Source organism: Acomys russatus, unplaced genomic scaffold (assembly GCF_903995435.1).
Source record: "Acomys russatus unplaced genomic scaffold, mAcoRus1.1, whole genome shotgun sequence".
In the NCBI taxonomy this organism is placed as follows: Eukaryota; Metazoa; Chordata; class Mammalia; order Rodentia; family Muridae; genus Acomys; species Acomys russatus.
In genome coordinates, this window is record NW_026131643.1 from 12,688 (window position 1) to 72,218 (window position 59,531).

At 47.9% G+C, this 59,531-nt stretch overlaps 1 protein-coding gene and 1 long non-coding RNA gene across 3 annotated transcripts; both read left to right on the forward strand.

The window, feature by feature from the left end:
• Nucleotides 1-4,405: 4,405 nt before the first annotated feature.
• Nucleotides 4,406-57,188, forward strand: LOC127186345 (phosphatidate phosphatase LPIN2). Its single transcript, XM_051142757.1, has 20 exons — nucleotides 4,406-4,632; nucleotides 20,855-21,055; nucleotides 25,467-25,562; nucleotides 35,825-36,126; nucleotides 38,404-38,511; nucleotides 39,349-39,472; nucleotides 40,234-40,576; nucleotides 42,494-42,593; nucleotides 46,526-46,713; nucleotides 47,842-47,935; nucleotides 48,308-48,377; nucleotides 49,152-49,241; nucleotides 50,531-50,613; nucleotides 51,495-51,639; nucleotides 52,139-52,287; nucleotides 52,944-53,030; nucleotides 53,817-53,969; nucleotides 54,260-54,374; nucleotides 55,605-55,708; nucleotides 56,554-57,188. The coding sequence occupies exons 1-20, from the start codon at nucleotides 4,528-4,530 to the stop codon at nucleotides 56,696-56,698; spliced, it is 2,802 nt and encodes a 933-aa protein (XP_050998714.1). The 5' UTR covers nucleotides 4,406-4,527; the 3' UTR covers nucleotides 56,699-57,188.
• Nucleotides 22,532-23,126, forward strand: LOC127186346 (uncharacterized). Of its 2 annotated transcripts, none has more exons than XR_007830384.1 (3): nucleotides 22,532-22,710; nucleotides 22,813-22,888; nucleotides 23,091-23,126. It is a non-coding gene; the product is annotated as an uncharacterized LOC127186346 (long non-coding RNA). The 2 variants fall into 2 exon arrangements; XR_007830383.1 differs by having other exon boundaries at nucleotides 23,044-23,122.
• Nucleotides 57,189-59,531: the final 2,343 nt, after the last annotated feature.

Below are 59,531 nucleotides of genomic sequence, written 5' to 3' on the forward strand. Positions count from 1 at the left end.
GGGGCAGTGAGCCAGCCCTAAGGGCGTGAGTGTAGCAGAAGCCAGAGGCCTGAACCAGACAGTGACTCATTGCAGTGAACATTTCAAGTGGAGATGTGTGCACAGAAAGGTATGCTGTGAGACACGTTATGACACACTGCAGCTTCCAGAGCAAGATAGGGTTTTTGTTTTCTTCTGTGGGAAGGGTTGCAAGGGTGGAGGGCAGATACAAAGGGACAGAGAAGTGAGTGGGATTGGAGGGTGTGGTGTGAAATTCACAATCAAACATTTTTTAAAGGAAGAAGAGAGGAGATGGAGGAGAGAGTAGCCTCCGCAGCTAGTTGTCCCATCTTCTTCTGGCGCTGATAATGAAAACCATTTACAAAGGATGTTTATATGTTACTTAGCATCATTGTCACTTGTGGAATCTGAATAAATTCTGATATCTAGACATCACTTGAACTTTGTTTCTTGAAGTTGGATGAAATTGAAAAGTCTTGGAAAGAGACTTTATTTCTGACACTCTTTCCATCACTGAGACGGTCTCGTGTTACAGCACAGGCTTTCTTGAGGGTTCACCTCCCTCCTGAACCAGCTCCTGCCTGTTGTGGTTGCATGCATGCATGCACCACTGCATCCTGCCTCCCCACGCCCCTGAAGAGCCAACATAGCATCATTTTCCTATGGTCTCAGCACTCAGGAGGCTGGGATGGTAGGATTGCTTGATCCCAGCATGGGTAAAATTGGGAGACCTGCTCCCAGGGGTGGTTAAAACAGCAGCAGCATCAACAAAAATCTAGTAAAATTGCTATGCAAAAGTAAAAAGGTTTCTCAGGATTCAACTATTTGTATTCAAAACAAGAAAACAAAACACCCCAACTCATTTTCCCCAAGCTGCCCTCGCAAGCTCCCTCAGCACACCTGAGGGTGACGGGGCCTCCTGGTCCCCTCGCTGACTCCCTCAGTGCACCTGAGGGTGACAGTGGGCCTCTTGGTCCCCTTGCTAGCTCCTTCAGCGCACCCGAGGGTGACAGTGGGCACCTGGTCCCCTCACTAGCTCCCTCAGTGCACCTGAGGGTGACAGTTGGCCTCCTGGTCCCCTTGCTAGCTCCCTCAGCACACCTGAGGGTGACAGGGGCTTCCTGGTCCCCTCGCTAGCTCTCTCAGCACACCTGAGGGTGACAGTGGGCCTCCTGGTCCCCTTGCTGACTCCCTCAGCGCACCCGAGGGTGACAGTGGGCCTCCTGGTCCCCTTGCTAGCTCCCTCAGCACACCTGAGGGTGACAGGGGCCTCCTGGTCCCCTCGCTGACACTCTCAGCACACCTGAGGGTGACAGGTGCCTCCTGGTCCCCTCGCTGACTCCCTCAGTGCACCTGAGGGTGATAGTGGCCTCCTGGTCCCCTTCCCTTCACCTTCTGGGTGTTGAGACTATGGCATGCACCATTGCACCTGCTTTATTTGACCGTTTGTGAGGGTCTGAACCCAGGGCTTCCAGAAGGCTAGGTAAGCACTCCTACTAAACTGTGCTGCTTTCACAGCCCATGGGACTGGTCACCTGAACAGAAAAGGTTGATGCTTTTCTTTGAAAACTATGGGGCAGATTTAGAATCGTTGGCTGTGGTTTTACTGTGAATCATGATGAGAAGTGTCACTGGGTCAGCCGTCGGAGGAAGGTGCAGGTGTTTGCCCTGTGGTGACAGCGCAGGCGTGTGCCCTGTGGTGACAGTGCAGGCGTGTGCCCTGTGGTGATGACGCAGGCGTGTGCCCTGTGGTGACAGCGCAGGAGTGTGCCCTGTGGTGATGACGCAGGCGTGTGCCCTGTGGTGACAGCGCAGGCGTGTGCCCTGTGGTGATGACGCAGGCGTGTGCCCTGTGGTGATGACGCAGGCGTGTGCCCTGTGGTGATGACGCAGGCGTGTGCCCTGTGGTGATGACGCAGGCGTGTGCCCTGTGGTGATGACGCAGGCGTGTGCCCTGTGGTGATGACACAGGCGTGTGCCCTGTGGTGATGACACAGGCGTGTGCCCTGTGTGATGACACATGCGTGTGCCCTGTGGTGATGACACAGCGTGGTGCCCTGTGGTGATGACGCAGGCGTTCCTATGAGATCATCTCTGATGGGTCCAGGGTACGTGTGCCTTTGCAGGCGGTTACTTTTGTGAGTTATTCATCACAACAGTGACATAGTCCAAGGATAGGCAGGAAACCCAGGGCTGGCCTGTTATGTAAGAGGCCTTTTGAGGTGACCCTTGTCCACAGTTGGTTACACTCTAACTGTCCTGCTGAGTCTCTACGCTTTCATTGTTGTGCCCTTAGCTCTGGGTCTTGTCGGCTGCTTTCTTTCTGCCCCTAGCACATTCTCTCTGGGTCTCAGCTTAGCAAAAGGAAAACATAAGACCAAAAAGCGGGAGAAACTGAGGGGAGAGTGCCGACCTCTCTCTGGACCTTGGCTTCCTCACAGTAATAGATGTTTTCTCTCCTCTACCTCCCGCCTAGTTGCAGCCTGTGCCCCATGTCTTCCCACTCGCACACCATTCCCTCTGCCTCTGACTTCATCCTCTTAGGCAATTTCTCCTTAATCCTGGTTCCATTTTCTCCCATTCTTTTCTCTTGGCCTCTGATTTCTTCCTCACCTGAGTGAAGTTGTAATCCCCTTTCTGGTGCCAGGGGCTTGGAGCTGTCGCAGGTCATGGAAGAAGAGCCTGGAATTTAAACTCTTCCATTCTCTTGTGAAGGGAGGAAGTTGTGTGTGTGTAATTAATGGCAACTGTGTGGTACTTTGTTCATCTGCCCCCTGACAGCAACTGCGAATGACCTGAATGTGACGGTTTTCCCATTTAATGTTTGTGAGGTTGATTTTTACATTTAGGAGTAGATTGCCACATTCACGTGTAAAGGCCAGAGGTCAGTCTACAGGAGTCATTTCTCCACTTGCACCATGTGAGTTCTGGGGATAGAATGCAAGTTGTTGGGCATGGTGAGTGCCTGTACCCGCTGAGGCGCCTCCATCGCTCAACAGTTCTCACACGAGTCTTTTGTAGTTAGCATTTCCGTCCCCTCTTGGTCAAAGTATTTGTCTCTGTGAAGTGGCGAGGTAAAAGAAAAGGTTTAATAATGTGAAGCTGGTTAAATGTAAGATGATCTGCTAGTTGACAGCGTGAACACTAGGATAGAGTGATTAAGACTCTGTTATCTTCAGTTCCTCCTTAGGGAGAGACTTTGCCTCTCAAGATTATCTTTTGGCCCTGAAAACAGTGGCGTGCGGCAGCAGGGGTTGAGTGTACGATGTGCGTGTAATTTCCCCTGTCAGTCATGTCATAAAGTAGAGGGCTGGAGAGGCGGCTGAGTCATAGGGCGCCTGCTGGTCTGTCTGAGGTGCTAGCACTGTAGCCTGAAGCTACAGGATCACTGGGGCTGCCTGGCTGTCAGACCAGTTTTAAGTTTAGTGAGAGGCCCTGACTCAAGGAAATAAGAGCAGGGTAGCGAAACAGGACACATGACTTAGTCTGCGTTTGCATGTGTGCACAGGTGTGCACGTCCAAGCATGTGCACCTGTACCATACTTTAATACACACAAGATGTAGGGAAAATCCCCCAAATCAGCCTGTATTTAATTCAGAATATAGACTATCATTTCAACGTACACATCACAACTTCTTCACCATTTTCATACCAAGTCTTCCAAATCCAGTGGCAGTCTTCACTTACAGCTTGTTATAGCATTTAGTACTAACCTGCTTGCAAATTCAGTAGGCACATGGTGGCTGGAGGCTATTTGTGATGAACTGCAGAGTCTTAGAAAGTGGCTCTAATACATGTTTTAACTTATAAATCAAGTATAGTTTACATGTATCTCGTCCATGTGTGTGATGTGTCTCAGGGTTTTAGAAAAGTCTGAGGCTGCGCTGTAGTGCTGTCCTGAGAGCTGGCAAGGAAACAGTAGGAATTGCGTGTTACTTTGTCACACTCTTCAAGTCTAGTTTTGGTCTTTATAGAGCGCTGAGCCAGGGTATGGCCCAGATTTTTGAGAAAGACTGGGTCATGCCAGTTTAATGAAGTGAAAATACTTCGTAGCTGGACTATGGTAGCAGCGATGCCGTCTAAGCATGTGTCAGTCGTGTCCTTTACTTGTGACATGAGTTTCCCTCCTGTGTGTGGCTGCTGTTACGTCTGCAAGTGAAGATGTGACGGCTTAAGGACTCATTAACTCAGTCCCTGTTGCGTGTGCTGGAAGCTGTGGTTGGCCATCTTGTGATTGGGCAGGACTCAGGACCTATCAGTGTAAACATATGGCAGCCTGCCCGTGCCCTGGCTTATCTTCTTTGGAGAGACGGGGCTGAGGCGTTCGGAGCAAATCTCATTGGTAAAGTTGTGTGTGCATTGCTTTTTTTTTTTTTTTTTTTTTTTTTAAAAGACCTGTTTGCTTTCAGTTTTCACTATGTCCCTGTCTGTGGCAGTCAGCTCTTGGTTGTCCACAGAATAACTTTTTGTTCGTTGGTGCCTTCACCTCTGTAGAGTCATGCTTAAAAAGCTGCTTCAGTTTTAAGATGTTTTACCTAGAAGATAACAGTGAGGATGAGGAGAAGGTTGAGGGAAGCTCACTAAGCAACCCTGCAGGTGTTTACCGTGGCAAGGCCCCTCCTGGCATTCTGGTGAGTTCTATTCATCCACGCCTCCCTCTCCTTGCTTGAGGAGCAGTCTGCATGGCTGAGAAGGAATGGCACCCACTAAGTAACAGTGGTGAGTGCCCTTTGTTTGGAAACGTATTGTTGTGGCACCTTTCTAATTTCAGAGTGTTACGTAGAACAGAAATGTTCTTTCTTTATTTACGATGCCTGCACTTGTCCTTGCCTTTCTGCTATCTACCTGTTTGTTATTTAATAACCAATAAATGTCTTCCTTTAAGCCGAGAACTTGTCTAGGACTAGATTTCAGACTAATGTGTTGAGTTCTGTCCTTGCATCTTAGCGTGGTTGTTGATGGATTAGAAGTCACTTAAGTTTTATGGTTTTTATTGTCCTGACCAAATCTCCTGAAAGGCTAAGCTAGTATTTTAAAACTGGTGTTTTGTTTGGGTATGTGATACAAAAAAATGACTGTAGGCTTTCCCTTTTAGGACTATAAACAAACAAAAATACACTTGAAATGTTGAAGGGGTGGGTTGTCTGAATTTTTAAAATTTAGTTTTTTCTTGCTAGAAAGTACAAAGTAGAACATAGCTTCTTCTAAGTTTGAGTTCTAAAATTCTGCTTTAAAAAAGCAGTTAGGTGACATAATGATAATATCATTTGACTCTGCTTGTGGAACCTTAGAAAAATAATGTGTTTAAGTACTACTTTAATTATTTGTCTTTGTCTTTGTTTGTTATGGGTCTTGGTATGTTGCTCACGCTGGTTGTTCCAGAGGCTGGCCTTGAACTTACAGCCCTCCTGTTGCGTAGGCCGGCCTTGAACTTACAACCCTCCTGTTGCAGCGCTCCTGAGTGTGGGGATAACAGCCTTACACTAAGCCCGGCTTACATGCTTATTTTAAAGCAAGGTAGAGGCTAAATAATTTTACATTCAGATATTCTGGAGTTCCACATGAAAGTACTGATGTTGTGTCTTCTCACTGAATTTAAATTACATTGGTTACTTTTTTTTTTTTTTTAAAGCAAAGTAAGGTTGAATATTTTATGAAAGTCAGCATGAAGTCAACAACAACCAAAAAAACCAAACAAACAAAACAAACAAACAAACAAAAAAACCCAAAACATTATTTCTGAAACCTTTTAGTTTTAAAGGTATAAGAATACTTATGTTGCCTTGAAAGTTTTGCCATATATGGTGTGATACTTGTTCTTGGGTTAGGGGTCACGGTGTCCATGTGCAGACTTTTCAGTTACTAGTAACAACAGTGCTTAAATAGGAATATAAGGCAGGTGCTTCTGTGGGAGGTGATTTTATTTTGAAGTCTGTTGTAATGTAAAGGGTATGTGCGTGTGCATTTGTGCACGTTTGTCTTAAAGGTCAGTGGAGATATTTCTGAACCATTTAGCAGCAGCACATGCAGACTAGACCACCTCTTTCCGTTCTTTGAGGTCCTGCTGCTGGTGTTTTCAAAGGGAAGGCAAAGATGTTTGCTGAGGCTGCGCTTTCTTAACAGCTCCTCTGTGTCACTGATGGTCCCTGAGTCATGACCTCTCCCAGCAGAGTGTTCTGAGTGCCCAGTGGCTGGCATGCCAGATGTGAGATCTGCTTCATAAGCTCTAATGATTATCTAAGAGTTTGACTTTCGAAACGAACATGGGTGCGTGCATGAAAGAATCCTGACTTTTAAACTAACCAGAGCTTTAAGTACTGAATCAGACAGAAGGATAGTAAGGCAAGAAGAGGCCTCGTTTTTCCTGGCTACTAAATTTGCTAAGTGGGTTTGGAGTTCCATTTTTAAAGTGAGGTCTTCGCTCCACTCTCTGCAGCTGGTGACACAGTGAGCTGAAGCTCTATGGCTTTTCTCCTCCACTTCGGTCCCTTGTGTTTCAGGAGGAGTGCTGGGTGTTGGCTTGCATCTGAGAGAGGGTTCTAGAATATCTACACAAAGTATGCTTTGATAGAACCTCAGGCTGCTGGGTTGGTCTTGAAGGAATTGGACACAGCTCTTTAAAGGGTCTAAAGTTAAATTTTTCACCCTGCGTTTATTTTATACCATTTGTGTATTCTAACCCAGTTCTACTGAATTACAAAAGCCACCCAGTTCTGAAAAAGAAAACTATAGAGTTGCTTTTACCTAATTGAAACGGCAAGTTTTGTTATTTTTCATTGTTTCATATTTTATTGTAGAACTTTTTTTTCTTCTTCCTCGAACCCTATTTTGTATTCCAGAGAGGCTATCTAAATTTCTTACGTAAGTCATAGTCCTGCCAATGTTGGCTCTGTGAAGCCATCACCCTTGTCCCTGGCGCTGCTGGTGGGCCGTCTTAGCTCACCCAGTAGTCTGTTTGTGTGGTGTGAGCATCTCCAAGTACGATGGCTCTTAGGCTAAAGAGACAGAAGAGGATGGGTGGGGAGTTCGAGGCCAGCCTGGGCTAAAGGTAAAACTGTCTCAAAATGAAAAACAAACAGAAAGAAAAGAACAGTCCCCCTAAAGTGAACCTGGTAAACCCAAAGAGAGGGTTGTGTAATCACAAGCACAAAGTGACCTGCAAACAAGCAGATCTCATCAAGGGCACGAGGGCTGGGATTGTAGAGGTCGCCTGGTGTCCTGTATTCTTATGTGCTAACAGCACAGCACATAGCTGTTAAAGACCAGACCAATTCTCAGTCATGATTGAAATTATATTGGAAAAAATGCCTTCAAGGCCAATAAAGCAGAAAAAAAGCATCAAGTGTCACCTTCAACTTTGGGACTTGATGATAGCTTGCCTCTGGTCATCAACTTGAAATAAACTGACATTTGGGGTTGTATGCTGGTCCTGGGGACTCCTCGGGGGTCTCTGTGTGCAGCCAGGGCCAGAACACAGGACGTGGATCCCTGCTAAGCCCTGCTGCACTTTCCTCGCATATATGAACAAACGGAAGCAGTAGGGAGACCAGGAATTGGGTTTTGATTTGGTTTTAGTATGCATCTTACACACACGCGCACGCACACACACACATGCACACACACACTTTTTCTATTTCAGAATTCTCTCTGCTTGCCATGTGCCCTCAGTTAATCTCTTTCACCTAAACAAATGACAAACTTAGAATGTCACTAAAACCAAATTTATTTTAATTGAAAGTGTGGTTTTCCTTCTAAAGCAGATTCTGTTCTATCAGACTTACTGACAAGGAAGTCCTCAGCCTGGAGCTGTTGAGACTGTCACTGTACTTGGGGCCTGCAGTGTGAACAGCTGCTTTCTTTGTAGAAGTGCCGTGATGCCCTTTAGACCCAGTGTAATTGGTGTGGCTAATGCCATCTGAGCTTTACCCAGTTACCATCAGATGCACGGAAAGACCTTCAGCCTAGAGAACTGACTCTGTGGTACAGTTTCTCAGCGTCAGCTTCACTTAGCTGTAGTATTTGACTAAGGATCTTTTTAAGGGGATGGGAGAAGGCAGGAAAACGGAAGGAAGGAAGATGAATGAGGCTTAACATACCTTTCCCTGGCCCTACAATCTACATGAGTATTAGCCTCATTTATAGTCACAGTACAGCCTGGTACAGTCTAATATTCACAGAGGTTGTTGGTCCAGGAGACTGTTGACTCTAAATGAGTCCTATTAATTCTTGAGTTAGAGGTTAGTGTGTAAATAGGAGGAACCTCCAGGAGAGAGGGGTGCATCCAAGGAGATTGCACATTGCGCCACCAGTGTATTTGCAAACCATCCTGAGGTAGATGGTATGATTTCTATAACAAGTTACTAAAATTGGGTACTTCATGTGGAAGCCAAAAGATCAGACTTCTGTGTTTATTTTAGAGATCTTATGATTATTAATGGTCACTACCAAATATAGGTTAGTTGTACAATTATCATGATGCAGTTGACTGTTTAAAATTGGGACGAGGGGGTAAGAACTTACCCCTTACAGCATATATTTCTGACCATAACATTATATCAAAGTCTACTGGTAATAAAAGCCTGTCTTATGCTAGCATGTGGAGAATCATGATGGCCTTTGGGTTTGTGTGTGTGTGTGTGTGTGTGGTGTAGCGGGTAGTTCAAGACAGGGTTTCTCTGGCTGTCCTGGAACTCACTTGGTGTAGACCAGGCTGGCCTTGAACTCAAAGAGATCCTCCTGCTTCTGCCTCCCGAGTTCTGGACCTGAAGGTGTGCACCGCCACAGCCCATTCATGGCCTTCTAAAGCCTTTCGAAATTTCTTCATGTGCATATGTCTCTGAAAGTCCCTAGATAAGGTGAGAAGACAATGGCGTGCCAGGAGACCTGAGTGGGCTACTTCTGAGTAGCCGCTTGACTTGAGGAAGGAGGCCTGTCCTCTCTGGGCCCTGGTTGTCATACCTGACACAGTCCGTAGTGTATGCTTTGTCCAATGCTGAGGGCTAAATACTCATTTGGAGAGGTGAAGTTAAAGCACCTTGGGTCACATGTGGAGTCAGGGATATCTGTGAGTAAATAAAGTAGGTCTGTGCTTTGAGCATCAGTGCATATCTCACTGTAAAACAGGAGATTTCTTTAAACAGTGACTCCTCTGAGCACATTGAGGAAATCTTAAAAATAATAGCTGCAAAAACAGATTTTCACAACTACATCTAAGCAGTACAATTCCCATTCCTGTGTGTTTAACCAAATAAAATACTATACACAAATATTTGTGTTAGCTTTGCCTTGTAATTGTCCAGAATGAAGAACACCCAGGGTGAAAGGATAAACTAGAATACATTTGTACCACAGAATAATACAAACTACTAGCTGAGCATGGTGGTGCTCACCTTTAATCCCAGCACTCAAGACACAGAGGCAGGTGGATCTCTGTTGTGATTTCTAGGCCAACCTGGTCTACATAGTAACGCTGAGTCCAGGTAAAACTACATAGTGAGGTCCTGTCTCTAAAACCAAACCAATAAAACAAAATCCCATAACAACAACAACAAAACCAAAAGAAACCACTACTAATACATATCACACTCTTAGAAAAGAATCTTAGATTCATTGTGATGAATGTAAGAAGTCACTGTATATTACATAATTTTGTTTGTACAGTCAGGAGAAGACAACACTATGGACAGAAAACTGGGAGCTGGAGGAGCAGGGCTCAGCACACGGGGCAGTGGAGGACTTGGAGGAGGGGCAGTCTGATTGTTCTGTGCCTTGATTGCTATGATTATACAGGTGCTTACTTAAAATGCACACACCCTAGCACCCATGTAATACCTGACACATCTCCTGGCCTCCATGCAGACACACATACACAAATACATTTCAGACATCTTTTCTTAAAGCACAGAGAACTATATACTATGAAAGAATGAATGTTACTGTATGTAAAGTCTATTTTGAATAGTCCAAAGTACAACTATTTGAAATCTTAAAATTGTATTTCAGAACAAAGTCAATATAAACATTTAGCTGAAGATTTTCCTATGCAGATAATCACTCCATAGGTTGACTTAATAATGGTTTGATAGCTTTTGAAATCTTAAAACATTACATTTCCTGGTAATTTACTTCTTACTTACATTTCCTCCTATTTGCCTTCACCCGTTAGATCTCCTGTGCACACCTCATACAGTGGGCATGACGACTGGGTATTCTGAACTGCATTATCGGAGCTTCATTATAAGACATTGTTCTACAGATGGAAATGAGAGAGATGGGTGACAACATAGGGACAGAGCTTGATTGTACGGTGCTATGACGACATAAACAGGTCTGGTCATGTCCGTGTTGTGGGAGGGGAGGCCGGAGTTGATAACCCCTCTCCTACGCTGCTTGCCATGTTAGTGTTGTGGGGTGACAACCCCTCTCCTACGCTGCTTGCCGTGCTAGAATCTACTCATTATTTTGAAATCTAAAGATATGTTCAAGAATAAACATACAGTTTTTTTCTGCTCTATTCCAAATTTGGTTACTAAAGAAACCACTCTGGTACACCGATGAATGTTTAAGCTGTACTCTATGGATTTAAAGTAAGTAAAAATAGGGCTGGCTCCCCGAATTACAGTGATTTCATCACTCATAAAACACTCCCTGAGGTTGGCCTTTTATTTCTAATTCAGCCGTTGCATTGTGTTCTTTTAAACTCTTACTTCTTTTGCTGGGGAGATGGCTCAGTGTGTAAAACACTTGTCTTGCAAGTGTGAGGACCCAGGTTTGAACTTTACTCAACCTACATAAAAAGACATAAGCACACATGTTTGTAATCCGAGGACTCTTATGGCGAGATGAGAGGCAGAAACAGAAGAGTCTTGAGAAGTGCATGGACCTGTCAGCCTGACATGAACAGCAGCGAATGGGAGAAACTGTCTTAAATTAGGTAGAAGATAAGGAATGACACCTCTGGCCACTGCATATGTGCACACTGTACTCACAAACACACGAGTTTCATTTGTCATAAAATATTGAGGTCAGCCCCACTGAGGTTTCAGTGAGACACTGAACTCCAGAGTAAGCCTTAGAGGGCAGGACTGCAGCCGTCACAAGCACAGGAATTTCTGAGCCTCATGTTGGTCAGAACCGTAACTGACCTCCGAGGCCCACTGCAGCTCAGTAGGGGCCTGACCAGGAGCACATAACTCTCAGCTGCTCAGGCTTGATTCTTCTGCAGATGGTCCAACAACCACCCTGAGAAACAGAGACTCAGGGAAAATCCTTGCTTCCTTCCCTCGAGTGGAGCTAGGAGGAGTTGATGTCTTCCGGGCTCCCCACAGCTCATCTCTTCCTGGGAGGAGCATTTGGTGTCTCAGACACCAGATCAAAGATTCTAAAAGTCCCCTGTGATAAAGGCACAGAACAGCTGAATGTGTCATTAGTTAGTTTTTTGACAGATTAATTGCAGGTGTAGCAAAGATTAGTGGAGACCCTTAGCTCTCTCTCACCTGAGACTAATTCCCTAACTGGCTTATCTTCATAACTAGTTAATAAGAGCTTTTGTAATTGAAGGAAACTTCCATTTTAGAAAGTGGTAAATGTTTTGATCATGTATAGTAATAACGTTCTTTAAATCAAACTGTAACGGGAAGTTCCTTGCGACATCTGCTCTTTGCTGTTCATCATTCAGCGATGCTCACTGCATCCAACCCTGTCGAGGTCCCTGAGCCATGCTCACTGCATCCAGCCCTGTCAAGGTCACTGAGCCATGCTCACTGCATCCAGCCCTGTCAAGGTCACTGAGCCATGCTCACTGCATCCAGCCCTGTTGAGGTCCCTGAGCCATGCTCACTGCATCCAGCCCTGTCGAGGTCCCTGAGCCATGCTCACTGCATCCAGCCCTGTGGAGGTGCTGCTTCTTTGCTTAGTGTCTGCCCCAGCCAGCCTCACCTCTGACAGGCTGCAGTTCCCTCCACCTTAGAGCTAGACAGGGCCTCATGCTGTGTCTCCCAAGAATGACCTAGAATTCCTATCTTACTGCTGCTCCTTCCAGAATTCTGAGGTTGTAGGTGTGTGCCTGGCTCCTGGCTCCTGCTTCTGTCCCCTGGAACATCTCTCTGTGTGATCTGCTGGCACCATCCAGATAGCATCTGGCACCCATGGGATGCACTTGTCCTGGAGCTGAGGTTGTGTCAGCTCATGTGTGCCCTTCAGTCTTCGTTGCTTGACCACATACTACACTGTTGTGCCTGCCCAGAATTACCAGCCAGGGTCCCCGCCCCCCATGTGGTCCCTCAGACTTATTTCTATACCTAGAGCAAGTATTTTTTGCATCCTGACCCTTTCTTGATTCTCCCAAATAGATATTTCTTTTCTCTTCTCTGGTCTTCTTAAAAGTCAGTAAAGGGCTGGGCAGTGGTGGTGCATGCCTTTAATCCCAGTATTTGGGAGGCAGACGTAGGTGGGTCTCTGAGTTCAAGGATTGCAGAGTGAGTTCCAGGACAGCAAGGGCTACACAGGGGAACCCTGTCTAGAAAAACCAAAACAACAAAAAAACTAAATCAAAGTCAGTAAAGGGACTGGCAGTGTGGCTCAGTGGCAGAGCACTTAACATTGAATACTTGATTGCTAGGGTTTTTTGTTTGGTTGGTTTGGGTTTTTGTTTGTTTTTTGAGTTTTTTTGTTTTGTTTTGTTTCGAGACAGTTTCTCTATGTAGCATTGGCTGTCCTGGGATTCACTCTATAGGCCAGGCCAGCATCGAACACACAAAGATCGTCCTGTCTCTGCCTTCCTGAGTGCTGGGACTAAAGGCTTGAGGCTCTACTGCCCAGAGGTTGCTAGGTTTGATCCCACCACCATTAAAGGGAAATATGACCATTACAAAAGCATTATCCCAGTACACACTGTAAGCTGAGACAGCATTTGTCTTGTTCTCTTGGTGGATGAAGGCCGTTGTGTGTGTGTGTGTGTGTGTGCGCGCTCATGTGTGCATGGGGGCATCTCTTTGAATCTCAAGGACTTGGTAAGAAGGAGGCTCTCAGGTTTTAACTGAAAAATTAGCATTCGCCAGCAACAGGCAGGTAGAGCCGATATTTGGTTACTGACTACAAATCTAATGTGTGTCTTAAAGGAATTACAGTTGCTACACATGGGTGTTTCAGAGTTAAACATGCAGGGTTTACTAGAAGCACTTGTCTTGCGTAAGGCTTCTACAAACTTCCTTTTCATTGTGGCAGAAATGTTTGTCTTGAAGTTTTTGTTCAGGAAGTTGCTGGAAGACACTGGGCTTAATTTACAGATGCTGTGCACAGTGAGTGTTTCCTGTAGCAAAAGAGAGGCGCACTCAGTCACACCATGCTGCACGGCAGGAGAGGGCCTGGGAGCTCGTGAGGGTCAGGAGCACTGGCTTCTACATACGCAGCCAAGTGTGTGTGTTGTGCAGTCTTGATTCCAGGAGAGTAAGTGACTTGGACGTCTGTTCTGTGGTAGCCCTTGGGGTACGTGGGGTGGGGTGGGGTGGGCTTGGATGGTCCTTGTGCTGTTCCTGTTTCTTGTTTTATAAAATAATGAACATTGGAAAAACAAACTGGCACTTGTTGTGAGGGAGAAATGACTTGGAGGCAGCTCCTCCCAGGAAGCCAGGCTCGCTCTGTCTGTCTGTCTGTCCTCTGTGGGGCTGCACTCCTTTCTGTCCAGCTTGCCACTTCCTCCTCCTCTGCTGTCCTCACCACAGTGGCTGGGACACTAGACATGTTATGAAGCATCTTCATTGGTCCACACAGGCTGTAGGAAGGTCCTCGGCTGACTGCGGCCAGTCCGGGAGAGGCCACATGGGCGCTGCAGCAGATGTTGCTCTGGGCACCACTGCCCCTTGCTCCACTCGCCCTCACCGTTCATAAAGTATTCGTATCTCTAGTATCCTGGGACTGTTGGAGAATAATGTCAGGATTTAGCACACGGTAGGTTTAGCCCTCAGCGTGTTGTTTGTCTCAGAAATGAGTGGTGCTGGCTTTGCAGGCCTGTGTTGTGTTTCTTACGCTTTCGGCTGTGAGCCTAGCCTTTAAGGGCTGAGCCATCTCTCCAGCCCCTGTGTGTTGTATTTTGGAAGGCCGTGTGAGGTGTGCTGTGAAGTTGTTTAAAAAGTGCACCCTTGAGGAGTCCTGAAGCTGTAAGGCTGGGAGCGCAGACAGAAGCAAGGTGTGTCACTAGACAAGGGTCCTGGTGTCTGTGTCCTGGAGTAGCTAGACATCTCTTCGCTCTGAGCATGTTTGTCACATCTGTGAGCAGAAGGTTAAGACAGAATAAAGCAATCTCTCCCTGTCCCTTGTGACCATGGTGATGCTCTCAGGCAGTTCCCCTCACCGGGGGCTGTTTCCAGCGGGAGTGTCGGTAGCCACTGCTGCCTGGGACCAACTGGCAGCACTCAGAGTAGGGATGGCAGCTTTGGGCTAATTATAATCTCATGTTTTTGTGGCCAAATAAAACTAAATAAAACGTTACAGTTAAATTGCTGAAAACAGATCATCCGCACTGAGAAATCTGGGAATTTGAGTAAAGCTTGTATCGTGGTTCCTCCGGCCAACGTGAAGCTTAGAGATGCTTCCAGGGACTCGAGCTCTGACTCAGACTTGCCTGACTGTCCTCCTTGCCACTTGTGCTTTTGGCCTTGGCTGCTTCCGAGCCTCAGTTCTCTTATGTAAATAAGAATAATATAGCCCTGGTCACGCATATTAGTGAGAGAGGTGAAGTAAGACCAGTGACGACCGCGCTCGTGAGGTGAAGATGCATGACAGCCGCGCTGTGCCCTCGAGAGGGATGCAGCCGGCCACTGTCAGTGGCGTGCAGAGGGATGCAGCTCGCCAGGGTCAGTGGCGTGCAGAGGCAGCTCCCAACTCAGGGTATACTTGGAGCGTTTCAGAACCCATGCATTTTTGTACTTAGCTTGTTTCATTGGCTAGATCCTGTCTTGGGTAACTCTGTTCTTTAAGGATAATGGAACAATACCTCCTTAAGACAAATTTGATAGCTTCTGTAGAATGCGCACCTGAACTTTCTTATAGTATGTTGCTTATAAACACCTGTTTTCGTTTCATAAATGCTAAGCCATCTTTAAGTTATATTGAACTTAACAAGTACGATTTAGTCTCTGTATCAGTTACTTTCCTGCTGTGGTGATAAAACACCATGACCAAGGCAGCTGATAGAACAGAGAGTTTATTTGGGCTCCCAGTTCCGGGCCCATCGCGGCTGGGAGATGCCAACACACAAGCACAAAGCAGAGAGCGTAAACTGCAGCGAGCAAGCGAGCGAGGGTGGTGAGCTCACAGAGCTCTGTCCACAGAGCTGCTCACACACCGCCACCATGGGAGGCTCTGGGAGGCCGTGCCCATCCAGCTCCCCACACTCTGCTCACTAGGATTTGCACTCCTCTATTTAAAATATTTGATTAAAAGATCTGGCAGTGATCACTCTTGTATTTCCGGCGTGAAGAACTATTGAACCCATTGAGTTCTGTGTTGAAGGGCTGTTTGAACTCTAGTGTTTAAGTCACTGACAGACCGCTGATTGCTTCCGTTTCTAGGTTAGTAGTCAGTATCTCACTTTCTTGGGAGCGCCTCAGATTTAATCCGGCCCCGAGGCAGGAATCTAGACCCAAGCAGAAGCAGGAAGGTGTGCAGTGTAACTGTCTCTGCACTGTCTCTGCACTGTCTGTTTCGTCGTAAAAGTAAAAACAGACCTAAGTCGGTCTTGACATGAGTAAGGGTCACAGCCCAGAGTAATAATAAGAGGTCACTGCATAGAAAGCTCCCTGAGGTGCAGTTGTGTCATTGGAGGATAGCGGTATTTAGTGTGACTTCTTGTGTGCCATAAAAAAATAGAGTTGTTTGGGGAAGTAGTCTCTGTAGCTCTTAATTTTAGAGCTGAAGAGCTATGTAACATATTTAAGAAGACATTTAGGATGGCTACAATTTAAAAAATCATGGATGGTATCTGACCTAAATGAATGTGGATTAATCAAAAGACATTTATTTCTTACAATTCTGGTGGCTTGAAGTCTGAGGCGGCGGGAGGGAGAGAGAGAAGGGAGGAGAAAGTGTGGCTTGTAAATGCCTTGCTGTGTCCTCACATGGCAGAGTAAAGAGAATTCTGCCTCTTGTCTTTACATGTAAGGACACCAGTGAGGGCGGGGCACTCTGCTCACACTCATGACCTCATCTAACCCTGATCACCACAAATCTCCAGCTCCAAATACCTTCCTTGTAGAGGTTAGGGCTTCCGTGTACACATAAGCATCCACGTCATAAGTCTCCCAGTACGTGTGAAGGTTCAGTTTCTCGATCTTAAAGTACTAGAAGGCCAGGCATGGTGGTACACACCTTCGATCCCAGCACTCTGGAGGCAGAGGCAGGTGGGTGACTGTGAGTTTAAGGTGGTGTAGTGTGCATAGTGAGTTCCATCTAGGACAGCCCAGACCATACTGTGAAATACTGTCTCAAAATAAAGTCTAAGTTGGGTGAGTGAGCTCTGTGAAAGTCACTGCTGCTAGAGTCACTGTGTAGGCAGCAAGTTGTTCCTGGCCATTTCTGGGGTTTAGTACATGTTAAAGTCTGGGCTTCCATGTATTTCTGTTTTCATAGCCTACAAAATATAAACCCAATGGCTTCATATCTGCCAAGAGAAAACAAGCGTCTTGACAGCCTGTATTTTTCTACATTTAGCAACTAGCTTTTACACAATAGATTTTCATGTATAGCGGCATTCTCTTAACCACAGTAATTAAAATCGTCCTGAATAGATGTTGTTAGACTTAATTATGGATTGCAAGCTGTAAGCTTGTTGTTTATGGCTGAATGTAGATGCTTAAAAGTGGCCATTCTCAGTTTCTTTTTTAAAGGTCTACACTGTTAGGGTCTTTTACAAACTGTAACACTCCTTTTGGCGTCACCCTCGTTGGTCAGCGGTACAGCACCGCTGTGTGCTGCAACAGACCAAGCAGCGTGCTGTGACCGTGTGCGACCGGAGGACAGAGAGCATGCAGAGCGTGCTGGGGCGGAGAAACGTTTCCTGGCAAAAGGTGATGCACGGAGCTACCTCCAACTGAAAGTCACCTCAGTTCTAGTTTTGGAGACAATCTTAACGTAAAACTGTTGTAAGCCGTGACTTCAGACGTGGGGACAACAGCATATGTTTCCTTCCCTCTGACTGAGACCAGGGCTGTTCGATGCCAAAGTCAGACCCTTGCGGGGCAGAACAGTACATGAAAAGATGTTGAGCGTTGCTAGCTACTAAAGAGATGCAAAGCTTTGTATATTGCCATAGCTAAGTAAATAGTAACGCCATATTGTGTGAAGATGCCAGAGAATGTCACCTTGTGCACAGGCTGGTGGGAGTGTAGAGTGGGAGAGCAGTTATGGGAGCTGTGTGACTCCTGTAAACAGCTGCGCCTGCAGTTTGTTTGCATTCCGTGTACTTCTAATATATGAAAATCCACGTTCACACATCCTGTATGGGGCTTTGTCTGACCAGAGACTGCAGTTACTTGTCCTTTAACAAGTACAGAGGTTGTTTGTTTATTTTTGATGTAAGTCTATACCATGAAGTACTGTGTAACAATCAAATAGAATGCATTATTGATACGGCCATCTGGTTACATCACCAGGAAAATATGAGGGCAAGAAGGTGGCCCTGAAGGCCACATGCTTTACTGCGCTGTTTCTGTGACTTCCTTCCTGAAATGGCAGTCACTTCAGAAACAGCCTACTAACGGTTGCCCAGGACTGGGCAGGAGAAGTGCAAGAGAGATCTGTGTGTGGCTGTGTGGAGCAGCAGGGTCCTTGTGCTGATGGCCCACTCCATCCCAGGCCAGGTCTCTCTGTAGCCCTGGCTGTCTTGAACTCACTCTGTAGAGCAGGCTGGCTTCAAACTCAGAGCCTCCTGAGTGGTGGAATTAAGGGCGTGCACCACCACTGCCTGACATGCTCTGGTTCTTATCTGAGCCGCTGTTGACATCCTGGTTGTGATGTTTGCTGGTGCATCCCAAGTCCAGGATACTCGGGCGAGAGGACAGCCAGCCATGTTTTTTCTTAGAGCTCTGCAGATCTACACTGATCTCACAGTAGAAAGATTGGTTAATTTGTTATTTTGTGTCTTGGAGGTAAGAGTTCATGTATTCTAGGCTGTTCTTGAACTCCTGATCCAGAAATACTAATTTTAAAAATACAATGAGTGGGCTGGAGAGATGGCTCAGTGGTTAAGAGCGCCACCTGCTCTTCCAGGGGTCCTGAGTTCAATTCCCAGCAACCACATGGTGGCTCAAAAACCATCTATAATGTGATCTGATGCCCTCTTCTGCAGATAAAGCACTCATTCATATACAATAAATAAATAAATATTTTTAAAAAAATACAATGAGCCAGGCCTGGTGGCAGAGGCAAGTGGATCTGTGTGAGTCATCCTCATAGTGACAAATTCCAGGCCAACCAGGACTAATAGTGAGACCATCTAAGAGAAAGAAAGGAAGGGGGGTTGGGGGAGAGAGAGAGAGAGGGAGAGAGAGAGAGAGAGAGAGAGAGAGAGAGAGAGAGAGAGAGAGAGAGAGAGAGCGCGAGCGCGCGCTGGAGGTATGAGGTGGTTCCTGAGCACTCTCAGGGAGCTGTCCTCCTGGCTAGACACAGCGTGATGCCTCTTAGCTTGTTTATGCATCTAGCTTGCTGAGTGGTAGTTCATTTGATCGTTTATTCTTTCATTCAATAAGTAATTATCGTCAAAGATAGTGTCACACAGTTGTGTTGACTCTGTTTTTTAGCAATTAAACTTTATTATACAACCCAACTAGCTTATACAAGAAGGAAAGAGGTTAAAGGGACAAAAGAGTGAACCTTCCGGGACGGGTCCTTAGGTGTCTCTCTGGCCCGCGTGCTGGTCCAGCCGGTCCTCTGCTCCCAGCTGACTTTGTTGTTCTTTCTTCCCCAACTCCCTGAGTCACGTGGGAAGGACTGTCTTCTTCCCCCGGTGAGGGTCCATTAGAAAGACAGTAGTCCAGGTGGGGTTCCCAGGTCTGCTTCCTGAATTCCAGACCCAGGATGGCTCCACTCAGTCTGTCACAAGGTATTCATGGGGTGCCCCAAGGGTAAAGCCCGCCAAGATTGCTCCCACCTGTGACAAGGCTTATTCTTTCCCACACACTTGTAATACCGGCATTTGAGAGGCTAATAGTGGATGGTCCGAGTTCTAGGCCAACCAGGCCTACAAAGTGAGACCTTGGAGAGAGAGATTAGCGAGGTGTGGGTGCACAGCCTGTTTACCCGCCGTTCATGAGGCAGGCATGAGCAGCCTAGTCTACCTCTTGAGTTTCAGGCCAACCAGGACTACATAGTGAGACCCTGTTTCAAAAAAATAAAAATTTCAAAATTTAGATATTTGATATGTGCTTGATATTTGATATGGCCTTGCTGTCAAAGCCAAATCAACTATCCTAAAACCAAAGCTACCCATTTGTAATTGTTTCATAATTATAAAGGACTCCTCCTTAGGAGAGCATAGTAAATTTGATTGCTGGTGTACATTGCTCAAAGACAGCTCTTTGCTATGTGTAGTTTGAAACCTTGGTTACCTAAATACCCAGGGATATGACCAGAGGTACGTGCCTGAGGCTGCTCAGCAGCTAGGCCCTGCTTACAGTCGTCTCTTCGTCTCTGCGTAGACTGTTGAGTAGACTCTATGCTGCCCTAGGCCCTGCCCATCTCCGGAGGGTAGGCTGGCTTATGTACAGATGGAAACTGGCAGGGCCCCTCTATTCTCTCAGAGGCTCAGCACTTTGTCTCTGTTCCACCTAGGACTCACCTGACAACACAGAATGTCTCTCTAGAACTTGGCAGAGATGGAACTTTGAGTTTAGGGCAACCAAAGGTTGTTTAGAGATGCCACTGTGCGCACGGTTAATAGCTTATATGCGTTACTCCTGAAGTCCGGTAAACGCTGACTTCTGGACTAGCCTGGAACTGGAGGGATTCTCTGATCCAGCATCAAGGGGAAGCACTGTCCATGGATTTTGCTTTGACATAACCATAAGGTGTCTGCTAAGTGATGGAGTGTTCCACTGCTGCAACGGGGGCTGGCAGCTGCAGGACTCAGGGGTTTGTTTTGGTGTAGTTTGGGTTTTTCAGTGGAAGAATGGGGGTAGGAGGAAAAACCAGGTTGGGGTGTACCTCCCTCCTTTGAATTGCGGAGTTCTGGTGATCCTGACTTGAGTAGTGAGTTGAAGTTGTGGAACAAAACCCCCCTTTATGCTCTGAACATTGTGGGACACAAGCATGTGTCCCCCTGGATTATACTGAGGTGCTGAAGTAGTTTCCCTAGAACCTAATGAACACGTGCTGGGCCAGGAGCAGCTCACCAGTTTGTTAGATGCAGCATGTGTCTGAACTTTAATATTTCAACTGTCAGTTGTACCCCTTTCTTTGAGAAGGTGAACCTCTAGTTTCTCCTGGTGCTGATCCGCTGGACCTTTGCTGCTTGGCTGCTGTGCTCGGAGCGGATGCAGTAGGTCCCAGGCCACCTCGGCAGGAGGCAGCTGTGGGGATCAGGCTTCTGTAGTTGACACCCTGAGCTTTGGTGGAGGGAGATGGAGTCAGTGCAGGCTGTGACGACAGTCGGCCCCACCCTGGGGTGTGAGAGGAAGTGGGACATGCGCAGCCTCCCAGCCTGAGACGCTGTCCCTGTGCAGAGCCATGTGAGCATAGCGGCGGCAGCAGGAGAGGAATGGGTGCCCCGGAGCGCATGTTCAGTCAAAACTCTTTTTTGTTTTTTGATCATTGTTATTAGTTGTCAAATTCAGTGCTGACATCACATTTTTTTTCTTACAGTCTCAAACCATGAATTATGTGGGGCAGCTGGCCGGGCAGGTGCTCGTCACCGTAAAGGAGCTCTACAAGGGCATTAACCAGGCCACTTTGTCCGGGTGCATCGACGTTGTTGTGGTGCGGCAGCAGGATGGCACCTATCAGTGCTCACCTTTCCACGTGCGCTTTGGGAAGCTCGGAGTCCTGAGATCCAAGGAGAAAGTGGTATGTTGTACATACAGCCTGTGTTCACATGGAAATGGGGATCTGACGCCACCGCCGCCCCACCTGCCTGCTCTTACTCTGTTCCTCTATCTTAACTTGCGTGCTACTGAAGACAGTGGTAAGAAGCCAGATTTTAGGGACGGCTTTGGAAGTGGCTTCTAAACTCAAAGACATTACAGGAAGCTTCTCTAAACGAAAACGAAAATGAAATTATGAAGATAACCCTACATTGTTGAACCCCAAAACAAAACTGAAGATAGTTTACAAACGAGGAAGTTGGTCTTGTTTCGAAAAATAAGTGTTTCCTTTACTTAATACAGAACTTTACAAGAGTGTGGGGCCAGCAAGATGGCTCGGTGAGTAAGGCTGTCGCCATCAACCCTGATGACCCAAGCTTAAGGCCTGAGACCCACGTGCCACAGGAGAACACACTCAGAAGTTACCCGCTGGCCTCCACATGTGCCCTGTGGCTCGTGTGCATGCTTGGAAACCTTAACAAACAGAAGCTGTCTAGAAATAAAACAGTACAGCTGGAGGTGCTCGCATAGCGTGCACAAGGCCTACCTAAGCACTGGGGCGGCAGAGGCGGCAGGCCCAGGAGGTCAGGGCCATCCTCGGCCACAGCTTGAGACCTACGAGAACCTTTAGGCTTAGAGTTTTCAAAACCTATTTTACTTAGGGTTCTTAAATGTTTCTGCCTGCCTTCTACCCACTGGCCAGAGACAAAGGAGGAAGGAGGCTGGTAGGAGAAGGGCCGGTGGACCTGTTTAGAGTAGCTCCGTGGCCAGTTCCTCCCTGCGTTGTCAGGATACTCACAGTGCAGCAGCAAACACCACACAGCCACGTGAACCAGTCGTAGTGGGGCAGTATAGCAGAAATAGCAAGGCTCTTCCCAGTTGGCAGGCGTCAGTGGAAGCAGCCAGAATTAGCTGGAATACCACAAGAGTTCTCTGGTGCATCTCTCTCTCTCTGAAGTGAAGACCGTGGAAGACCAGTGAAGCACTGCACACGGCAATGCAAAAGTGTCGTCTCTGTCTTTGGGGTTCTGTTAATAATCTTTTTAAACATCGTGCACCCTCTCATGTGTCTGCCTTCAGCAGAACATCATATGCCCTCTCATAGGTCTGTTTTCCACTAACAAAGGTCATGAGACTTTCTTCAGTGGTGGACAAACACTCCCCCAGCTCATATTTGGGACCAAAAAAACCCCCAAAACTTTTACTACAAGAACCTGTTACAGATAGATAGATAGATAGATACATACATACATACATACATACATACATACAGTAACTGTTATACTGATTATGAATAAGTAGACTAAGCTCATGTAATCAAGTGTAGATTATATTTGTTTAAAAGAAATTAATTCTCCAATTGAATATTTGTATTTTTCCTCTTTTGCTTTTACTGGCAGGGGAGTGTTGTTTGGGTTTTTGTTTTGTTTTTTTAAACTATCTTTTCCTTCAAGTATTGGGCAATAGGAAAGTTTTTGAAGTGTGTGTGTGTTGAGTTTTAAAATGGATTTGGCAAATTTTTGCTCCCCTTCTTGCTGGCCCAGGTGGAGATGTGTGTGTGTAGCACTGACAGGTGTTATTGCTGGCCCAGGTGGAGGTGTGTGTGTGTAGCACTGACAGGTGTTATTGCTGGCCCAGGTGGAGGGGTGTGTGTAAGGCACTGACAGGTGTTACTGCTGGCCCAGGTGGAGGGGTGTGTGTGTGTGTGTGTAGCACTGACAGGTGTTACTGCTGGCCCAGGTGGAGGTGTGTGTGTGTAGCACTGACAGGTGTTATTGCTGGCCCAGGTGGAGGTGTGTGTGTGTAGCACTGACAGGTATTATTGCTGGCCCAGGTGGAGGGGTGTGTGTAAGGCACTGACAGGTGTTACTGCTGGCCCAGGTGGAGGGGTGTGTGTGTGTGTGTGTGTAGCACTGACAGGTGTTACTGCTGGCCCAGGTGGAGGTGTGTGTGTGTGTGTAGCACTGACAGGTGTTATTGCTGGCCCAGGTGGAGGTGTGTGTGTGAGGCACTGACAGGTGTTATTGCTGGCCCAGGTGGAGGTGTGTGTATGTAGCACTAACAGGTATTATTGAAGGGTGAGGCGTCTGCTGATCGTTGTTGGATACTCATTTCCCTCTACTTAAGTGCAGGGTTTTTTGAAAGTGAAAGAAAATGGTTTTCTCAAAACTGGACTTTTTTTTCTGTCTGAAAAAACATCTTTTTGGGGTGTTACAAAATCATTTTCCGCTGTATTTTCCAAAGTTGCCTTTGCTTGACCACCCTTCGGAAAGCAAAAGCAACTACAATCAGTTTCTACTCCAGGACAGTGTGGTCCAAGCATGGTTGGGGCCTTTGATACTACTATCCTTTCCATTTATTGTAGTGACACTGTTAGTGTTTTCAGAATGGAGTGGTTTCGAGGGGACTCAAGCCATGTGTGCCCTGAAGTTTCTGTCTGTAAAATTTCTTTGGGGTTCTTCCCAGCAGGTCCTCCCACCCCATCACACCCCACTGTTCCCTGGAGCCAGGTTTCTGATTGAAAGGTTGGCTCTGCCTTTGGCCTTTCAGATGGAGCTGCAGTAGATGTGTGCAAGCAGGAGTCCTCCCTCAGTGGTGAGGGCCCTGCCCGGTACGTTCTCTGCAGGCTTTGTAATCGGGGATTTGATTTCCTTGCCAGGCTACACAACCCTTAAATACCCAGTCAAAGTTAAATAAAGCCTTGTGAAAACCCTAGTACTTTTAGGAGCATAATACACAGGGCACAAGAAAAGAAAAAAAATTCTTCTTTCCTGTTTCCTTCCCTCGTATCCTAAAATCTCAAGAGGTATATTTGGGAAGAAATTTATCCTATGAGTCACCAAAACACAGCTTTCTTACGACGGTAACACTTAGCCATGTCCACCTCAAAACACACTGGTGGTTTACATTAGCCTCTTGTCTCAAGTCTTTTTGGATTAGGGTGCGCTATTCATCAGTTTGTAAACTACTAAATTTCCAGGTGTGGTGACACCTGAGAAACAGACCTGAAATCCTAACTCCCTTAAAGCTACTGCTTAGAGAGATGGACAGCTGCGCAGGATGAACAGTGTGTGACAGAACCCTGGTCCCCAGGATGAACAGTGTGTGACAGAACCCTGGTCCCCAGGATGAACAGTGTGTGACAGAACCCTGGTCCCCAGGATGAACAGTGTGTGACAGAACCCTGGTCCCCAGGATGAACAGTGTGTGACAGAACCCTGGTCCTCAGGATGAACAGTGTGTGACAGAACCCTGGTCCTCAGGACGAACAGTGTGTGACGGAACCCTGGTCCTCAGGATGAACAGTGTGTGACGGAACCCTGGTCCCCAGGATGAACAGTGTGTGACGGAACCCTGGTCCTCAGGATGAACAGTGTGTGACGGAACCCTGGTCCCCAGCATGGGTGATGAAAGTGGACAAGCTCATGACACCCAAGTCTGGGACACCCACTTCAGCCAGGGCTGGTTGAGGAAAATTTCTTGATGCTGCCAGGGTGTGGGTTTCCCACCTTAGAGCTCTGCCTCTGCTGAACAATTCAGCTTCTTGCTCGTGCCAGGCAGCCAGAGTGAACCTGAGTGTGGTTCCCAGAACCCATGTGTATGCTACACATGGCAGCATGTGCTTGCTGTGTCAACTCTGGGGAGACAGACAAACAACATTCCCTGGGGCTTTCTGCCCAGACAGCTACCCTAATAAGGCAATCCCCCAGTCCCAGTGACAGGCCTAGTCTCAGAAAGGTGAGCAGTGTCTAAGGACTTAAAACATAAGGTTGATTTCTGACTTCCATGCACACACGTGTATATATGCACACATATACAAAGATGCACATATATATATATATATATATACATACATGCACACACACACACATACATGCACAAGTTAGATGTGTTTATGGCCATATGCCCACCAGGCTTCATTCTATGGCCAGGCACCTGCAGAGTTGGCGGAATGCCAGTGAATGACAGCATCTGCTATTGCACAGTGACCCGGGTTAGAAACACTAGCAGGGGATATGCCCACAGCTCACACAGGGCTACTGAAACATTTGAGTGTCTGAGCTCCACAGGACAGCCCCAGCTTACAGAGTACAGAGATGTTCCTCCCATTTCACAGTATTTGGCAGGTTAGGCTGGGCATGGTGCTCAGCCCCATAACCACCACACTTGATAAATCAAGAGCAGCGTAGGCTACATAGCAGGACCTTGCCCCAGGTTCTCCCTTTTGTGTGTGGGTGTGAGTGTGGGTGTCTGTGGGGCTAATAACAGTGTTTCTCTGGGGCTATAGCTCTAGAAACCTAGTGCCAAGTTTGGACTGAGAACCCAGAGTTTAGGTTTAGGTCAGCCTAAATGAAACACTTCCTTTTGCTAAGCCCTGCTTGTCTCCTCCTCAGATTGATATAGAAATCAACGGCAGCGCAGTGGATCTTCATATGAAGCTGGGCGATAATGGAGAAGCCTTCTTTGTGGAGGAGACTGAAGAGGATTATGTAAGTCCCCAGAGTCCCTGTGCATGTTGTGTCGCGCTTCTAGAGCATGTCTCAGAACAACTGGCCTGCTGTGTCCATGACTGTGTCAGTGATTCCTACTGGTAAACCAGCTTTCACCATATGTTAAACTTAACTTCCCCAAAATAGCTCCCACAGCTCTCAGGGTGTGGAGAACATGCAGGGAGCCCTTGTAGGACCAAGGGACGCTCCTGCGTCATGTCCACCATAGCTTGTGACTTGACTTGAATTTAGTCATTCTGCCTTGAGGCATGTCTCTTTAGACTACATGTGAGTATGTGCATATGTGACCTTTACATTTAGAAGACATGTTTACAGGGCCAGAGAGTAGCTCATTGGGTGAAGCTCATTCTGCATAGGCCTGGGTAACCTCAGTTGGGTATCTAGAGCACAAAGTTGTCTGCTGATGCCAAACCGATGCCATGACACCACATACAACCCCTACACACACACACGCGCGCGCGCGCGCGCACACACACACACACACACACACCACCACCACCACCACCAACAACAACAACAACAATCAAGTTTTAAACAATGACTCCTTTGTTGGTTAGGAGTATTATACCCATGACCTTAAGAGCCATTAAATTGTGATGTCAAAAGATTTAAATGAAGTAGCCCCTGTGTTTTTATATGTTAGTGTACATTTCAGCACAATCTACACAAGTCCCTGGTCCTTGTGCTCAGGCATGTGTGACCTACTTGGAACAAGAACAAACAGTTTATACAGCCAATGTGGCCCTTAAAATCTGTAGAAGCATTATTACATCTTTTTCCATGTGAAGTCAAGTCTGAAGCACAAACAAGAAGCCTCACTTTGTCAAGACACAGGGGCCCTTTAGCTTTGAAGGTGAACTGCTAATTTGATGCTGTGAATTCACCAAGAAAACAGTGGCACCAAGAACGACCAGTTTTTGCTTGGAGAAGAGCGCCATGCAGCTGCTGCTCCGTGACCCCTCGCCCCACTCTTGTTCTCCTAGACAGACGCCGTGCTGGGGTGTCCCTACCTCATCTGCATTTGTATGGGCTGCACAGAATTGCTCCTCCCCAGAAACACAGCCAAAGAGCAGGGTGAAGCATACTTTATGTTAGCTGGCATGAGCATGAACTATTCTTGTCATCACACAGCCCTGTCACTGACTGTCATCATACAGCCCTGTCACTGACTGTCATCACACAGCCCTGTCACTGACTGTCATCATACAGCCCTGTCACTGACTGTCATCATACAGCCCTGTCACTGACTGTCATCACACAGCCCTGTCACTGACTGTCATCACACAGCTCTGTCACTGACTGTCATCACACAGCCCTGTCACTGACTGTCATCATACAGCCCTGTCACTGTCATCATACAGCCCTGTCACTGACTGTCATCATACAGCCCTGTCACTGACTGTCATCACACAGCCCTGTCACTGACTGTCACCATACAGCCCTGTCACTGACTGTCATCACACAGCCCTGTCACTGACTGTCATCATACAGCCCTGTCACTGTCATCACACAGCTCTGTCACTGACTGTCATCATACAGCCCTGTCACTGACTGTCATCACACAGCCCTGTCACTGACTGTCACCATACAGCCCTGTCACTGACTGTCATCATACAGCCCTGTCACTGACTGTCATCACACAGCCCTGTCACTGACTGTCATCATACAGCCCTGTCACTGTCATCACACAGCTCTGTCACTGACTGTCATCATACAGCCCTGTCACTGACTGTCATCACACAGCCCTGTCACTGACTGTCATCACACAGCCCTGTCACTGACTGTCACCATACAGCCCTGTCACTGACTGTCATCATACAGCCCTGTCACTGACTGTCATCATACAGCCCTGTCACTGACTGTCATCACACAGCCCTGTCACTGACTGTCATCATACAGCCCTGTCACTGACTGTCATCACACAGCTCTGTCACTGACTGTCATCATACAGCCCTGTCACTGTCATCATACAGCCCTGTCACTGACTGTCATCACACAGCCCTGTCACTGACTGTCATCACACAGCTCTGTCACTGTCATCACACAGCTCTGTCACTGACTGACTGTCATCACACAGCCCTGTCACTGACTGTCACCAAACAGCCCTGTCACTGACTGTCATCACACAGCCCTGTCACTGACTGTCATCATACAGCCCTGTCACTGACTGTCATCATACAGCCCTGTCACTGACTGTCATCATACAGCCCTGTCACTGACTGTCATCACACAGCCCTGTCACTGACTGTCATCATACAGCCCTGTCACTGTCATCATACAGCCCTGTCACTGACTGTCATCATACAGCCCTGTCACTGACTGTCATCACACAGCCCTGTCACTGACTGTCATCATACAGCCCTGTCACTGTCATCATACAGCCCTGTCACTGACTGTCATCACACAGCCCTGTCACTGACTGTCATCATACAGCCCTGTCACTGACTGTCATCATACAGCCCTGTCACTGACTGTCATCACACAGCCCTGTCACTGACTGTCATCATACAGCCCTGTCACTGTCATCATACAGCCCTGTCACTGACTGTCATCACACAGCCCTGTCACTGACTGTCATCACACAGCCCTGTCACTGACTGTCATCACACAGCCCTGTCACTGACTGTCATCATACAGCCCTGTCACTGTCATCATACAGCCCTGTCACTGACTGTCATCATATAGCCCTGTCACTGACTGTCATCATACAGCCCTGTCACTGACTGTCACCATACAGCCCTGTCACTGACTGTCATCACACAGCCCGGTCACTGACTGTCATCATACAGCTCTGTCACTGACTGTCATCACACAGCCCTGTCACTGACTGTCATCACACAGCCCTGTCACTGACTGTCATCACACAGCCCTGTCACTGACTGTCATCACACAGCCCTGTCACTGACTGTCATCACACAGCCCTGTCACTGACTGTCATCACACAGCCCTGTCACTGACTGTCATCACACAGCCCTGTCACTGACTGTCATCATACAGCCCTGTCACTGTCATCATACAGCCCTGTCACTGACTGTCACCATACAGCCCTGTCACTGACTGTCATCACACAGCCCTGTCACTGACTGTCATCATACAGCTCTGTCACTGACTGTCATCATACAGCCCTGTCACTGACTGTCATCATACAGCCCTGTCACTGACTGTCATCACACAGCCCTGTCACTGTCATCACACAGCCCTGTCACTGACTGTCATCACACAGCCCTGTCACTGACTGTCATCATACAGCCCTGTCACTGACTGTCATCACACAGCCCTGTCACTGACTGTCATCACACAGCCCTGTCACTGACTGTCATCACACAGCCCTGTCACTGACTGTCATCATACAGCTCTGTCACTGACTGTCATCATACAGCCCTGTGACTGACTGTCATCATACAGCCCTGTCACTGACTGTCATCACACAGCCCTGTCACTGAATGTCATCACACAGCCCTGTCACTGACTGTCATCACACAGCCCTGTCACTGACTGTCATCACACAGCCCTGTCACTGACTGTCATCATACAGCCCTGTCACTGACTGTCATTATGTAGCCCTGTCACTGACTTTCATCATACAGCCCTGTCACTGACTGTCATCATACAGCCCTGTCACTGACTGTCATTATGTAGCCCTGTCACTGACTGTCATCACACAGCCCTGTCACTGACTGTCATCATACAGCTCTGTCACTGACTGTCATCATACAGCCCTGTCACTGACTGTCATTATGTAGCCCTGTCACTGACTGTCATCATACAGCCCTGTCACTGACTGTCATTATGTAGCCCTGTCACTGACTGTCATCACACAGCCCTGTCACTGACTGTCATCACACAGCCCTGTCACTGACTGTCATCACACAGCCCTGTCACTGACTGTCATCATACAGCCCTGTCACTGACTGTCATCACACAGCCCTGTCACTGACTGTCATCACACAGCCCTGTCACTGACTGTCATTATGTAGCCCTGTCACTGACTGTCATCATACAGCCCCGTCACTGACTGTCATCACACAGCCCTGTCACTGTCATCATACAGCCCTGTCACTGACTGTCATCATACAGCCCTGTCACTGACTGTCATCACACAGCCCTGTCACTGAATGTCATCACACAGCCCTGTCACTGACTGTCATCACACAGCCCTGTCACTGATGTCATCACACAGCCCTGTCACTGACTGTCATCATACAGCCCTGTCACTGACTGTCATCACACAGCCCTGTCACTGACTGTCATCATACAGCCCTGTCACTGACTGTCATCATACAGCCCTGTCACTGACTGTCATCACACAGCCCTGTCACTGACTGTCATCATACAGCCCTGTCACTGACTGTCATCACACAGCCCTGTCACTGTCATCATACAGCCCTGTCACTGACTGTCATCATACAGCCCTGTCACTGACTGTCATCACACAGCCCTGTCACTGTCATCACACAGCCCTGTCACTGACTGTCATCATACAGCCCTGTCACTGACTGTCATCATACAGCCCTGTCACTGACTGTCATCATACAGCCCTGTCACTGACTGTCATCACACAGCCCTGTCACTGTCATCACACAGCCCTGTCACTGACTGTCATCATACAGCCCTGTCACTGACTGTCATCATACAGCCCTGTCACTGACTGTCATCATACAGCCCTGTCACTGACTGTCATCATACAGCCCTGTCACTGACTGTCATCACACAGCCCTGTCACTGAATGTCATCACACAGCCCTGTCACTGAATGTCATCATACAGCCCTGTCACTGACTGTCATTATGTAGCCCTGTCACTGACTGTCATCACACAGCCCTGTCACTGTCATCATACAGCCCTGTCACTGACTGTCATCATACAGCCCTGTCACTGACTGTCATCATACAGCCCTGTCACTGACTGTCATCATACAGCCCTGTCACTGACTGTCATCATACAGCCCTGTCACTGACTGTCATCACACAGCCCTGTCACTGACTGTCATCACACAGCCCTGTCACTGACTGTCATCACACAGCCCTGTCACTGACTGTCATCACACAGCCCTGTCACTGACTGTCATTATGTAGCCCTGTCACTGACTGTCATCACAAAGCCCTGTCACTGTCATCACACAGCCCCGTCACTTACTGTCATCATACAGCCCTGTCACTGACTGTCATCATACAGCCCTGTCACTGTCATCATACAGCCCTGTCACTGACTGTCATCATACAGCCCTGTCACTGACTGTCATTATGTAGCCCTGTCACTGACTGTCATCACACAGCCCTGTCACTGACTGTCATCACACAGCCCTGTCACTGACTGTCATCACACAGCCCTGTCACTGACTGTCATCACACAGCCCTGTCACTGTCATCACACAGCCCCGTCACTGACTGTCATCACACAGCCCTGTCACTGTCATCACACAGCCCCGTCACTGACTGTCATCACACAGCCCTGTCACTGTCATCACACAGCCCTGTCACTGACTGTCATCATATAGCCCTGTCACTGACTGTCATCACACAGCTCTGTCACTGACTGTCATCACACAGCCCTGTCACTGTCATCACACAGCCCCGTCACTGACTGTCATCACACAGCCCTGTCACTGACTGTCATCATACAGCCCTGTCACTGACTGTCATCACACAGCCCTGTCACTGTCATCACACAGACCTGTCACTGACTGTCATCACACAGCCCTGTCACTGTCATCACACAGCCCCGTCACTGACTGTCATCACACAGCCCTGTCACTGTCATCACACAGCCCTGTCACTGACTGTCATCACACAGCCCTGTCACTGTCATCATACAGCCCTGTCACTGACTGTCATCATACAGCCCTGTCACTGACTGTCATCACACAGCTCTGTCACTGACTGTCATCATACAGCCCTGTCACTGACTGTCATCACACAGCCCTGTCACTGACTGTCACCATACAGCCCTGTCACTGACTGTCATCACACAGCTCTGTCACTGACTGTCATCATACAGCCCTGTCACTGACTGTCATCATACAGCCCTGTCACTGACTGTCATCACACAGCCCTGTCACTGACTGTCATCACACAGCCCTGTCACTGACTGTCATCATACAGCCCTGTCACTGACTGTCATCATACAGCCCTGTCACTGACTGTCATCATACAGCCCTGTCACTGACTGTCATCATACAGCCCTGTCACTGACTGTCATCACACAGCCCTGTCACTGATTGTCATCATACAGCCCTGTCACTGACTGTCATCATACAGCCCTGTCACTGACTGTCATCATACAGCCCTGTCACTGACTGTCATCATACAGCCCTGTCACTGACTGTCATCATACAGCCCTGTCACTGCCATCATACAGCCCTGTCACTGACTGTCATCACACAGCCCTGTCACTGTCATCACACAGCCCTGTCACTGACTGTCATCATACAGCCCTGTCACTGACTGTCATCATACAGCCCTGTCACTGACTGTCATCATACAGCCCTGTCACTGACTGTCATCATACAGCCCTGTCACTGTCATCACACAGCCCTGTCACTGACTGTCATCATACAGCCCTGTCACTGACTGTCATCACACAGCCCTGTCACTGACTGTCATCATACAGCCCTGTCACTGACTGTCATCACACAGCCCTGTCACTGACTGTCATCATACAGCCCTGTCACTGACTGTCATCACACAGCCCTGTCACTGTCATCACACAGCTCTGTCACTGACTGTCATCATACAGCCCTGTCACTGTCATCACACAGCCCTGTCACTGACTGTCATCATACAGCCCTGTCACTGACTGTCATCACACAGCCCTGTCACTGACTGTCACCATACAGCCCTGTCACTGACTGTCATCATACAGCCCTGTCACTGACTGTCATCACACAGCTCTGTCACTGACTGTCATCATACAGCCCTGTCACTGACTGTCATCACACAGCCCTGTCACTGACTGTCATCACACAGCCCTGTCACTGACTGTCACCATACAGCCCTGTCACTGACTGTCATCACACAGCCCTGTCACTGACTGTCATCACACAGCCCTGTCACTGACTGTCATTATGTAGCCCTGTCACTGACTGTCATCACAAAGCCCTGTCACTGACTGTCATCATACAGCCCTGTCACTGACTGTCATCATACAGCCCTGTCACTGTCATCATACAGCCCTGTCACTGACTGTCATCACACAGCCCTGTCACTGTCATCACACAGCTCTGTCACTGACTGTCATCATACAGCCCTGTCACTGACTGTCATCACACAGCCCTGTCACTGTCATCACACAGCTCTGTCACTGACTGTCATCATACAGCCCTGTCACTGACTGTCATCACACAGCCCTGTCACTGTCATCACACAGCTCTGTCACTGACTGTCATCATACAGCCCTGTCACTGACTGTCATCATACAGCCCTGTCACTGACTGTCATCATACAGCCCTGTCACTGACTGTCATCACACAGCCCTGTCACTGACTGTCATCATACAGCCCTGTCACTGACTGTCATCATACAGCCCTGTCACTGACTGTCATCACACAGCCCTGTCACTGACTGTCATCACACAGCCCTGTCACTGACTGTCATCACACAGCCCTGTCACTGACTGTCATCACACAGCCCTGTCACTGACTGTCATCACACAGCCCTGTCACTGACTGTCATCACACAGCCCTGTCACTGACTGTCATCACACAGCCCTGTCACTGACTGTCATCACACAGCCCTGTCACTGTCATCACACAGCCCCGTCACTGACTGTCATCACACAGCCCTGTCACTGACTGTCATCACACAGCCCTGTCACTGACTGTCATCACACAGCCCTGTCACTGACTGTCATCATACAGCCCTGTCACTGACTGTCATCACAAAGCCCTGTCACTGACTGTCATCATACAGCCCTGTCACTGACTGTCATCACACAGCTCTGTCACTGACTGTCATCATACAGCCCTGTCACTGACTGTCATCACACAGCCCTGTCACTGACTGTCATCACACAGCCCTGTCACTGACTGTCATCACACAGCCCTGTCACTGACTGTCATCACACAGCCCTGTCACTGACTGTCATCACACAGCCCTGTCACTGACTGTCATCACACAGCCCTGTCACTGACTGTCATCACACAGCCCTGTCACTGTCATCACACAGCCCCGTCACTGACTGTCATCACACAGCCCTGTCACTGACTGTCATCACACAGCCCTGTCACTGTCATCACACAGCCCCGTCACTGACTGTCATCACACAGCCCTGTCACTGACTGTCATCACACAGCCCTGTCACTGACTGTCATCACACAGCCCTGTCACTGACTGTCATCACACAGCCCTGTCACTGTCATCACACAGCCCCGTCACTGACTGTCATCACACAGCCCTGTCACTGACTGTCATCACACAGCCCTGTCACTGACTGTCATCATATAGCCCTGTCACTGTCATCACACAGCCCTGTCACTGTCATCATACAGCCCTGTCACTGTCATCATACAGCCCTGTCACTGACTGTCATCACACAGCCCTGTCACTGACTGTCATCATATGAACCAGCTGACCTGGGTTATTGACCGTCCTTGGCCTGGTTGCAGATATCGCTCCCATTTCTTAATAGCTTTAGCAAGGGAACAACTTTGTAACACTTTTTCTGTTTCTTAGATGACTAAAGTGACCAGATTTCTCTGCACTATAGTAATTTCTGGGACAACCAGAGCTACATGGTGGACTCCTGCTTCAAAATAGCACCACCAACAATAGAACAATAAATTTTAAGCATGTCCTAAACCATCCAATAAAATTAGAACTATTCTATGACACTACTATGAATAAAATAATAGTAAAATAAAGACCTACTTTGAAAGGGGATTAAAACTGAACAAACCCCCATTAGAGATACTATTTATTGAGTTTTTGTTTCTTTGACTTTTTCTCACATTCCATCAACAACATTCCTTCTCAGTCAGAAATTCTTTAAAAACCCCTTTTTAACAGTTGCCATGGTGTGGATTTGCTGGTTTCCCTAACCATAGTCGTATTGGTAGGTGTCTTAACTAGGTTTTTAATGCTGTGATCAACACCATGAATTTATTTCACCTTACAGCTTACTTCATGAAGGGACGTCAGGGTAGCCACCTGGGGAAGAAACTTAAGCAGAGGCCGTGGAGGGTGCTACTTACTAGCTCTTCATGGCTTGCTTTCCTAGACCCCCCAAGACTACCTGGCCTCAGTGGGCTGGGCCCTTCTACGTCATCGTTAAGGAAAGAAATGTCCCAAAGGGCCATGTGACCCCTCAGCTTGATTTCCTTCACCCCAGATACTGCAGGTCTAACAAACCAGCCAATGTAGTCCTGCAGGTACTTTCCGCCTCACCTAAACACTCCTGGTAAAACTAGAAGATACTACCAAAAGACCAAGGCAACTAGATTATAACAAAACCCATTAAAAGAAACCCCTACAAGTCAGGACGTCAGCCTCATCTGGGTGCCTTAGGAGGAGCATTCAGACGATGGCAAATAAAACCCCCATCGTCAGGATGCTTACCAAATCCAAGTTCAAAACTTTAGTGGGTTCAAGTTATAGAAACTCACATGTTTTTTTAACTATTTTCTAAGAGTCTGACTATTTAAGTTAGGAAGATAACTTGTGCATATCATGCCTGCCTTTTCTTTCTTCTGATTATACAAAAGATTGAAATTGAAACCAATGGCCGAGAAGGTCACTAGATGTAGTTTATTCAGTATTAAGTGGAAACTTTAATTATTTGAAATATTGGGCCTCCTTTTCTTCTTTCAAATTCCTGGAAGGATGTTTGGAATGTCATTGAGTGACCTCATTCATTGTAGGGCGTCACGTCTGTAACTGTCGCTTTCCTCACCCTCCATGTGCTTGGCCACTTAGCGCTAAGGCCTCCTGGTTCCTCCTCCGCTCAGCTGTCCGCTGCCCTTGTTGGATGTGGCCTTAGCATCGGTCTATGCAGGGTTCGTCAGCCCTTGTAGCACTCAGCATGCTGCTGTCTTTGACAGGCTCCACTGTCATTGCAGCGTCTGTGTGGGGGGCTGCGCTGAGTTGCCGAGCAGTTCTGCAAATGTGCTCCCTTACACACTGAAGTGAGCCGACACTTAGCTATAGGGACTGTGCCTTCCCACCCCTGTGACAAGTTGTGCACTCGAGTTAATTACTGCTTTGACAACTGTCCAGTTTGTAATGGACAACTTTCCTTCTGTTCTTTAAGGAAAAGCTACCTGCCTATCTTGCCACCTCACCAATTCCTACTGAGGACCAGTTCTTCAGAGACCTCGACACCCCTGTGGTGAAGTCAAGTGCAGATGAAAGGCTGTCTCAGAGTTCAGACATTTCTCACACTTTGGAAACAGAGACCGTTTTCACTCCAAGCTCTGTGAAAAAGAAGAAACGAAGGAGAAAGAAGTGCAAACAGGACAGTAGGAAGGAGGAGCACGTAGCTTCTCCTGCGGCAGAAGATATATTCGGTGTGGGTGTGAGCTCTGACGATGAGAAGGGAGCCCAGACAGCAAGGTAAGGCTCGCGCTGCAGGTGCCAGCTAGCCATGCCCTGAGCTGAGCGCGCAGGACAGTGCAGGGCTGCTCGGGGCTGCTGCTGTTCCTGAGGGTAGCCAGGGGAGTCTGACACCCCCACCCCCACCCCCACTGTTGACTGTGGGACTGACTGGGGGAAGCATCACATCACCCCTTCCTCTTAGACCTTTGGGTATTCTACTGAAATGTTCATTGGAGCAGTCTGGTGGTCTGCGTCTTTCCATTGTCAGCTCAGATTTGCTTGAGGTGAAGAGATTCAAGTAAGAACATCATATTCTGGTTGTGTAGCTTTCCAGCCTTTGGGTCTTCCTTCCCACCTCCTCCTGCCTTCCCACCTTCCCTATCCCTCCCACCTCCTCCTGCCTTCCCACCTTCCCTGTCCCTCCCACCTCCTCCTGCCTTCCCACCTTCCCTGTCCCTCCCACCTCCCCCTCTCCCCTCCCACCTTCTATGTCCCTCCCATCTCCTGCCTTCCCACCTTCCCTGTCCCTCCCACCTCCCCCTCTCCCTTCCCACCTTCCCACTGTTTTCTTTCTCTTCTTTCCTTTGCTGCTCTGTCTTCCTTGCAGAGTCTCCTTGCAGAACACAAGTTAGCCTCAAACTCATAATCCTCCCGCTTCCAGCTCCTGAGTCCTGCATTGTGCAGATCAGTATGCCTGAAAGCCATGCTTAGGGTCTTGAATTTGGTATCGGACCTTTTCCTGAGGAACTGGGAGTTTTGTTTTGAGCTTATGAGCAAAATACCCTATTAAGTTAAAGACTTTAATTTTTTCTTTAAGTGCAAGTTTTTGATTACCACTTATATACCAGTTAATAGAAATACCAAACCTATACCACTTCTCAAATCAATACTGTCCAAAATTTCAAGGTAGCAGTTTAAGGCAGAGTGTATAGTTTTTCTCACTTATGACAGAATCTTCTTCCACTTGTTTGACTCAGTGGTCATCTAAAACACTGGAAGGATATTAGCAAGTGTGTCAGTGGTGGTTCTCTCGCTCCTGGTTCTTAGACAGAGGCTGCTGCCTGCAGGTGGCCCACGGGTGGCCCGCAGGTGGCCCGCTGGTCTTTACTGAATGGGGAAGGAATGAGAGCAGTGCTGGCCCCTGTGGGTATTTCAGCTCAGCTGCTGGAAGGACATGACACACGGTGTCTGGAAAAGTTGTGAAGTATTTTTGCCCATCCAAGAAGGGAGCGTTTTTTTTTTTTTTTTAAATTATGTATATAATATTCTGCCTGCATGTACACCTGCAGGCCAGAAGAGGGCACCAGATCTCATTGTGGATGGTTGTGAGCCACCATGTGGTTGCTGGGAATTGAACTCAGGACCTCTGGAAGAGCAGTCAGTGTTCTTAGCCTCTGAGCCATCTCTCCAGCCCCCAAGAAGGGAGCTTTTCTAGCTACATAAACTATGCAGGATAAACTGACTTTGATGTAACTTATTTATTAAGGCAAATTAAATGGTGTGGTTCTGATTTGCATTCAGTACATTACTGGAACTTGAGTGTTCTATAAGAAGCTCTTAAACCTGCAGTACAGCTGGACCTGGTGACACATATCTGCAGTCCCAGCACTTGGGGAGGCAGAGGCAGGTGGATCTCTGTGAGTTCAATCCCAGCCTGGTCTACAAAGTGAGTCCAGGACAGCCAAGGCTACACAAGAGAAACCCTGACTCAAACAAAAACAAACAGAAACCAAAAACCAAACCAAAGTGACAACAAAAGTGTACAGCGTGGTGCTTTGTGCTTTTCAGAGGTTTTCAGCTATTTCCATATGCTTTGCCTTATAAGCCTCATTGACTGAGTAGTAGACAGGACACATGATAAATTCCCTAAACATAAAAACCTAGGCCATAGGTTTTCTACTTTGGACTTTTAACATCTTCAGTTTGGAAGGAATGAGTGAGTGGCATCCAGTGAATAATGCTGTGCTAAGCATGTAGACAGCCATATTGGCAACGCCAGCTTAGTGGGGAGGACAGGTTGAGCCCAATATTGATGGGTGCCAGGCAGCATTAGCATTCCACTGTGAAGCCGCATCCCCAGCCTATCAGGAATTCTTAATCTCATCTCTTTTCTGTCCTGTTACATACCGACTGACTACAGCAGTATATGGTGGGTGGCTTGTGTCAATGGCCCCTTGTTCGTATTAGCCTTTTAAAAAGCTCTTACTGATCATGTGGCTTTCTGTTGACTAAGAGTCTTGTCAGCTGACGTGTTATTCCTGCCTTACTGGTCTTTGCTGTTTTCCCCTTTCCTAGAGGATCTTCAAATGCTTCCTTAAAGGAAGATGACTATAAACAGCCTCCGCTCTTCCGCTCTGGGGATCACTACCCCTTGTCTGATGGAGATTGGTCCCCATTAGAATCGTGAGTATCTGTGATATTTTTCTTTTCTTAAGGGAAGGCAGAGACACATACCAGCAGCTCTTAAGTTATTTGATAGTCATAACTCTTTCCATTTGTGTAATAGTAAGCATTAGGTAAAATTTTACATGAATATGAACTGTTTTCAACAACCATTTTGTTCCTAAATTTAATCTTACCCTAATGGTGTTTGTCTGTTGTAAATCTGGATAATCAGCATAGATTTGTCCTATTCGCTGTTAAATTCTAGTTCTATATTATTTCGTTAGTGTCGGTTAAACGGTTCAGTGAGAGCCTGTGCTCGTACTGTTTCACTCTGTGAGCAAACTTTCAGATTTTAAATGGTTTTTAAGTTCACGCATTTTATGTGTAAAGATGTTGCATTTGCATGTATGTCTATGCACTGTTTGTGTGTCTGGTGCCACAGAACCAGAAGAGGGAGTCGGCTCCCCTAGGATGTTAGGGTGACAGGTAGCAGATAGCTGTGAGCTGTCACGCGTTACTGGGAGTTGATCCCAGGCCTTCAGTTCTTTACCACTGGCCCATCCTCCGTCCCACAGTAACTGATTATTAGACCACCTTCCGGTGTGTTTTCTGTCTTATTAAATTGCCTGAGAAACAAACGATGTGCACCGTGACGGGTCTCCGGAACACCCGGAACGAACGTCCTTAACAACCACAGCTGGCATTTTACCTTACTAAAGAGCTCCAGGGCAATGAGTGGCGGATGCTCTCTTCAGTGGCGTGTGTCCGCCTGCAGCTGACACAGTCAGACTTCCTGCTCTTTTCTCTGCTCTTTGAGTCTCTGCAAGACTGAAACCTTGTTCCCTTTGTTTGCAGTGCTTACCCCCAGGCCACGGGCCCTAAGAGTGATTCAGAGCTGGAGGTGAAGCCGGCTGAGAGCCTGCTCAGATCTGAGTCTCACATGGAATGGACATGGGGCGGCTTCCCAGAGTCTACCAAGGTACTGGGGCTCTTTGGAAAGACGTTAAACACCAGCCGAGGGTGTGTCTCTCTATTAAGTGAAGGAAGCAATTTCTTTTTGAGCTCACAGTATAATGGTGGCATTGCCCTCTTGTGGTTGAAAAAGTAAATAAAAATTAATATTTTCATAACATTCCACTGTACATTTACTTATAACTTAAGGAATGCAGTATCTTTTGAGTTTCTATCTAACAAATAATGCTGATTACAAATAAATATAGAAAAGATGTAAAGATACCTAAAGGAAACTAGAGTTTCCACACTGAAATCTGACTAGGGTCAGGGTGGGGCACAGCTCGGGTGGTAAAGACTTGCCCACCGTGCTGAAGATGCTGCGTCCCCTCCCAGCATCCCGACAGGAGGAGGTACACAACACTTTTCCGCTGCTCACACTGAAAGAATAATATACTAGAAGTTGCATGCATTTCTTGAAAGGAAATCACTTAGGTCCGCTTTTGGATTCAGTCTTGTTAAAACACAAGTGTACTTGGTTGTTTTAAGCTGCTGTAAGGCGCGCTGGAGTCTTGTTGGTAGAACAGTGTTGTGTGGATATTGTAAGCTCTTTCCCTCGAGATGAGCATCCTCTGCCTTGGATTCTGCCTTAGACTGTCTATACCATTTTCTTCAGTGTTTGACGTGGCCTGCTTCATGCACAACACAGCTAGTGAATGCTACCATGTAAATAAAATAAACCATAACAAATACATTTGAAGTTAAATTTTAAACAATTCACCTTTGCAGGTCAGCAAAAGAGAAAGATATGACTATCATCCAAGGACAGCTACAATTACACCATCAGAAAACACTCACTTCAGGGTAATTCCCAGTGAAGACAGCCTGCTGAGAGAAGTGGAGAAGGGTGCTACTGTGGAAGAGACTGTCTGCACTATAGTGAAACCCAAGCCTAGAGCCCTGTGCACGCAGCCGAGTGGCACAGCCTCTGCTGGACCTTGCGACCTGCCTCTGCAGGGCCCTCAGAGTTCACCCATGTTAGATGCAGACCCTGCTCCCTGCCCATCCTCAGCAGAGGCTCCCGCAGAACCCAGACCAGCTGCTAAAGTGGACTCGCCAACAAAGAAGAAAGGTAACCGTTGACGTGTGTCCCATGTGGTAGCTGTGCTTGTATCTGTGCTCTCCAGTCAGAAGCTGCCCCGCGCCTCTCCATGTGGCTTCTCTTGCTCTCTAAACACATCAGAACAAGACTTTAAGCTTTGTTACCATTGGTCCTTACGTCAGAAGTGATTGAGTGAGTTCAGCCAGTTGATAAGTACAGGGCCAGTGCTCTTGCCAACATGAGGGAATCGTGTGTAGTCCCCACGTGTGCCAGGTGTCTGTGCTGTGCTCTTTAACTAAGGTCCTACCAGGAGTCCTGTGCCATCTTGAAGTACTAAGACAGACTGTTAGTGAAAGAAATACTAAATGGCCTTTTGCTTAAATAAAAGTGAAAATGGAACAGAGGGAAAAAAGTGTTTTCTCAGACATCTGCTTAGCTGAAGCAAGGTTAAATCTTTTGTAGGTTTAAAAACAGTTGTACTAGGGGCTGGAGAGATGGCTCAATGGTTAAGAGCATTTGGCTGCTCTTCCACAGGACCCTGGTTCAAGTCCCAGCAACCACACGGCAGCTCATAACTGTCTGGTCTATATCTCAAAGTCCAGTGGATCCAACCCTCTCCCACAGACATACCAATGCCAAAACACCAAATAGACATAAAAATAAATAAAAGATAAAAAATATTTTTAAGTGTCCACTAATTATTAGTGCCTTTTTCACTAATTTTCCTCTTAAACTAGTGTGGAGCATGTCCCTCCACATACGACAGTCCCTGTCGTAACCACCTTCAGATCGGGCTCGGTGCTAACTGACACACAGTCACCCAGTGAGAGCCAGAAGCTTCATACTCCGAACCCTGGCTCGGAGCCGCTGTCAGAGGAAGTAAAACCTTCCCGAAGCTGGGTACTTGCTACACTTTGAAGTAGGGGGAAAGGACCACCAAACATTCCACGTCACAAACTGATACAACCGATAAGTCGTGTAAGATAAGAGTGTGGCTGTCAATGGTGTTTGGCCAAATCTGCCATCTTGCTGATGGTGGCTCTCCGTAGGGTCTGTGTACCATTTGTTCTGTTCTCGGGACCATGGGCCTGGCCAGCTCTGGCGCGGCACATGCTGTGTTTCTGATGTGGGACGCGCTAGTCCATGATGGCTTTTTTCTTACCGCCCCCAAACTTCATTGTGAAGGTTTTATACATACTGGGGCACGTCACTTCACGGCAGGGATATTGTCTGAGAAGGATATTATTAGCAATTTACTACTGAGTGAGCATCATAGTGTGTGTTTTTATACAGTTTAAATCAACTGGCCTGGCCTCCCATTTGCAATCAGGAGATTCGGGGAACATGAAATGCTGTTGCCGGTATGGGATGGCACACTGACAGATTTCAGTAGGTAGATAGGAGTATGCCCTAAAATTATGATAGATAATTTATAATTAAGTCGCTTTTTCAAGTCTATTCTGTCCATAATTGGGTGTGCTATAGGAACACAGGGCTCGCAGGACAGTAGGTGTGTTTACTCCCCATCGTTGTGAACACCCTGCGTTACTCCAAGATGCCACAGTAGCTACGGTTTCATGAGGTGGTGGACACTTTGAGCTGCATTATAGTGTTTTGGGACCACCACTGTATTTGCACCCTCTGACGTGTCATTATGTGGCGCAGTGCACAGCCGTGTCTCCTGGCCGTCTCTTGACTCACAAACGCGAGGCATGCTGTGACATTTGAGATTTCACGCTGAAGTTCCCCGGGACATGTAGACACACAGAGAGAAAGGGATGCTCGGCAGAGCAAGGACAAGTACATGGGAGCAAGCATGCTAGAGCCTGATCCTGGGCCTTGCTTTTAGGCAAACAGTGGTTCGTCCTGTTTAGAAAACTATTTTATGACAGAATTGTAAATAGAGAATAAATCCTTACCTCTGGTATGTTTTTCTTTTAATAACAGGTGTTCACAAAAGAAGTCAGCACCAGGGACCTGATGACATTTACCTCGATGACTTAAAGGCTCTTGAGCCTGAAGTGGCCGCTCTCTATTTCCCAAAAAGGTAGTGTGTGCTTGTGCACTGAGGAGTGAACAGCTTGAGATAACTCCAGTTGTTTCGTCTGAGCAGGAGGAACAGAGTGGTTGTCTTCTGGCTGACTGCTTATGCTTCTGGGTTAGAACGCTCATAGATAGTGTGTTGTTTTGACTGTAGTGTCTTGTTTATCAAAACACTTGGTACAATAAGCAGAGACTAGTGAAACCCGCATAAAAGGATTTAGAATTTCATCCCCCCCCATCCTGTGCGTGCACATGTGTTTGCATGCCTGTGTACATGTGTGCATGTGTGTGTGCATGCACGCATGCGTGCATATGCGTGTACTGTGCCCATGCTATAGTAGTGTACACTTGCAGGGGTCAGCGGGCAGTGGAGTCAGTGCACTCTTTCCTCTGTGTGGGACCCACGATCGGCTGTCTAGTGCTCACAGCAAGCACTCTTACCTGCTGAGAAGCCGTCCCGCGCCTCTAGTTTAGTACTGCTTACAGCCCTTGATAACAAACGGAATGTGCCCGAGGACATTCTTTTGGCATTCATTTTATTTAATTGTGTGCTTTAAAATAGTACAATTCAGTTTGCAAACATTTTACAGAGAATTCCTTCACTCCTTTGAAGAGTGTGAAGCCACTTCTGAACTTGAGTCTTGCAAGGCACCATTCCAGGGCCCTGGGTCCTAGAGGGATTACTACCTAATACACTGGCTGTACAGCGCAATTCATCTTCTTCTCAGAAAGCATGACTTGAATCTACTGAGCCTTATACACAAATTATATTCTTGTTATTTTTTATTAATTTATTCTTGTTACATCTCAATGTTTATCCCATCCCTTGTATCCTCCCATTCTTCCCTCCCTCCCTTTTCCCCTTATTCCCCTCCCCTATGACTGTTCCGGGGGGGATTACCTCCCCCTGTATATGCTCATAGGGTATCAAGTCTCTTCTTGGTAACCTGCTGTTCTTCCTCTGAGTGCCACCAGGTCTCCCCCTCCAGGGGACATGGTCAAATGTGAGGCACCAGAGTACGTGAGAAAGTCATATCCCACTCTCCACTCAAGTATGGAGACTGTTCTGACCATTGGCTAGATCTGGGTAGGGGCTTAAAGTTTACAGCCTGTATTGTCCTTGGCTGGTGCCTTAGTTTGAGCGGGACCCCTGGGCCCAAATCTACCTATCATAATGTTCTACTTGTAGGTTTCTAGGACCCTCTGGATTCTTCTACTTTGCTATTCTCCCATGATCCTCCTGCCTCTGCCTCCTTCAGCAAATCCTACCAGCGTATGCCACCACTACCGGCACAAATTATATTCTTTTAAATAAGTTTTTGGGGAAGCATACTTTATTTTTTACTTGGAATGGAAAAATTAGGTTGACATAAATATACTTAAATTTTTAACAGGTATTTTTGGGGAGGCTCTTAAAGTCCCTTCCTGACTCTATACCCTACGTTATCTTAAGACACCTGTGTACTTCATTGAAGCAATGGGCTTTTAAAGATGGAAAATTTGAAATTGTTCCAGGTTTTAAGGGTAGGAAAAATTAAAATATAATCTCCTAGAATTAGACTTTCTCTCGTATTTCCCAGACCTTTTGCTTTACTTTCATACTAGATTTTTTTTTAAATATCCCTATTAAGAAATAGGGAGCAAAGCCAAGTGCACACCTTTAATCCCAGCTCTCAGGAAGCAGAAGCAGGTGGCACCCTTGAGTCTGAGGTTAACCTGGTCTACATAGCGAGTTTCAGGATAGCCAGACAGAGCTATAAAATAGAGAAACCTGGTCTTTAAAAGCCAAGAAGAAAGGGGGCGGGGAGGAGGAAGAGGAAATAGTCACTAATGCAGCGCAGCCCCACTGTCCTTGGCTGTAGGTCACTGGTTAAGATCGCTGTGTATTAGCCACATTAGCATAAGGACTGACTACTGGGACGTGTCACAAGTGTGCTCTGTTGTGATTGCCACAGTTTATACAGCTAAACTTTCACATGTCTCATCATTCCTGTGGATTTGGCAATGTGCTGAGTCAGATGTCGTTACTGGTTGAATGACACCAGCTGTTGCAACTGATAAAGCTCAGTGCCTCGCTCTTCGGGACAGCGGTCCAGAACCGATGTGGGTGGGAGGCCCCATAGGAGCAGAGAGCGAAGAGGCAGGGCCTGGGTGGGGGTGTGCAGAATTTGTCAGGTGGCTGCAGGAGATCCGTGTGTGCCCAGTAAAGACGATGCAGGCGCTAGAGGGCACACGAGCTCTTCTGTTCGTACCAAGTGTGGGTGTTGCCTCCCTGCCCCTCCCTGCATGGCTTTGCTGTGCTACCATGTCTCAGAGGGCTTGGCTTTCTAACCATTTTTAATGAAGAGACAATTTCTCCATCAGTTTCATGTCAGGTTTTGGAAGTGTGCATTACTATTCAGAGAAAATTTCCCCAAACCTAAAACTATGTCTGCGTGTCTATACGCTCTTGTTGCCTACTACACAACTTTTAGATTTTTTTTCAGACGTTTGTGATAATTTCACCAGATGTGCCATGTTTTGTTTTGCTTTAATAAAACTTTTAAACCTCTGCCTTCAGTCAGGTGTGGTGGCGCACACCTCTAATCCAGCACTTGGGAGGCAGCAGCAGGCGGATCACTGTGAGTTCGAGGCCAGCTGGACTACAGAGTGAGTCCAGGACAGTCAAGGCTACACAGAGACCCTGTCTCGAAAAACCAAAAAATAATAATAATTAATTAATTAATAATAGAGGTAGTGGTAGTAATAAAAATAATTCTGCGTAGGGATGTGAGTTAGTGGTTGAGTGCCTGCCTAGCACACACGAGGACCCTGAGCTCAGTCCCCAGTACTAAAAATAAATTTCCCAGCCTCTAGGAAAAATCTGAACATCTCAAATACTATACCACTACCCAAGAGTTAAAGTAGTTAACGCTTGTGGCACGAAATGCAGTGTGCCATGATGTTATTTCACATTTAGGGTCCACTGCAAAAGCTTTCCACATGCTCTGTGCCTCCTGTAGAAAGATACGGTCAGTAAGGTCCAGTCCTCAGGGCTGCAGAGGCGGTCTGCGTTCCTCTCGATGGCCTCACCTCCTGAGTGCTTTTCTCTCAAGTAATTCCTGCTTTTTAAATTAGTTTAGTTTTAGAGAGTATTAAGATGAATTTAGAAAAGCCTTGGAGTTGGCAAGGCGTTGTTTTAAGAACACAGCCCTGGACCCGGTAATTTCTGCAGGCTGTGTGTGCTACCGCGTCCGTTTTCCTGGAATGCGGGATCAAAGGGCTTCCAAATGGCAGGTTTTTCTTAACTGTCTGTTATTTCATTGTGACAATTTAAGTAAGTGCTTATAACTCCACTACTCCTTTACCCCAGCAGGAAGGCCCCAGTTGAACGGCCGTCACTATTGTGCGTGGCTCTTGAAGTGTTTGCAACGTTCCCAGTTGGTGTTTTAGAATTCAGAGTCTCACGAATGTCACTTAAGATCTGGTTTTCAAACATTACTGTAAAAAGCTGTAGGGCCAGGTCACTGGGAAGGTGCTGGGGGCTAAGAGTGCTTACAGTTAAACCATAGGAACCCAAGTTCAAGTCCCCAGCACCCACATCAAAAAAAAAAAGAAAAAGAAAAAAAAGAAAGAAAAAAGGCATGGCCACCTCCCATGCCTCTAACTCCAGCCTGGCCCAGATGGCAAGCCTGCAGTTGAGGGAGGCACCTGTTTTAAGGCAGGAAGAACCCAACTGACACTCTGCTCTGACTTTTCATGTGTGTTTGCTGTCCCACACTTCGATGCGTGTGTCTGCACGCATATGCCCCAGAAGCTGGATTTGATTTTCTAGCTGTTCCTCCTAGGGGATAAGCTGTTTGATTTGAGGCCCTAGAAGACCATATACTTAGCCAAAACTCTAAGGATCGTGTGACAGAACACATAGTTATTTCTGCTTTCTTCCCTCTGCTGCAGTGACACAGATCCGGGTTCCAGGCAGTGGCCTGAGGCCGACACGTTCTCGGGCTCTCAGTCCCCACAGTCTGTGGGAAGCGCAGCTGCGGACAGTGGCACAGAATGCCTCTCAGACTCGGCCATGGACTTGCCTGATGTCACGCTCTCCCTCTGTGGAGGCCTCAGTGAGAACGGAGAGATTTCTAAAGGTATGTGCACAGCTATGCCTGCTCATCACTAGGTTTAAAATCTGTCCTTGTGCACAGACCTCTAGTCAATAAATTACCGACATGAGGGGAAACTGATGAGAACTCTACTTTTAAACAATGAATGGTGTCTTAAGTTCTTGACGGGCCGTGTGAGCGTGGGGTGCCTTGCCATAAAGCTCTACAGCCTAATCGTGCCTCTGTGTGGCATAGTTCGGGAGGACATCTACCTTGAAGACTGACTTCAAATTCAGAATTTGCTAACTCACAGGCCGGGATCACACTGCATTGACCTATGGGGTGGGGTGCCCAGCTGCCTTCCTGACAAACGGTGTGAGTTGGGCCATGATGCTGTGGGACAGTGGCTGTCCACTGAGTAGACCGTGCCCTTACCTTCTATCAGAGGCTTGAAAGATGTCTATCCCATGTTCTTCCAGCTGTTGCCCCCACTTCCTGTAGTTAAGATCGCTGCGGTCCTTGTGCTTCCTCCGTAAGCAGCGGACCTGCCTGATCTGCTCCTAACCCCTCCTTACTGTAGCTTAAATGACGCTGGGCCAAGTTGCCTAGATCAGCCTACATAGTCCAGGCAGATCTGGGTCCCTCAGTTTTCATGCCTCTGGCAGCTTTTATTCATTTAAAAATTAAACTTTTCCTCAGTTTGGCCACTGGCCTGTCATACCTCTTTCTAACAGGTCAGATTTCCTCCGTGACTAGCAGCACCATCACTTCAGCACTGTCCTCATGTCCTCCCCCTTCAGAGAGCAGAGACGTGAGAAAGGACTAGGAGAGCAGAGCTCCGGGACTGTCTCAACATGGCAGCAGGGGTGTTAGGAAGGACAGGCGCAGGGTGTTAGGAAGGACAGGTCCAGAGTGTTAGGAAAGAAAGGTGCAGGGGTGTTAAAAAAGGAAAGGGTGTTACAAAAGAAAGGGGTTGGGGTTTTAAGTTTTACTTCGATTTGGGGTTTAGTTTGCTCAAGTCCTATATATATTCAAGTGTCTTTTGATAAATATGGGAAAGCATAGCTTTTTCAAAAGCCTTTTCTAGGCCCACAAGCCCTTGAGCACCGTGCACCGTGACCATCCTGCAGGCTCTGTGCGCGCTGACCGCGCTGGCTGTCACTTGCTTTACAGAGAAATTCCTGGAGCACATCATCACATACCACGAGTTTGCAGAGAACCCTGGCCTTATCGACAACCCAAACCTCGTGATTCGGATCTATAACCGGTGAGCGCCCTTGGGTCCCTGCTAGGCCCTCTGCAGTGCTTACCTGTCACTGTGGTCCTCACTGCAAAGTCTGGGCCCTGAAAACAGTGATCCCTGTCACTGAAGCTTCAGCTCATTTCCCCCGAGTCGCTGAAACGCTGTTTTTTCTGTTGTATAGATTTTTCTCAGCTTAGAGAAATTTGGTTTAAAGTAAATCTTCAAATTTTTAGTTACTTATCTCTTCATTGGAAAGAATCAGCAATTTGATGAGTTATTTTTCCACTTTTCCTCTAGTCTTTCAACCCTCCTTCTGTCTCAGTCTTCCCTCCCAGCCCTGCTTTGCTTCTGACACCCTCTGTGTAATGGTTTTGCACAATTTTTTGTTTCTCATAGTTACTACAACTGGGCTTTGGCTGCTCCCATGATCCTTAGCTTGCAAGTATTCCAGAAGAGTCTACCTAAGGTGAGCGATGTGCATTTGCAACCATCTTCAGGGTCTCTGTAACCTACAACAGTCAGAAGGCTTATGCTCTGTGCCACTCGGTTCTAGGGAAGGGTTTGAGTTTAATATTTTATATCAAGGTCCAAACTGCTGTATTTGCCTACTGCAACCTAGGCAGTTACCTGGCCTGCCACTTTTCCTCATTTTTGTCAAGTATTTATACCAATTTTTGACATTGTGTAAAAATTTAGAGACACAAACTAAGAGTGCTCAGTGATAGGACGCTTTCCTAAATGTGTGGAGTCTGAGGTCAATCCCCAGTAACACAGGAGAAAGGGAAATGGCAGGTTTTACTAAATCAGTTAAAAATGGAATCAGGGAATTAAATATCTACTTCCCAGGGTGGGAAGCAGCAAGGTGTGGGTGGTGTGGTCACAGAAAGGTGACATCAGCGCAGCTGGCATGCCTGTTATATAGAACTGCCCACCAATAAGACATTTGCTTATTCAGCTTTGTGTCATAAAGGACCAAGTGTTCCAGAGATAAGAGATGAGACTTACTGTCTGTCCGCTCGCAGACCCCTCAGGTCCATGGGCCTCACCAAGCTGCCTGGAGCCTGTCATTTCAAAGGAGTGCATGCCTTTCCTTCTGAGCCACTGACAGCACTAGGCGGGTTCGGGAAGTGTGTGTAGCATCACCCATTTTACAGGAAGGCACTGTCACACAGCACAGTGGTAGTGAGGAGTCAGTGGTTTACAGCCACTCGATTATGTTGACCTGTCTGACTGTTTGTAGGCCACAGTTGAGTCCTGGGTTAAAGACAAGATGCCAAAGAAATCTGGCCGATGGTGGTTTTGGCGTAAGAGAGAAAGCATGACAAAACAGGTAATGAATCTGGCTTATTTTAAAAACAACTCTCTTTCTGCCACTCATATGAAGGTAGGCTGGCTGACAGCCTGGCAGTGACTAACCGCGGTCAGCAGCTCTGAGGCGTCACCACAGGCAATGGAGACACTTCACTTGCCAGGGTTTAGAAAGGCTGGAGGAAGCCTTGTAAGCAGTGAGGGTGCCCTGTGGACTCCAGAGCTGTGTTCTTTTTCCCTCCTGTGCTACCTCTCAGGTATGAGCAAATCAACATGCAACACGCAGAACATCCCTCAGGTGTCAGCAAATCTACATGCAAACACGCAGAACATCCCTCAGGTGTCAGCAAATCTACATGCAAACATGCAGAACATCCCTCGGGTGTGAGCAAATCTACATGGAAACATGCAGAACATCCCTTGGGTGTGAGCAAATCTACATGCAAACACGCAGAACATCCCTCGGGTGTCAGCAAATCCACATGCAAACACGCAGAACATCCTTCGGGTGTCAGCAAATCTACATGCAAACACGCAGAACATCCCTCGGGTGTCAGCAAATCTACATGCAAACACGCAGAACATCCTTGAGAGTCAGCAAATCTACATGCAAACATGCAGAACATCCCTCGGGTGTGAGCAAATCTACATACAAACACACAGAACATCCCTTGGGTGTGAGCAAATCTACATGCAAACACACAGAACATCTCTTTTGGCAAAGCAGAGGAGAGCAGGTTTGTCCAGAGACCCACACTCAATGAGTCTTCATTTTCAGAGCCTTCTAAAGAAGAGGGTTCTGGGAGTTTTACCTGTTGTTTTTCAGATAACAGACAGGTGTGTCCTGCTTCGCCAGAGTCATGATTATGTCGGTGTGGCCTCTGGCTGCCTGTCTCCCTTCTGCAGGGCCCAAGCAGGAGTTCAGGTGTCTCTACCAGAGACCTGGCACTGGGCCGGCTATATTTTGTGGTTTAATATACTACTCTTAAAGTTTCCTGCTAGCTCCTCAAGGTCAGAGTTTTCTCTATGTAGGCCTGGCTGTCCTGGAACTTACTATGTAGACCAAGCTGGCCTTGAACTCAGAGATACACCTGCCTCTGCCTCCCAGGGTGCTGGGTTTAAAGGCACGTGCTGCCACTGCCTGGCTTGACAGTAGCTTTTTATAAACAGCATATGATTTCCACCCTTTGGCTTCAAGTATAAAAAGTCTGAAGTTTTCTATGATGGGTTGAAGTTTTTGTTTTCTGTTGAGGACTACAGCTGAAATCTGGAGAAAACATTGTCCACTGGTGTTATCCTGCTTCTTTCTAGTTGCCAGAGACGAAGGAGGGAAAATCTGAGGTACCCTCAACAAATGACCTGCCTTCCAGTGTTGAGGAGCCAGCCAGTGCCAGGTGGGTTTCCTGTCCTTTCTCCTCGCTCACAGCAGTTGGGCAGTTCCTGCCTGGCTGTTAGGACAGGTCTGCTGAAGTTGTAGCTGGAAACACCTTTTCCCTGTAGAGAGACCTGACGTTCAGACGCTTGTCAGTGTCTCTGGGCAGAGAAGAACTGCCTTGCCCAGTTTACCAAACAAAATGCAGACATCAACTCCCCTACCTGCTGTGCCCATCACAGAGCCAGGTTGCTAGGAAGGGCAGAACTTGGGGAAGGGATCCTGGATATAGTCAGAACTGTTGTCCTGGTATCTCTGCTTTTCAGGGGGACAGAGGGGACATGGCAAAGCTTTGGGGGGGGCGTTGTCCTCTCCTTTGGCCTGAGAGAGCTGAGCATGTGTCTGCTTGTGTGCTCACACCCCCAGCCCTGTTCTCATCCACACCCACACAGCAGTTCCAACCTAGGAGTTTATCTTCTAGCTCTTTCTCTTTGAAAAGGAGTGTAAAGAGAATTTACCAACTTTAGCCATATTTCCTGCCGTGTCCAGTGAGTGCCATGAGGTCTGCCTGCTCCTTTTGCTAATGATATTTTACAAGGTGCAGATACAGAAGTAACTGTCTGCCGCTTAGCAGGAGAGGAAGATGGCGGCCTCCTAAGTGTGCAATGCCAGTGCTTATGGCATAAGTAACTGGATATGTGGTGGTGGAAACAACTCTTGTCATCCTAGAAAGGGTTGATGGTATAGTGGTTTGCTTTGTTGTTTGAGAGTAGGTCTTCCTATATAGCCCAGGCTTGAACAGATTATGGACGTATGGTGCTTGTGTATTTTCTTGTCCTTACTGATAAAAGCCCTCATCAGTCAAGTACCCTGCCTCTTTGTAACTAGTTTGATGTTGGATAGACCTCCAGAAGATGACACTTCCAGTGATGAGGGGTCACAGGAGCTGGAGGAAACAGTCAGGGTTGACACCGTCTCCATGGAGACCCTGAGCCACTGTAGCACAGCTTCATATAAGAAGTCTCTCCGACTCTCCTCGGACCAGATCGTGAGTAACGTGCGGCAGAGCTGTGCTTTATAGATAACCCTCTCTAGGACAGTAGCACCCTCGGCCCTGGTGAGCAGTCAGGACTCCTCAGAGAGCCTGTGGTGGGCCTTTCCCACCGCTGCCACCTCCTCTGTGTCTGACGTGAGCTGGGAGTGGCATCACAGAGCTGGCAGGTTGCTCTGTGAGTCCCACTTGGCACTCAGCGCAGGACCACACGCTGCCTTCTGGGGTGAGCATGCGGCTCTGGCCAGGCCAGTGACCAGCGATTCCAGGTGGGAGATAGGTTTTGTTTTGTGCAGGGCATCAGGAAATACATGGAATTGGAAAACAGTACTCAGGCAGCATGGCTTCTGTAACCATGTGACACGCTTGAGTTTGAGGTGGATGACATGCTCACACCATGAAACCACACATGCCCTGAGTTTTGTTGTAAAGCCTTTAACTCCGTTTCAAGGTATGTGTTCTCAGCTTCCTTTAAATACTATTCTTGTTATAAAAGGCGAAACTGAAGCTCCATGATGGCCCCAATGACGTCGTGTTCAGCATTACAACCCAGTACCAGGGGACCTGCCGCTGCGCGGGAACCATCTACCTGTGGGACTGGAACGACAAGGTCATCATCTCTGACATCGATGGAACGATAACCAAGTATGCTTGAGCCTGGGGGCCCAGGGATGCTGTGGGCCGCGGAGGCGGGCCTCCTGGGAGGGGCAGGAATGCTGTGGGCTGGGAAGGCGGGCCTCCTGGGGGCAGGGATGCTGTGGGCTGGGGAGGCGGGCCTCCTGGGAGGGGCAGGAATGCTGTGGGCTGGGAAGGCGGGCCTCCTGGGGGCAGGGATGCTGTGGGCTGGGGAGGCGGGCCTCCTTGGAGACAGGGATGCTGTGGGCCAGGGAGGCGGGCGGTCCTCGTGGCAGTGAGAGCAGTCCGTGGTTGAGGAGGTGGCAGAAGCACCACACCAAGGAATTTCAAAGGTAGCTTGGAAAGATTTGGCTATTTGGTCTCCAAATTCTAGTGTTCAAAGAAAACAAACTGCCATTATCTCTGAAAATAAATCATAGGTTTTCCTGTAAAACCCCATTTGGAGCACCTCGGGGTATATTATTGCAGAACTGCCTTGCAGCTGCACAGAATCAGAATGAAACCAGCTTGGTCACATTGTCCCAGCTTGGTTGTTACATTGTCCCTGCTTGGTCACATTGTCCCTGCTTGCACCCTCACTTAGTTCTCATTGGCAGCCAGCATGGAAACTATTTGGCTTTATGTGTTGAATTTCTGGTATCTGTCTATTTCTGCCCTCGTCCCAGGTCCGATGCTTTGGGACAGATTCTCCCACAGCTGGGCAAAGACTGGACTCACCAGGGCATAGCGAAGCTCTACCACTCCATCAATGAGTAAGTGCCCATCCCATACGCCCTCTGCCTCAATTTTGTTTGGACCAAGAACTAGAGAAAAATAAATTGTCCATCTGTATACACTGTGTGTTTACAGCCTGGATGTTTTTCCCTCTCTGTTTTCCAAAAGGTGTGCTTGGCATCCTACTAACACATCTCACCTGCCTTAGCTCCAGGTTCCTTATGCAGTCAGAACTGTAGTTATTTTTAGCTAGAATTTATCAGGAGAGCTGATTTTCATACCTTGATTTATTTACTGGGTAGATAGCATAGGCTTGTATAGAAAACAGTTCCTTAAGGGAAAACTAGCCATCCTTTTTGGCATCCTTGCATGACTGTCCCACTGATCTGGAGATGCACAGTGCCATCTTCAGCATGAGTCAACAGTATCACAATAACGAAAATCAAAATATGTCTGTTGCTTGGGTGTAATTTTATTCCCTGCCCTACAGAATGGTGTGTGTCCTACAAAGTGTTCTTTAAAATAAGACCGTGTGGATAGTTCCTTCACAACAAATACCATAAAGATAGTCCAGTTTTGTCCTGAACTAGGTGCAGTATGTATTCTGTCAGTGCTTTGCAGTTTAACATAATTCATTTTTGCATATGCTTCTCTTTTTTTCCATGGTGTCTAACCCTACCTGGTTTCTTCTCAGTTCAATAATTTGATTTTCAAAGTAAATGAGAGGAATTTGATTTAGATCTGATAAAAGAAAAAAAAAAAGTCTTTTCTTTATCCAGCAGATGTAGCTAACCAGGTGTATGCACGTGTGTTTGTGTTTTTAGAAACGGTTACAAGTTTCTGTACTGCTCAGCTCGGGCCATTGGCATGGCCGACATGACCCGAGGTTATCTTCACTGGGTCAATGACAAGGGCACGATCTTGCCCCGAGGCCCTCTGATGCTGTCTCCCAGCAGCCTGTTCTCTGCCTTCCACAGGTATCTTTCCAGTGGGTGTGCTGGGGGGCGGTGAGCTCAGCGCCCAGTGGAGTGTGTGGAGAGAACTCTGACTGGGCCCCCCAGGCTGTGGCGTGCTCAGGGTTGCTGCAGTGTGTGTTTCCACAAGTGTTGTCACTCAAATACCCTGTCATGAGACTGACTAGGAAGAAGGCTGACAGTGTGTAAGCATTGAGGACAAGGGTTGCCTGTGAACATGAACAGCTTTCCAAGAACAGACTCTAGTATAAGCTGCCATTTTGATTTTGATTATTTTATCTTTTCTTCTTTAGGGAAGTGATAGAAAAGAAACCAGAGAAGTTCAAAATTGAGTGTCTGAATGATATTAAGAACTTGTTTGCCCCGTCCAAGCAGCCCTTCTATGCTGCCTTCGGAAACCGTCCCAACGTAAGTGTATCTGGAGTGTGTGCTGGATTCTGTGTGAGCGAAGTTCAAGGAGAGGTTCACTTTAGGGCAGGCATAGCCATGCCATAGTTCTCAAGCCGGGTTCATAAGCAGAGTAAAATGGCTGTTGTGCCAGTGGGGTTACCCTGCACCCCAGAACTGGAGTGAGCCTCGAGCCTTGCACATTCGAGGCCTGTTGCCCACCATCCAGCCTCGTCGTCTCAAACCCTTGTGCCCTTTTAAAACTATTTTTTAAAACTATTTTGTGTGTCTGAGTGCCTTGCATGTGTGTGTGTGTGTGTGTGTGTGTGTGTGTGTGTGTGTGTGTGTGTGTGTGTGTGTACACACACCACATGGTGCATGCCTGTTGTCTGGAAGCCAGAAGAAGCATCAGGTGTCCTGGAACTGCAGTTAGGCTAGACTTGAGGCACCATATGGGTGTTAGAAATGGAACCCAGGTCCTTCTGCAGGAGCATCACGGGCTCCTGACAATGCGCCATCTCTCCAGTCCTTTTTGAACTTTATTTGTTGAGACAGGATTTCCGTGAGCCGCCCAGGCTGCCCTTGACCTCGTTCTGCAGCACCGGGAGCCTCTGAGCTTTGACGTCTTGCCTCGGCTGCCTGAGGTTCATGCTAGAGGCCAGGCTTACTCAAATTCCCTAGCGGTTGGGGAAGTCCTTCAGTTCCCTGTTGGCCCCGAGATGGTAGGCAGAAGGATACTCCCTCCGCCCCCCAGTTTGAAGATTTGCTCTGCCTTAACTCTCACTCAGCGGCTCTCAGCCTCCCTAACGCTGCGACCTTTTAAATACAGTTCCTCATGTTGTGATGACCCCAACTATAGATTATTTTCATTGTTACTTCATAACTGTAATTCTGATACTGTTATGAATCGTATGTAAATATCTTGATCTGCAGGATATCTTCTTAGATATGACCCCTGTGAAAGGGTCGTTTGACTCCCAAAGGCATCAAGACCCACAGCTTGAGAACCACTGTTGTCACTGGTTCTGAGCCAGGCCCCTGAGTCCAGCCCTTGCTCTTCCTTGCTGGTCCTCACCCTGCCTTTTGCACTGCGTCCTGGGTGGGGTGTGTCTGTATCTTGGGCACACTAAAGGTGTTGCTGCCATCTCCTGACTCCCTGTGCGCTCTGGTTTGTCTAAAGACTTCCACTCCTGAGTTGATGCAGTAGTTCTGGCTTATGGGGAACCAGCTAAGTTTTCATTTCTTTTGCAGGATGTCTATGCTTACACACAAGTCGGAGTTCCAGACTGTAGGATATTCACTGTGAATCCAAAGGGTGAATTAATACAGGAAAGGACCAAAGGAAACAAGTCATCGTAAGTGCGCTCAGGATGCCAGCATCCTGCAGCTGAGGACAAATAAGAACCAAGACACGCCCTGTTGTGGGTGGGTGGTCTGCCTTCTGGTACTCAGGAGAGGGTGAGAAGGTGTCCCAGCCCTGAGGGACAGTGTCCCAAGGGTATCCCAGGTATGGGAGCCTAGGAACCTCACAGCTCTGGGGTGGGACAGTGTCCCAAAGGTATCTGAGGCTCTGGAGCCCAGAAACCTCACAGTTCTGAGAGGAGGCTTCCTCAACAGAGGTGTTGCATGTCTGAGGCAGGAATAGTCGGCTGAGGCAGGAATAGTCACCATGAAAAGCTCTGCTGAGGAGCCGCCATTTTGTCTGTCTCCACAGCCCCAGGGCTGGAAGGAGGACTGGCAGAGAGTCACTTTAAAAAAAAAAAAATAGTGGCCCAATGCTCATGGGCTAGACACATTAGCTCTTGGGGGTGGTGATACAGTGGGCCAAAGGACAAGGATGGCGCTCCCCACAGCTTGGGGAAGGTACCCTGTCACAGGACTGGGGGAGGGTGGCAGTGTGTAGCTGAAGCAGCAGGCTACCACAGCTGGGGGAGGGACTGCCACAGCTTTGGGGCTTTGATCTAGTGACTCTGGGGGAGATCCCAGCAGGCCCAGCCTGAGGAGCAAAGCTAAGCCTCTTTGAGTGCTTTTCCCTGTGGACAGCAGCTTAAGGACTCTGTTTATGACATGTGTGTAGAAGGCAGCCTGGACCCTGTGGTGGGCAGCCCCCTTTCAGGCTGCGGGGCAGCTTAACAGCCCATGGTCTTGTGTGATGGCAGTTGTGACATCACCGCTGTGTCTCTTCCCCAACCCCTTCCAGGTACCACAGGCTGAGTGAGCTGGTGGAGCACGTGTTTCCGCTCCTCAGCAAGGAGCAGAGCTCGGCCTTCCCCTGCCCGGAGTTCAGCTCCTTCTGCTACTGGAGAGAGCCCATCCCTGCCGTGGACCTGGACGACCTGGCGTGAACAGGGCCTTCGTGGCAGGTGGGGGCACTGTCACTCGCCTCCCCGCAGAGAGAGTCACAGGACCTCTTACAGACGAAGACCCAGGGTCTGGCAGTCAGGAACCTGCTCTCCACCACAGGCACAGGATCCCCTAAGTTGCCACTGCCGCCCTCCTTCAGCTCCCAGGCCAACACTGAGCACCTGGACAGAGAATTAAGGGGGCTCAGCCCAAGTTAGGCGCCTGTGCTCACAACGTGTGGGTCCGCACGTGCTTCCGGTGGAGCTGTGAGCTGGGCGCTGCTCGACTGCATAATTTAAAAAGGAAGAAATCAGAAACTGAAAACGACTGGACCAGCATATTATTGCACAAAGTAAAGAGGCAGACTTTCCACTGGTCAGTTGAGATCGTTTCTCTCTATAACCAGGGCTTTCTCCAGAGGTCCGGTTAGCGTTGCCGGCTGTGTGTACTGTCCTCCTCGGGACACCTCCGCTCTGGGACACTGAGTAGGACAACGGCACCAGCGTGGGCGTTTGGAGGGAACACATCTGCACCTCCTCGCCTCGCCTGTCCCTGTGCACACTGAGAAAGAAGCCTTTCCAGTTGCCATCCTGACCGCGGCGGAAGGACAGATGCATACTTTATGTCTAGAGCAATGGTGAGGAGTTGGTATAAAGCACAGACAAGGTGACGCCACCCTCAGAGACATTTAGAAAGGCAGTTGCACTGGGTCCTGGAAGCAGCCCTGTCCTCTGACAGCGGCACCTCCTGAGCTGGCCCTTTGGGTAGGTATTTCAGGACAGGATTGCTGAAATTCTGGGCTTCAGCTCTGCCAAGGAAAAAGCCTTCGGCTAGTGGTGTTGACCAGCCATTTGGATTCCAGCCATGTAATGAAGTCCAGAAGCACTGAGGGGGTCACGATGTGCCTGCTGAGGACCAGTGTCTCCGCAGCAGCTGCAGCCCATCACTCTGACTCATGCAGCTGACAGTGCAGACAAGGCCTCGTGCGGATGCGGGTACCCCTGCGCTTCCTTGGCAGCATCATACACTGGTGTAGCTGAGCGCTCTTGTCAAGTGTTGGGACGGATGACACCAGGGAGAACTGTGTCCTCACTCTCTAGAGCTTGTGAGGAGCTGGGTGTGGACAGTCACTGCAGCGCCAACATGAGGAAAGTGCTGGAGGAAGGTGTGCACACACCTGCACTGGGAAGATGGAAGCGGAGGCTTCTGAGCAGAGGGAGCTGCAGTTAGAGATGGCCTGGCTTCCATCTCGGCATGCCCCTGCGGTTGGATGACCAGCCTTACCATGTTTTAGTTTGCCTCAACCAGAATAACCCTCAGGTAGAATTGGTTGAAAAGGGTGGTTATTTTCCAGATTGGAGAGTTGGGGGTCCCTGCCTCACTTAGTATTGCAGTTGAATGCAGAGACCGTGGTAAGAATTCTGAATAAAAGAAAAGGACCCTTGGAAACATCGTTCTCAGTGGCACACCTGGAGGCACAGGCTCCCAGGGCAGGGGCAGCACAGGCCACATAGTGCTGGTGTCCCGTGAGGGGTTCCCGCCTCCTTCAGAGCTGTTGCATTAGGCAGTAGTAGGGAAGTGCAGTTGTGTTTATGTGAAGTCAGTCGCTGCCAAAGCCGCTGCGTGGCACCCAGTGATGCAGCACCCTCCGCGTAGGGGGAGCAAGGAGGGTTGTGTGCACTTAACCTGAGCTTAGCAGGATCTCTGTGGTACAGAAAACTTACCAGGCTTCCTCCTCAGAGCACTTCTGTTGTCCTTTAGGGAGGTTTTTGCCTAGGTGGTCGGTTTCCTTTTCCTGACACTTTTCTTTGGACACGTGGGCCTGTACTGAGGGGGGCTGACCCTTCTGCCCCAGTGTCCGTTAGCCCTACACTTGTCACTGCAGAGTGGTCAGTGGGTACTTAGGCTAATGAATGTAACTCTTCTTCCTTATTTAAAGGAGTCTTCTTGCTAAACGTAGATGATTACCATTACTGTAGTGCTATGAAGTATTAGGTTTGTGCTGAAAATCCATTGCCATTTGTTACAAATGACATTTGTTCTTTCTGTGAAAGAGAGATGCCCTCAAGTGTGTTTGCACACAAACCCTTAGATGGCTGGTTGCAGTATCACCCTTGTCTTCAGTGACAAGGGACACTGGAGGGACACTACCGGCAGAGTAGCCACTGAGTCATTCTGCCAGTTGCTGCATCAGTGAAATACCCCCTTCTGTCTTTCCAGTTCAGTCTAATGTAGTGTTTGCTTTGATGTGGGTGGTTGAACCTTGCACTGCTGTGGAGTTGGCGGCTGTGTAGGAGGTACACGTGGCCTAGCGCGTGCACACATAGCCCTGGGATCAGCACTGCATTTCCTGTGGTCTCACCCACCTGCATAGTCAGCGGGAAGTGTGCTGGCGTGGCCCAGAACAAAGGCTGCTAAGAATCGCAGAGCAGAACGGACCGAGCCGAGCAGGAGGGGAGACGCTGAGAGCCCAGCATCGCGGCAGCAGAAACGGTTAAGGCAGCATGTTCAGCCTAAGCTCTGGGAAGCCTTGTTTCCATGTCTGAAAGCATGCTGGAATTTATGTAAAACCAGGTGAAGTAAGTGCTCCTTCCAGGTGAAAGCTTGTGTTTTTGACCTGAAGAAAAAGCTTTCCCTGTTAATCAGTAGTCAGCGGATGAAGTGTGGATTGTTAGCAGAGTCACCGAGCAGCTCTAAGTGACTGGAAACGTGTGTGCATCCCTGCAGTGACGGTGAGACGTCTTCAGGTAAATGGCTCATATTCTGGTGCAGTGTTTGATGTTCACAACAAAATGTTACAATAATAAATTAACAAACTGAGTGCATTGGGCTCCT

Excerpts from the sequence above, each read along its gene's own strand:
- LOC127186345 (XM_051142757.1), top strand. The coding sequence starts at position 4,528 with ATGTTTTACCTAGAAGATAACAGTGAGGATGAGGAGAAGGTTGAGGGA. Across the intron at positions 21,056-25,466 it reads TGAGATCCAAGGAGAAAGTG|ATTGATATAGAAATCAACGG; the intron begins GTATGTTGTACA and ends TCTCCTCCTCAG. Across the intron at positions 52,288-52,943 it reads ATCGATGGAACGATAACCAA|GTCCGATGCTTTGGGACAGA; the intron begins GTATGCTTGAGC and ends CCCTCGTCCCAG.